Consider the following 71838-nt stretch of genomic DNA (forward strand, 5'->3'; position numbering starts at 1 on the left):
TGGCTATCTTCTCAACAAGGCTGGGTTTTTTCAGACTATTGGGGGTGATGTGTATACCATCACTAAAAATGGTACTTTTGTGGGAAAGGGTTATGCTTGTGAGAATATGTTCAAAATGAATGTTGACATTAATAAAGTTTCTACTTCAGTTTACTTACTGTGTGATTTTAATGTTTGGCATGCAAGACTCTGTCATGTTAATAAACGGATTATTAATAATATGAGTAACCTAGGATTAATTCCTAAAATGACCTTAAATGATTTTGAAAAATGTGAATTTTGCAGTCAGGCTAAAATAACAAAAACATCACATAAATCAGTAATTAGAGAATCTGAGCCTTTAGATTTAATTCATTCTGATATATGCGAACTTGATGGAACCTTGACCAAAAATGGCAAACGTTATTTTATCACTTTTATCGATGATTGTTCTGATTTTACTTTAGTGTACTTGATGAAAAATAAGAGTGATGCACTTGACATGTTCAAGTTATTTGTTACAGAAATTGAAAATCAATTCAATAAGAAAATCAAAAGATTTCGCAGTGATAGAGGTACTGAATATGAATCAAGCTTGTTTATAGACTTCTATAACTCGCATGGCATAGTACATGAAAGAACAGCGCCATATTCTCCTGAAATGAACGGTAAAGCCGAGAGAAAAAATAGAACACTAACAGAAGCTGTAGTGTCTATTTTATTGAATTCAGGTGCTGCTTCTTATTGGTGGGGCGAAATCCTACTGACTGTTTGTTATGTACTCAATAGAGTTCCTAAATCAAACAGTAAGATCTCACCATATGAGATCCTAAAGAAAAGACAACCAAATTTGTCTTATTTGAGAACATGGGGTTGTTTGGCCTATGTTAGGATTCCTGATCCAAAACGAATAAAATTAGCAAGTAGAGCCTATGAATGTGTGTTCATTGGGTATGCAGTCAATAGCAAGGCATACAGATTTTATGACTTGACTGCACGAGTGATTATTGAATCCGTGGATGCCGATTTTTATGAACAGAAATTTCCTTTTAAATTAGGAAATAGTGGGGGCGAATCATCTGTTAATATTCCTGTTGTCAGGAATAAAGAGATTACAGATGATATAGAACCAGAGATCAGAAGGAGTAAAAGAGCTAGAATCACGAAAGATTTTGGTCCTGATTTCCAAGTCTATTCCTTAGAGGAGGATCCTGCAAACCTCCAGGAAGCTCTAACTTCTTTAGATGCTGATCTTTGGCAAGAAGCCATAAATGATGAGATGGAATCTTTGGAGTCCAATAAGACCTGGCATTTAACTGATTTACCCCCCGGTTGCAAGACCATAGGTTGCAAGTGGATTTTGAAAAAGAAAATGAAACCTGATGGCACAGTTGATAAATATAAAGCTAGACTCGTTGCTAAGGGTTATAGACAACGTGAAAACGTTGATTTCTTTGATACCTATTCACCAGTTACTAGAATAACATCCATTAGAGTGTTGATTTCGATCGCTGCACTTTATGATTTGGTAGTACACCAAATGGATGTTAAGACTGCTTTTCTGAATGGTGAATTGGAGGAAGAAATTTACATGGACCAACCTGAAGGCTTTGTGATACATGGACAGGAACAGAAAGTGTGCAAGTTAGACAAATCCTTGTATGGTCTAAAACAGGCACCTAAGCAATGGCATGAGAAATTTGATAATCTTGTCATCTCAAATGGCTTTAAAGTGAATGAAAGTGACAAATGTATATATTATAAATATGAGAATGAGCTTTGTACTTTCATATGTTTATATGTTGATGACTTGTTGATTTTTGGATCAAATATTCATGTTGTGAATGCTGTGAAATCAATGTTGGGTGCCAACTTTGATATGAAAGATCTAGGTGAAGCGAATGTCATTCTTGGCATAAAGATAACTAGATCTAAAAAAGGAATTTCTTTAGATCAATCTCACTATGTTGAGAAGATTCTAAAGAAATATAACTACTTCGACTGTAAACCTGCGTGTACACCTTATGATCCAAGTGTAAAACTTTTTAAGAACACTAGTGATAGTGTACGACAGTCTGATTATGCGAGCATCATTGGCAGCCTTCGGTATGCCACTGATTGTACTAGACCCGATATAGCATATGTCGTTGGATTACTGTGCAGGTTTACTAGTAGACCAAGTATTGAGCATTGGAATGCTATCGAAAGGGTTATGAGATACCTTAAGAGAACTATGAATCTTGGAATACATTATCAGAAGCATCCTGCTGTACTTGAAGGGTACAGTGATGCAGATTGGAATACATTGTCAGATGATTCCAAAGCTACGAGCGGCTATATCTTTAGTATAGCTGGTGGAGCTGTTTCTTGGAAATCAAAGAAACAGACGATTTTGGCTCAATCTACGATGGAGTCAGAAATGATAGCACTAGCTGCTGCTAGTGAAGAAGCAGGATGGCTAAGAAGCCTGCTAGCTGAGATTCCTTTATGGGAAAGACCGATACCAGCTGTGTTGATCCATTGCGATAGTACCGCGGCTATTGCAAAAATTGAGAACCGTTACTATAACGGTAAGAAACGACAGATACGTCGTAAGCACAGCACTGTTAGAGAATTTATCTCAACAGGAGCTGTTAGAGTGGATCATGTACGCACTAATGATAACTTAGCAGATCCTTTGACGAAAGGATTAGCTAGAGAGAAAGTCCATAAAACTTCCAAGGGAATGGGACTATTGCCTATAGAATGAGTCATTCATAATGGTAACCCGACCTAACTGACTGGAGATCCCAAGAAATAGGTTCAATGGGTAATAACAAGTTATGATTGATATGAGCCAGAACATGCAATATCGAAGCTTGATTCCTGAAGCGATTAGAGGATGAGTTAATAGAATCTCTTAATGAAGTCTATACTCCATATGGAGTAGAGTACCTAGCTACAGGAGTACTCTTGATAGCTTCACCTTTGTGAATGTGGAAGTGGGGCCGCTTTCCATGAAGTTTTTTAGGCAAAAATTTCTAGAGCGTTCACTAAACTGGGATAGACGTGCAGAGCCATAAATGCACGGGCATTTGAGTACACTTAATGAAAAGGTTGTGTGTGGTATGATGTCCGAGATAGAGTTCAAGACTACGAGTCACTCTTGTTGAATCAGAATCCTACTCACAACGCAAAAGTTCAAATCGAAAGATACTTTTGCTTATGCACAATCTTATTGATAAAGAAATTGCTCGAGATATTTTAAAATTTTTCAAGTGGGGGATTGTTGAAATAAGTGTGTGTGAACACACTTTAGTGTGAAAAATCCAAAATAAGGAAAGTGCATTAATTCCCACATTGGTAAGGAGTGTGACTTATCATGGGTTTATATGGAGTGGTTTACTGTCACGACCCATTTTCATGAATCGTGACCGGCGCTAGGGTATGGGTATGGTCGTACCAAAACCCGTAGCAAGCCTTGCGGATAACAGATAAATACCATACACAACAATGTACCTGCATAAAACCACATGCTCGGGGGCAACCGAGACTCCAACCTAGTCTAGCAGTACATATAAACAACATATATTTAAGTACGCTTAATCTCAAATAAACTCCAACATGGCAATATAATATAAATGCCATAAACACTGTAATCATGCCAAAGCGATAAGGTAATAGTTGGACCAATCCAACAAACAATAGTCTAAGATATAAACGTATAAGACTAAGACATAAATACCAATCCTACTACTGCGGTCTAAGAGTTCAAAAATAGTTCGACTCATTTATTCTGAAATAAAATAAAGAACCTCCGAGAATGAAGAAACGGAGATCGACCAAACGCTCAAATCATAAACCTGGAAAATTTGGGAAAACAACGGGGTCAGATTTACTGAGTAGAGTTTATATAACCATTTACATTTATTAAGTTAAAAACCTTTAAAACGTTTAATAAAACATTTTCATTATGGATTATCAATGAAACCCTAAACCACAATTCTAAATCCATTGTCGTGTCGGTGAGACGTATCTCAATAACCGATCCCCGACTATCACTTAATAAATAGTGAGCCCAGGAGACGTATCTTCCACCGGTGCCCTCACTAAGGTGAGACGTATCTCAAACCTACCTCAATACCATAATTATTACCGGTGCGCACGCAGTCCCGATGATGCCCATCGAGTAGCACGTTCCAAATCAAATCCACAATGCCGAAAACAGTTCAAAAGCTGTTTATACATATATATATACAAAATAATACATTTGCTTAATAAAGAGGTAAATAGAGATATAAACTCACTGCTTGCTATTCCACGTGAAACTTGACAAGCAATCTAACTCTGGTTCGCCTCTGAAGTACGAACAGTCGACGGGTCTAAATAAAATATTAAAATTATAATTAAAATCAGACCCTAACTCTAAAGAGTACTAGACACCACATAGGACTAGCACAACGCAAAACCAAGTCACATTTAATAAACACTTATATTAAATGCATTCCAAATATAACCCAAGTTATGAGGTACAGATCATATAAACATATTTAAAATGGTACATAGAATAATTAAATAAATCCGAGTTAAAATCCATATTAGTGAGTCAGCCGAGTTATTAAAACTACCAAGCTTCTTCCCACTTATTGGGCGACCAAAGTCTAACCCGGTCCAAAAGTTTATTAAATTTATAAACCCGAGTTTATAAATTAAAATACTTGATAAATTAATTATCTATTTTTAAAATAGAATTCGATAACTTCAAATCCAAGTAACCCAAGTTACAATTAAAACTTACCATTTTAAGTTTATAAAAGTTTAGGGGCTAAACTGTACTTTAGCCAAATTGGCATATCAATCAAAATTGAATATAATTACTAGAGTAATTATATTAATTAGGTTATAAAATATTTATCGTTTTCAAATTGCCCAATTATAAATTAAAACGAAATCAAGGTTATTATCACAATAATGACAATAGCTAGAAACAATCTTGAGGGATTCAATTGCTTAAAACAATAAACAATATGGATTCAAATAGTTAAAGCAATTTTAACCCGTGACTTAATAATACCTTTAGCCATCTCCTACATACAAAACCATAATTAACCAAACAATCATCACTGCCATATATTTCAATTCAAGCACCATGAATTCAATATTAAAATAAGAACCCATTAACAGTAGCAAATCAATTCCATATAACTCTATTTATGGAGAAATCAACTAAGGCAACCAAAATATGAAATCATAATCACATGTTCATACCGTGAACTGAAACAGCATATTCATGGCCAAAGGAGAAATCCTTTTTTCTTCTAAAACCACAATAAATCTCACTTAATAATCAACCTAATTTATATAAACCAACAACAGAACACAACAACTCATTGACATCAACTATAAGAACAAACTCAGGCATAGTCTATGTCGGATCGACATCGAAACGAATCAAACAATGAGTTTAAAGACAACACCAGACAAACCGGTTATCAAATAACAAAACATGAGATTATAGTCATCAATACGACAAGAATCATAACAATAACAATGGCCAAGAATTCGGCAGTAGACATGTTAATCAAGAACAGTGAATATCAAACCCAAAACGATAAACTTGCGGCGATTGAAACGGGATTGATTACGTACCGTTTTGCAAAACCGAGATAGGGAATTGAAGAGGCGTGTGTCTACAATCTCATCGACAAAACGAAACTGGATTTGATCAAGAAACGAAGAAGAACGAATCAATTTACGGAACGCCGTTTATAAGCTTAAACCAAAAACAATGAAACAGGGAAACTCACCGAGCTTGAGTTCAATGGAGTTGGAATGAAGAATGAGGATTGATGAAGTTTATGGTCTCTGAGTTTGAAAAGAAAAAAAAAGGGTGGCAGATGAGTTTGATTCAATGATGGAAGTTTAGGTTAGAAAAAGAGTCGTAACAGAAGCATATATATGCAAAAGGAAGAAGAAGGTTTCATGTTGCATAATAAACCTGATTCATTTTTTATAAATTGCATGGGCTTTCCTTTGTTGATTATTGCATGGGCTTTTCATGTTGATTAATGCATGGGCTTTTCATTTTACTTATTGCATGGGCTAAGTTTATATTTAACCATGGATCAATTTATTAATGCATCATAGACCTAAGAAACTCATGGATATTATTTAATTTAATAATAATAATAATAATAAATTGCATAAATCTCGAGGAATGCAAATATAATAAAGAGAAAAAATACGGGATATTACATTTACTCACTTGGGTTTGGGCCCCAAGGGGTACCCAGTTTTGTGAGTGGGTTAGGAGTTAAATCCTTACCGATTTACCACACACGCGCGCGCGCGCCGTCCGTCCGGTCGGCCTGGCCTGGCCTGGTTTGGTTTGGTTGGTTCGGTTCGAGCACTAATTTTTTGTAACGTTTTTATTTGAATTTTTTGCAACTAAACATTATCCCTGAATCAGCTCCCTCACATTTAATTTTATTTGACTGATTTTATTTTAATTAAAACAGATTTCAGTTTTAATGGCTTTTAATGTTTTGTCCCCCTCAACTTTCCTATAAATAGAGGCAGTCCTCTCATTTGTGAAAGACACCAGAAACCAGAGCTCAGTCTTGAGTAAAGAAAAACACATCAGTGTTTATAATTCCAATCTTGAGCAATCAGAATAAGTGTTTTTGAGCTGTCATCACAGTGCAGTGGTGACAGTAGTTCGGCTGTTTTATCCTGGGGACGACGTGGTTGATCGTCAGCTTTGCACCTTCGAGCTGAAACGTCTAAAAGAGAGCGACCTAGTCCGCGACTCAGCCTTTTTAGAATTATAAGTTTCAACAGCAATTGTTCCAACACAAGTGCACCTGTAACTTTCCTTCATCGTTCCGGTTTTTGTGCTCACCATAAACGCGTCCCCAGTGGAGTCGCCAAAAGATGTTCGCAGGAAAATATTTCCAAACTCGAATCTTTGAATTTATAGATGGGTACCGTGTGGATCGATGCTTTAACCGGTTCGGTCTAAAAAGTTGAACAGGGTTTGATTTATCTAAATTAAAACATTAATCTGGAGGTTAAGAAACCCAGGCGAGATTATTGTTTGAACTACTCCTACTCCTAAATTAACCAACCGCGGAGGTTGGGGATAGAAAAGCACAGGGCTTTGAAGTTTGTTTTTTGATTGATTTGAGTTGTCGAGAATACAAACCTAAAGCTAGCTATTTATAGGGGACAAACCCTAAAATAGAAAACCTAGTCTAATGAGATACAATCTCTTATTTAGATAATACTAAACTAAATAATTAAGATAATGACTAAAAATAAGATAATAACTAAAAAAGATAACTACTAAGCTAAGATAGGAACAAAAGGATAGTTGATGGCTTTTGGGCTCAAAAACCCGAATTAGCCCATATGAGCTCTTTTTGGGCCAGTGCAAACAGAGATGTTCGCAGGAAAATATTTCCAAACTCGAATCTTTGAATTTATAGATGGGTACCGTGTGGATCGATGCTTTAACCGGTTCGGTCTAAAAAGTTGAACAGGGTTTGATTTATCTAAATTAAAACATTAATCTGGAGGTTAAGAAACCCAGGCGAGATTATTGTTTGAACTACTCCTACTCCTAAATTAACCAACCGCGGAGGTTGGGGATAGAAAAACACAGGGCTTTGAAGTTTGTTTTTTGATTGATTTGAGTTGTCGAGAATACAAACCTAAAGCTAGCTATTTATAGGGGACAAACCCTAAAATAGAAAACCTAGTCTAATGAGATACAATTTCTTATTTAGATAATATTAAACTAAATAATTAAGATAATGACTAAAAATAAGATAATAACTAAAAAAGATAACTACTAAGCTAAGATAGGAACAAAAGGATAGTTGATGGCTTTTGGGCTCAAAAACCCGAATTAGCCCATATGAGCTTTTTTTGGGCCAGTGCAAACAATAATTATTTTATATTTGATGTAATGAAATTCAATGAATTTAAAAAAACGTGATTGACATGTCAAATCCATCGAATGCAAGTGTGCATCCATTTAAATTTTTGTCATATATGAACATAATTTTAAAGAGTAATTTTTTTAAAAAGAATATAATATTTAAAATTTTCACGTTATTAAACTATTGATTTATAATTTACTATGAAATGATAACCATGTAAGTGAAAAACACATGACACTACAAAAGATGACTACTAAAAACAACAGATTTTGCTGACCGAAAACAAACGTGTCAATAATTATAAATTTAGCAATGAATTTAGAGACCATTTGGCGACGGAAAAGAACTTCAACACTTAATGACATATTATTTAAGCAGCCAAATTGCGTGTCCCATTTTCAAAATATTTTGAAAATTAAAAATTCTCGAAAACTCTCGAAAACTCATAAGGAAATATTTCGGGCCGTTTCTTTAAATAAAAGAAATTATATAGTTATAAAAAAATTTAAAAAATTCTCAACTAATTATTATTTTGAATCAATTGCCCACAATTTTTATTGTTTACTTTATCTACAATCAAACTTATCTTCTTATTTTATTGAATTTGATTATGTTTTATTTATTTTATTAATTGACATAAACGTATAAAATTTAAAATATATAATATTTTATAATTTTTAATATTATAAATATGTCTCTATATTTTTTTATAATTTACACGTTTCTCCCACATTTCGTGTCCTTTATTTAAAAAATTGTCGTTTTCCCGTGTCTGCTTCATGTCGTTTCCGTTTTCCGTTTTCGTTTCCGTGCTACCTATTATTTATGGATTCATTCGATAAATAAGACGCCAATTCAAAAATAATCATACTATAGTAAAATTGTTAAAATTATGAATATATTAAAAGTTTTCATTTTATCGGCATTTTTACGGAGTTAAATTACGAGTGCTGTGTAAAATTATTTGAGAAAAAAATGATGACTTGTGTTATTATCTTCACCTAAAAAGCTAGAAATGTTAAATTCTGAATAGTGAAAGGCAATGTAGCTCGTGATATTAATTAAATTTGTTTTTGTATGGGTGTAAACCTATAATATTTAATTTGTTCAAAGCTTCTATAGTTGAATGAGAAAATAATATCATAAGGTTAACAACTGAGATATCATGACAGCGATTTCAATATCTCTTACAGATTAAATTAATTTGGGAAGTTGATAAAGATTGACTTGGGCAAATAAATAGGCCAAAATTTAGGCTGAGAAGACTGTATAATAAAAATGATAATGATAAGCATATCTTGCCAGTAAAAAATAATTAGGTTCACTTATTAGAGGTTTATTGAATTAAAAAATAAATTTTTTTTGATGAATAATTAAAAAATAAAATTGATATCAGGTTGTTTGGCGTTGTTTATATCAGACAAAAATTTTGATTTTTTTAATTTTTTTTTTCGATTTTTAATATTTTAAACTATATTTAATTTATCTTTATTTCATGAAATATATATATTTATTTACCAACATTTTTAAATAAATATTTATTAATCATTTTTCTTTTAGCAAAACATTAATGTCGGCATAAGATTTGTTCTCTGAAGGTGAGATTGCTACAACATTCATGACAATAATAGTATTAATTCATTGATAAAATAACAATTATTAAAACTATTAAATCAGCAATTAAATTGATAAAATTTGTTTTTGAACTCAACTAGATTAATAATGTTTAAGCCTCAATTAATTACTATATTTTTATATAATATAATAGCATATTACACTTCAACAAAAAAAAAGGAAATCAACAACAATAATATAGTCATGAAATTTTGTAGAAGTTTAAGGGTTCAAATTATTTGACTTGGATGACCGACCAATCAAGAAAATAAGAAATGTATTCCAAATACATTTATTTTTAAACTTTGAAAGATGCATTTGTCACTTGAGGTAAAACTCATTGAATTCTCAAAACAATTGAATTGTTGTTGGTAATAGATTTATTATAGTGCAGTTTACTTAATATAAATAGCTAGTGATTACAGATTTATTAAAGTTCATGTTGGTAACAATTCAATAGTTTTGGTGTTCGCTTTCCAGTTTACTTTCAGATGTTTGCAGCAGTTCTCAGAAAAACGATTATTCTGTTCTGGGCTATTTGGGAAGCTCGCAATGCTTTGGTCTTTTCGGACTTGGATAGCAATCCTATAGAGGTTCTACAAACGGCTACTCGCTTCCAAAATGATTTTTCCAGGCTCACTCCTAGACGCCTGACTGTCAACGCACCAAGTAGGGATTCTGAGGCAGCAGCAAATGCAACATGGTCTCCTCCTCCGGTTAGTGAGATCAAAATTAACTTTGATGGTGCTTATCGAAAGGATGACAAAATGGGAGTTGGTGCGTGTGTTGCCCGAGACCATGACGGCAGACCAATTCATTCTTGTGCAAAAAGTTTTGATAATGTGTCCTCTCCGGCTTTGATTGAAGCATTGGCGTTAAGAGAAGCGATTTTGCTAGCTCGAAGACTTCGGATTCGGAATCCTTTTTTCGAAGGAGATGCTAAATCCATTATTGATTTCATGTCCGGGAAAGGCAATGTAGGCAGCGATTGTGAAGTGATTTTGATCGACTGTAAAGTTCTTTGCGAGCAGTCTAATTTCACTCATTTTACATTTATTTATAGACATTGTAATTGGGTGGCTCATGATGTAGCCAAGAAAGCCCTTAGAGATCCGTTGTTTTGTAACAATTCCCTAGCACAAGTGGTGTAGCTAGATACGAGACTGTAATAGTCGATTTTTTCAATGAAGATTTTCATCTTTTGGGCAAAAAAAATTAGATAAATTAACTCATACTTAGTCATTTTAATCAATAAGAGATAAACACATTCATTTTTATACAGTTTGAATTTATTGACATGAATTTAATGAATATTGTCCCTAATCGATTAAAATTGCTAAGGTTATCACTTATAGCATTAATTTGTAGAAGAGGTATGTATAGCAAAACAACAAAATCACATTTGTGATTAAATAATAACGAATACTGATCCATCTAGTACTTGCTCACTATGTACCTAGATATAAAACCTAGGATATATATTTTTACGAGAATTTATCTTACACAACCATCACACCATATTTAAATAAAACCAATGAACAATTATAATAGGAAATTTTTTAATTACTACTTTTTTTTCTATCATTAAATATTCTATATGGCTGACACATTATTGTTTTATTGCACGAATGACATAGCGCAACGGTTGTATTGTATAATTTTTCTATTTCTACACTACATTTATCTCATTTCAAGTATAAACCACACCGAGCCGAAAATCAATGTAATTGACTAATCTGACTCGATTTGAAATAATTAAAATTCTTATAGAAACACTTCAATTCGATTCAAAAAAATCAAATTTTAATTTGTTTTGGTTTGATTAGAAATGAATGCACACCCCTACAATGACCTGCCATGAAGAAACTTCGACCATGCATCTACAAACATTACATTAGGTTAATCATCCTTGCATAAATTATTAGAAACTAGCAAAACTGCCAAGCGTTGCTTTGGCTTTATATTACCAATTAAATAATTAGTATTGAATTAATATACTATTTTAAGTAAAATAGTTTTAATGAGTATTTCAAATTTTTTTATTATACATATTAATTTTAGAAATTACATTATTATATAAAATATGATTACGTACCTTGATAAAACGATGAAAAATAATATGAATACAAATATATGTTGCCGAAATATAAATAATAAAAAATATTAAAAAAATAGTAACATAAATTATAAAATTAATTTAGATTATCATGTTTTAATTATTAGTTTAAGTATTATAAATGTTAAAATAATTTTATCATGAAAATTATTGCAAATAAAATATATAATTAGATTAAAAATGTTAATTAACGATTTTTTTAAATATTTAATAAAAGAACATTGGTATTCTCTTGTTACAAATTTTTTTTTTTAAAATAATTTAATCAATACTTATAAAGATGTTAACATTTTTGTAATAATTTATTATTACAATATAAAAAAATGTACTTCATAATTTTTTTTAATTCAATCAAAGGCATAAATTTACTAATAGAAAATGTTACTATTATATTTAAGTTGCAGTATGTCTCTTCTTGTTTTTCTATATTTAAATATATAATTTAACTAAAATGTTATTTGAATTTTGAAATTATAACAACTAGTCATGAAAAAATAGATTCTAGTTAGTGTAATTAATCCAAAACAAAATTCTCATAAAAATTTAATCTATAGAATAATTTTTTTATTCTTGACACTTTCATATTTCTGTATGCGTGTTTATTATAAGTATATTTTTTAAAATTTTCATTTGTATTGTAACAAAAACTCACATCATCATTTTTTTGAGAAATTCTTATGTAGACTCGGTCCACCACATCTAAGTCAATTATATCATAACACCTCATTAAAATGAGGGTATTCTTGTAATTTTGTTTGTTATTTGCATACACTTTTAAATAATAATATTATAAAAATATCCTCATTTTAATGAAGTGTTATGATATGATTGGTTTAGTCTACGGATGACGTGGTGGACTGAGTCTACCTAAGAATTTCTCCATTTTTTAAACATAAACATACATAAAAACTACTAAAATGACCAAAGGTCAACATTTGTCAAAAATATTTATTTGTTCTTGAACTATTTTTGCATTTATACTCACATTACTTTATCATATTTAATAATATTTAATATTTATTGATGACGATAGAAGCTTCAAGTTATTTGATTATTTTTTATATCACATATATATATATATATATATATATATATATATATATATATATATATATTAAAAATACACATAAGAGTATACTTCTATATAATAAATATTTTCATAAAAGTCAAAATAAAAAATAAATTATTTCATATCTTTATATTTTTTAAATGTATTATTGTTTTTTATTTTTAATTAACAAAATAAAAAAGGTTACTATATAAAAAAATGTTTTATTATATTATTGTAGTAAAATATTCTTTTAATAATAAATTAATAAGAAGTCATAATTTGCTAAATTGATAAATCTTTTAAAAACAATTAAATTATTAAAAATACAATATAAGGATTAAAGAGTAGTTTTTAATATATATAAGAATCAAATGTGTTATTTTCTAAATTAGTTTTGACTTGTTAGGCGGGTGGATAATGCTTACCCTTCCTTTGCAATTCTCCACTCTTTGTTTAATGTTTATACACATAATTGATGTCGTTGGTATTTTATGTCGTTTCGATTTCACTTTCATGTATAGTATAATATAATATAATAGTTGAATTTTCTTTTCAAGGCAAAGAAACAGTAGAAATTAATTCTGAAGATAAATTATTTCCACTAGAATGGATGAAAATTTAATTCCAAGCATCACTTTGTGAAGCAATTTGCTTAGCAAACTAATTGATTTTCACCCCAAAAGAACCCTTAAGATCAGTTATGTGACTATGTCTTAATTTACTATTCATAGCCCACAAAAAAGTACAGTTCAGTAAACCAAGACATAAATCCGATAATCAAAGAAAGTCCACAACTTAAACATAATCCTACTGAAATGCACAAACAAAATGCGCAGAGAAGAACGCACGCCAAACCGCATCGCCAGCGATTATTACAATTTACAAGCATACTAACTCATTTTAGAAAGTCACAAAGTCCTAATTGTTAAACGCTGAGTATAGTATTTGCCTTTCGGCACGGTGGAAATACTAGGATGTGTTTCTACTCAAGCTGGCAAGCGAACATCCAATATATACTTGGAGCTAACCTGTAATTTATGCAGATAAGTGACGAATCATCCATGATCTGAAGCGTGACCATGCCAGGTCAACGGCAGCTTCATCCTCGTCAGGCATTCCCATGCTTTTCCTCCTTTTCACACCGTCAACTGACCTGTTCATGAATGCATGTCCATTTCCGGGATAAAGATGCACCTCCGAAGGAACTCCTGACGCTTTCAGCTTTTCCTCCAATGACTTGGCAGCCTGAAATTTTTAAAATTCGGATAAATTAAGCAGTTTGATATCATGTTCACCACATAATATATTTATCACCTAGCATACAATGTGTATGCTTACATGATAGAGTGCGACACAAGAATGTATACAAACATTTCGACTCAACTTATCCAACATTATTTTGTGTCGTTAAGACTCTATCTTCCAATTATGTTAGACGTATCAAAAGATATATACAGCTAAGAGTTGGACTTTACATGCTTGAAGCACATTAGGGAAGGATATCAACGATAATTTAAGTGATCCACAATGGGTGAGCTCAAACATGATAAGTCAAAAACAAAAATGAGCCAATCATACTACGTTAATGTTGATCATCATTACACAGATGGCTGGGTGGGAGTGAGGTTCTGTGGTAAAAAGTTACAAATGACGACAACTGGACTATCTATGATCAATATCAATAATTAGTAGGCACCATAGAACATTTCATGGTGAAGTGTTTCAAACTGAAGAGAAGGGGAGGTGAAAAGACCTTAAGCTAGTAATTTTATTGTGGAACTCTTCTTGTGCTGACGCTTAAATAGTCTTAAAAATTGCTTGGTTTGCTGCAAAGTGCCATATTTTATTGCAAAAATTGAGTTTAGATGACAAAATACAAAAGAACTACATATAAAGAAGAGAGCATTGATATCAATTTAGATATATAATTTTTTTACAGAAGTTGATAGGGAGTTCCATGCAAGCTCTCATTACGTATAATTTTTCTCATTTAATTTAAATCCCTCTTATTTCAGCTGGAAGAATGAAATCCAACAACCAAAACTTATTAAGGAATACTAATTGCAATTAACCCACATCAAACTAGTTGCAAAACTCAGCAGGGGACAAAAAGAACTAAAATTAATTAAAAAAACATGTTGACGGATAAAGATTAAAATTGATGACAAATAAGGGATGGCATACCGTAACATCAGCAAAACCAACAAAACTATCAAGCTCTCCGAAATGAGCCTGGACAGGCGCCTTAGCTTGGGAAGCATCTGCTAGCTGTGATGGAGGAACACCATAAAATGCGACAACAGCATCAACTTCAGGGACCAAAACAGAACTTGCAATAGCAAGAGCCCCTCCCATGCAATATCCAGTAACTCCTACCTGTAATAATTACCAGAAAAATTAATTTAACATCCAAGCAAAATGTAAGTAGAAATGCCATATTTTAAAGTAGAATGTGAGTTTTCTCTCATCTTTAGGCAAAATATTATTTCAGATAAACAACGAACTAACTCATATACATGTATGCTGAAATCATTTTTATTAAAAAAAATGTCGAATAAAGTCAGTTCGACACACTAATAGTTTTCTCTTAACTTGCGCAAGTGAATCCATAAAGCTTAATCTCTTATTGGTACAATAAGTTTAACCATAATACACTAGTCCAGATGCTGGCACAATGAAGAAATCAAACAATATGCTTTTAACGACAATGATAGGTAATTGGCGAAAAGACACAATAGATCAAATTCTAAGAAATAGATTAGTAACCTTCTTTGAACCATTAGCTTTGAGCCAATTAACAGAAGCACCAATATCCTTAACAGCACCTGGCCAATCAAGACCATCCATCAAGTGTTGAGCTTCAGCAGCATCCAAGCCTACCTTTCCTCGATACAAACTAAAACACAAAGAAAAACATATTTGACATAAGGCCTACTAGTCTAAAAAATTCAAACTTTTTTACCTCCTTCCAACTCTAACCAAAACATCCAATTTCGGCAATTTCAACCAAGTTTAAAACAGATTAATAATAATTTTAACCTGATTTCACTAATTGTTCAGTTCAACATGTATTTTTACTATTTTTTACGTTTCGCTTAATTTTCGTAATTTTATACTTATGTCCATTTTTAAAATTGGAGTAAAAGTACTGAAATTAAACGTTTCGATTAGATTTTTAAAAAGTCTAAAAGGTTTGAATTTTTATATCCAATTGAAATGAGGTACAAACTAGGTAGCACGGACACGAACACGTAAAAACAGGATACTTTGACACGAACACAGAGAAACCGTGTTATTTTAGGTTTTTTTTTGATAATTGGGGGAGGGGGAGCGCTTGTGGGAGGAATTGAACCAACGACCTTGACAATTTACTGTCCAGCGCTTATACCATTTGAGCTACAGCTCGTTGGTCGTGTTATTTTAGGTTTTCCAATGTAAAAATTGAAGTTTCGTGTCCTAAACATTTCTGAAACAGGACACGTTGATTGAATGAAATGTCGGTGCTACCTAGGGTAGATACAAGAGATACTCACTCTGGGATGAGAGCTTTAAATCCAGGTTCAAGCTGGGAGATTTTAAGAGCATGGTTCTTGATCTCAAAATCCACACCCCACCATTCTTGAACAACAACAATGCCAGGTGCATCATCTTTGCCGACCACGTACGCATCAAATGTCTGATCAATCAAATTACAGCCAATCATCACAAACCCAACTAAAATGCAATATAAAATCAAAATTTTGACTTCAAATTTGTGCTAAAAAGAGCTGCAAGTAAAAATCAAATTGCTTACAGTGTTGTCTCTTTGGATTTGGACTTTCTTGAATGGAGAAGAAGCTGAGTCAGCCATTGAACGAACTTGGAAACGGGAAGTGGAGAGATTAGCTGAGTGTGTGCGCAGTAAACGATATGCTGGGGACGACGATGGTTTTAGGAGAGATTTTATATTGAAAACTCTGGAGAAGGAAGATGGTGACAGTATAGCTGCCGCTGACATTTTTTCTTTTGCGTTTTATGCACTCCAGTTTGCGTTTTAGTTAGAACTTATAAAGAATTCCAATTTGATAATTTTCTGATAAAAAAAAATTTGATAATTTTATTATAATAATTAATAGTTTTTCAATTAGTTTAATTATGTTAATATTTCATTTTATGCAAATTCCATTAATCTTTTTATTCATTTTTATCTTAATTTATCTTTTTAGCTCAAAGAATTTAATATAAAATTTTATTGTTGTTTTAAATCTATTTAAATTAAAAGTTGATAGCAAAAAACATATCAAGCAGGGATAGATTTACAAACTCTGAATGTTTTGTATAAATTTGTAAAAAGTTAAAAAGATTTGACTGTTTTTCACTATTAAACATTTTCTTACATAAAATAAATCTTTCATTAATTCCAAAAGTTACAATTATAAAAATTTAAAAAAATATAAGAATATTTTAATAATTTAATGTAGAACAAAATGTTTGAATAATTATATAACCGCTCTAATTTAATATGAATTAAATTTTTAATTTTATAATAGAAGAATAATAAATCCTTTATATGCAATGAACAAATCAATCATTCATAAAAAATAACAAAATAAATATCTCGTAAAAAAGAAGACGGATACGTTATTCATAAAGAATGATAAATACAAAATAAAACGGCTATATCCATTAAACAATTTTATTTTTTATTGCTGAATTTTTTTTAATTTGTTTTTAATTTTTAATTCACATATTAAATAAAATTTAATATATTCTTTGGGATGTATATGGATTTGAACTTTCCTAAACTTTGATAATATTACAAATAATTATTATAGCTCATAGGCATAAAGTATTTAGCAACATGGTTGGTAAAAAGATTTGTTCTTGGAATGTTTCTGTTGCTAATAATGGAAGAGAAAAACAAGCTTTAGATATGTTTGAAATGATGAGGGAAAATGGTATGCGACCAAACGAGGTTACTTTTGTTGCTATACTTACTGCCTGTGCTCGTGCCAAGCTCGTTGAGTTCGGTACGAGGGTGTTTCGATCAATGCGGAGCGGTTTCGGTGTGGAGCCAAAAATGGAGCATTATGGATGTCTGGTTGATCTATTAGGTAGTGCAGGATTATTGAGAGAAGCAAGTGAGGTTATAAAGAGTGCCATTTGAACCAGATTCTTCTGTTTTGGGTGCACTTTTCGGTGCTTGTAAGATTCATGGAGCAATTGAATTTGGAAATGAAGTGGGGAAGAGGCTACTCCAATTGCAGCCGTTGCATTGTGGTCAATATGTATTGTTATCTAATATTAATGCTGGGGTGGAGAAGTGGAATGTTGCTGCTGTTGTGAGAAAAATGATGGTAGAGACTGGGATTAGAAAACTTCCTGCTAGTAGTTTGATTAATTCTGTGGGAAAATAATTCTTTGTTCGGTTTGTTAAGGAGAATTCTGTTTTAAATTGGCATGATTTCTAAAAGAAATCTTGAACTTTGAAGATTGTTCTAAATTGGGATAATTGCAAAATAGATCATAGTTTAGCAATTTTAAAAGAACTTTCAGCTTTGGCAATTTAAAACACGAATTACTACACTTTTGCAATTCGGAACACTTTTTATAAAAAGTGATGTAGACGTCGGAATGATATGTATTATATATATAGTATCCATGTTGTAGAAAAAAGTTATTATTGTTCTAAAATCGAAAAAATTTGTAAACCATATTACAGTTTTGAATTGTTTTTTTAACTAGCACTCTTAAATTTAATAAAATATTTGAAAAAAATTGAACTTTTACTTTCGTATCTTAAAGTTAATCTCGAACAAAAAATTGAGCATAGCTTCCTGCAAATTAAATTTTTATCTCGGGGTGACTCTACACTAATTTGTTGCAAGTTACAATAAAATTTCAGATCAAGATACTCTCAAGTTAGATTCAACATGACCTATTATATTTAATTAATTCATAATCTAATTTCTTAGAAAATGAATGGTTTGGATAAAAAATAAATTGCATTAAGTTATCTACAAATTTCCTTTTATAAGTAGACTAATTGAACATGACAGGTCATGTTCAATTAATTTGAGAGAATTACAATTTTAAAATTCTAGTTGTAGTGTTTTCATTTCAACCATTATCATCATTTTTCTATTAGAAAGAATATTTACATATTTACATATATGCATTACATATTATATCACTGTCAAAAATTTCACACTATTTTATTATTTTAGAAATTATACTCAATTTTATAAAAAGATTAGACATGTTAATGAAAATCTCATAAGTCGATATTTACTAATATGTTATTGTATGGTATATTTAGCATTTTTCTATATTTTATATTAAAAATAGCATAAAAATACAATATGCAATGAAACTGCTCTAATTTAGTATAGCAATAAAGATGCGCTTGCAGGTAATGATATGATTATTTTTTTAAACATTGATTAAGAAGATGGAGAAAACATAATTGTCTTCTTTTTCTTATATATCAACAATATTATATATATATATTAATTGAGAAAAGCCAATATAATATAGCCAAAACTTATCGATATGGATTTTGAAGTAAAGGTCACAGAAGTTCAGCTGTTGTTCTGTTTATATCCTCACGTCTTAGTTTATGCTACACAAACACTTACGTAATTCTATGCCACACTTAAAACAAATGGCCATCTATACTTCATCTAACACTTGAATATTTTGAATGAATTGATTTATTGATGTATATTCAGAGTATTTGTGATTGAAATATTTAAATTTCGATGATTGACAACAACTCTTTTTTAATTCATTATATTTTTTTTGAATAAATTTATATTTTTTATGTTGCAAATTTAATAAATATTTGCAATAAAATATATTAAAAATAAATAAAATTATAGTTAGAATTTCACCCAATTCCTTCAAATTTTAAATTGAAAAATTACTTGAGGTTAAACATTTGTTACAATTACTTTTTTTTTTATGAATACAATTACTTAATTATATAGACTGTACACTTAAACAATTATCATTTTGTTTTTTATATCTGATAATTCAACTTACATTATATTTTCTTAGCAACGGGATATTACTAAGTTAATTCAAGTGAAATATTATTGCTTACGTGGCCAACGAGAAATTATGTGGCATCCGATTTTTCCATTACAACATAAGTAATTACTGACCGGAATTGCGATAATAACTCAAGTTTTGGACCAATGAGTTATAGGTCAAATGGTATAAGCGTTATGCAGCAATCTGCAAGGTCGTGAGATCGATTTCTCCTACAAGTGTTTCTCCTTCTCCTAATTATCCAAAAAAAAAAAACTCAAGTTTTAAAATTAAAATTAAATCATCAAAATATAAAAAACACAACGATGATAATCAAAGTGTAAAAATCCATGTAATTCAATAGCCGCAATTATTTTTAATTTCCATTATTTGACAAAATCTACAATCTTCTATATAAAAGCCCTACCAAAGAGTATCATTAATTTGCTACAATATATTGCCTCCATTACTTCTCATTTCCTTAACTTAATCAATGGCACAAACAATTTCTCCAAGATTATATGAAAAAACATCTGTAAAAAACCAAATATATAAAGCTTCAGATATTTGCATCCTCTTCCTTATGTGTTCTCTTCTTGTTTATCGTTTTCTTACCCTAAAAAGCCATGGATTTGCTTGGTTTCTTGCTCTCTTATGTGAGTCTTGGTTTACTTTTTTGTGGGTTCTCGTTGTCAGCTCCAAATGGAACCCTGTCAAGTTCATAACTTACCCGGAACGCCTTCCCCAACGGTAACTACAACGTTCTTCTTCATCTTCATGATAGTAATTGAGACTTTTATGGAGTAAATATATATCCTATTGATGTATATTTCAAATTAATTCCCTACTTTTATAAGCTTTTAAATTTGTTTTAGTTGAAAAGTATTTTCATATGTTAGATTGTAGGGACAGTTTTTTAATGGATTAAACTTCTTTTATGGTTTATGAACTATAGACTTTTTCACTTCCATTACCGTTGTTTTATTTTTAATATTTTGGTAATCCAATATTTTTCCAACAATGGGAGGTTATTTAGTGAATATAGGTGAATTATCGACTATGTGACTCGCGGAAAATTATGAGGCACCTAATGTTTTTCTTGCCACATATAAGCATTTAATTATCGGAATTGCTTATAGTAAAGAAAAAACAAATTTGGATTATCAAAATATAAAACTAAAACGATTGTAAAATCTGTAAAAAGTTTATTGGTCAGTATTTGTAAAAGCATTTAACCTGTTTTTCTATAGTTCCATTTTTTTCTTCTAGAAGATCGGCGAATATAAATGTTTATAAGTTAGTCTAGCCAGATAGTTAAATCTTATGTCTGATATTAATTTTTGGGTTTGAATGTTCCGACCGAACTCTTTGTATTTCATTGCTTTTTGTTTAGTACAAATATTTATTCTTTAAAAAATAACTTTAATATTTTTTTCACTAAATTAGACTGATGTGGTAATCAACAGAAGTATATATATTCTTAAAATATACTGTCGCGTCAGCTGTTATGTTGTCGTATATGTATTATAGAATGACAATTGATGTTACAATATATTTCAAAAATATATTTCAACTAATTCGATTACTTGTCCGGTTTTTCTTAAAATGAAGGGCGGAAGAGCTTCTTCCGCGGGTGGATATGTTTGTGACGACTGCAGATCCGGCGCTAGAACCGGCGATAGTGACTATGAATACAGTATTATCTTTATTAGCCGTTGATTATCCGGTGGATAAATTAGCATGCTATGTTTCAGACGACGGTTGTTCATCTATTACATATTATTCTCTTGTCGAAACATCAAAGTTTGCTAAAATTTGGGTTCCATTTTGTAAGAAATATAATATTCAAGTTAGAGCTCCCTTTAGATACTTCACCAATAATGACTCGGTACACTTATCTAGTCCCAATTCATTGGAGTTCCAACAAGATTGGAGAATCATCAAGGTCAGTCCAAGTTTAATGTTTTGTTAAGTCAGTTCTGATGGATTATTGATTGGAAAAAAGGGTCATTTATACCCTTAAGGTTTGATTTTAAGATCAAGTAAGTCTTTAACGTTCGAAAAAATTTCAAATATGCCTACAATATTTTAAAAAGTGAACAATCATTCCCTCATTTTGACTTATAAATGAGACGTTGGGGGTCTGGTTGTCGAAATTGAGAGGTCTGGTTGTTTATTTTTCAAGACGTTGGAGGCATTATCTGAACCTTTCCGAATATTGAGGATTTACTTGATCCTAAAATTAAATTTTAGTAGTAAACCCTTTTCTTTTATTGATTTTATGAGTACCTAGACTTTCATTTTTTTACAATTTGATTACCAAACTTTTAGTTTGTTATTTTTTCTTTAAATTTTAATCTTATTCATCAAAAAGGAAATTTAGTTACCCAAATAAAGAAAGAAATTAAACTTTAGTAAAAAAAAATCTTTATGAAATAAAATAAAAATTGTATCATAAAAGATAAATTGAAATTTGATCATCAAATCAAAATAATCTAAAATTTGGATATTTCTATATACAACTGCCTCATGTTTTGATTGATCATGTCTTTTCAACTTTGCTAAAACATTAATTTACTTTGTCTCTTTGTAATAGGATGAGTACGAAAAGTTTAGCCGCAAAATTAAAGATGCATCCCTAAAGTTTATTCCATTGGACAGTAAAACTGCTGATTTTAATATTTTCTCCAATATTGACCGCAGAAATCATCCGACAATTATCAAGGTTAGATTAAATCCAATTTCTCCTTCTACTAATGTTTGGTGAATAAATAGAACGATTGAATGGTACCAAATATTTGCCACATATATGCATATATATATATATATATGTATATATATATATATATATATATATATATATATATGTATATATATATATATGTATATATATGTATATATATATATATATATGTATATATATATATATATATATATATGTATATATATATATATATATATATATATATATATGGTGTTAAAACTCTAAATATTTTAATTTTAAAAAAATGTCATAACTTTTTAAAAATTGTATATCTATTTCAATTTGACTAATTCACTGTATATTTTTCCGAATTAATTTAGTTGTGCATAAGTGGCAATTAATTGTGTAATTTTTCTAAAAAAAACAAATTGGCAAAAAGAAGAGTTGTCGATTGAAAACCATGAGGTATGATTAAATTAAAATTGAACAAAAATTTCCTGCAATCCATGTTGTAGGAAACTCCTGCTATTGTATACGTGGCTAATATAGATAGGCTGCTGTTTACTAAATACATAACATGATAAAGAGTAATTTTACTCCTCAAATTTATTGTGAGTTCTATATCAAATATTTAGACTATTATATATGTACAAAATTATCTTGTAATATTAGTTGTCCGAAGGCATGCTATTGTACATGTGGCAGTTGAAAATAGACCAATGTTGTTCCATCTTAATATATCAAATCTGATAAAAAAACACTATATTTTTTTTATTTCTATGTTATATTACATGCTATAATTTAATTATTTAGACTATTTTGCGCTTTTTATATTTTCTAGTTTGATTAAACAATTGTATCTAATATTTTTTCTCTTCAGTTCTTATATTATTTTAAAGGGTTAATTACATATAAAATCACCACCTTTACACGAAATTGCAAAAATAACACGACCTTTAAAACGTGGCAATTCAGGGCACCACCTTTCATTTCTTTTCAAAAATAACACGGGCACATTTTTAGTGGCATTTTTGCTGACGTGGCGTGACACGTGGCACTCTCACTGGGTGTCCAAGTCAGCAAAATTTTATCAAAAAACGTGCACATGCTATTTTTGAAAAGAAATGAAAGGTGATGCCCTGAATTGACACGTTTTAAAGGTCGTGTTATTTTTGAAAATTCGTGTAAAGGTGGTGATTTTATATGTAATTAACCCTATTTTAAATAAAGAAATATTTTGTATTTTTTAAGATGGTAAACTTAATTAGAATTATATATATAATTTATTTTGATGTGATTAGGATAATGCATTTTATATTATTAAAATATAGAATAATTTTATTTTTATTGATATTTGAGCTAAAAAAATTTAATTTAATTTTTTATTTATGAGAAAATATTAACAGAATATATCACTTAAAAGACAAAATTAAAATACAATAGTCTAAATATCTAATATAGAACTTATACTAAATATGAGGAGTAAAATTACTCTTTATCATGCTATGCATTCAATAAACATCAGCCTATCACGTATAGAGTAGCAGGAGTTACCTACAACATGGGTTGCAGGAAATTTTTGTTCATTAAGATTTTATTATTTTACGTTAGATTATCAAGTTAAATAGACACTAGAGAACTGGCCAAATTAGAATAATTTTATAACTTTTAAAATGTTTTGATAAATTTTGGAAAGAAAAACCTTTCAACACCATTAGACCATATATATAAATATATATTTTGATATGTTGGATTATAGAATTTTATAATATAATACCACATCATTTGTTATGCCGGTCCCATCGAACATGACATCTTACTATCAATTACGATAACTACTTATATATTTTGGGCTTAATTACTTAAAAAACCCTCACCTTTAACTTTTTTTTTCGTTTATACCTTGACCTAGGAAAATTGTCACATATACTCATGACCTTGTCTTTATGTTTCGCCTCTACCCTCGAGGTATTAAATTTACCTCTTTTCATTTGAAAAAAAGTTTAAAATAGTCCTTCATTTTTAGTATATATTCTAATTACACGTCAATGTTATTAATTATACAAAAATTGAATTTTTTTTTGAAAATAATAATATTAGCGGTTTTTAATTTTAGGACTTATTTGAGCGTTTTTATAGATGAAGTATTTGTTTGCAATTTTTTTATTAGAAAAAGGTATAAAATAACCCTTATATTTAGTTATTTTCAATAAATCATCTTTTTTTTGAAATTTGGGGTAGAGGTGAAACATAAAGACAAGGTCATGAGTATTTGTGACAATTTTCCTAGATCAGGGTATAAACGAAAACAAAATTAAAGGTGAGGGTTTTTTAAGTAATTAAGCCTATATTTTGATCTGAAAACTTTGAAGTACTTTAATTTGAAATATAAAACTGAAACTTATGGTACCATTTTGATATCAATTAAAAGTTATAGTATCAAATTGAAATATAAAATCAAATACTATATTTTTAAAACGACTGGTAATTTGTTGATTATTGATGAAAAAATTGTTGGACAGGTGATATGGGAGAATAAGGAAAGTGTTTCTTCAGTTGGGTTACCTCATTTAATCTATGTTTCAAGAGAAAAGAGACCAAAGTATCCACATCACTACAAAGCTGGTGCTATGAATGTGCTTGTAAGTTTTTTCAATTATATAAAATACTAATTAACCTCTACTTCAAAACTAGTTTTTACCTCAAAAGAATATTTTTTTTGATGAATAGAAGAATATATATATATATATATATATATATATATATATATATATATATATATATATATATATATATATATATATATATATATATATATATGGACTTAAATTATGGAGATAAAAATAATTAACCCTATTCAATTTACTTTCAGTAATTTAGGGTTAATTACTTTTATCCCCATAAATTTAGGTCCGGATTATTATTTTTTTCTCCTTAATTTTGAAAAAATTAATAATTCCTTCTTAATTTTATTAATTCATTTAAATTGATCATCCTATAAAGGAAGATTTGGTCACTAAATTTTTATTTTAAATCAACAAAAAGTTGCTAACAATTTAAACCAAAATTAATATAATAACTTTATGTTGGTGTAACATTGAAGTTCAGTTATCAAATATTATAAATGAAACGATGATAACTGTTTTTCGTAATTCCAAACAGACGAGAGTGTCAGGATTGATGACAAACGCGCCGTTGATGTTAAATGTAGACTGCGACATGTATGCCAATGATCCACAGATAGTTCGTCATGCACTGTGTTTCTTGCTAGGCTCTGAATCGTTTGCATTTGTACAGTTTCCACAAATGTTCTATGATGAACTCAAGGATGATCCTTTTGGAAATAGTTTATTTGTTTTGTATGAGGTACCTAATATACTTTCCAAATCTTACTTATATATCCCATTCAAGTAAATTATATGCAAATAAGTCCTTAATTTTATATATTTTGTGGAGTAGTACATGGGGCGTGGAATAGCAGGAGTGCAAGGACCATTCTATGGAGGAACTGGATGTTTTCACAGAAGAAAAGTAATTTATGGTTTGAGTCCTCCAGATTTAGAAAATCAACCCAAAAATCTCACTCCAGTTTGTGGTAAGCTCAGCTTCAAAACTATTTTGTATTTTAGTCAAAATATTTTTAAAAATTTTGATAAAAAAAAAGTTGATGTGGCAATCAGTAACTACATTATCCAATAGTACATGCATTATAATTTTTTATATTCATATATTTGATCAAAATAATAAATACTTTTTTGTGATTTGTTAATTAAATCTATTTTTGAGCACATGACACTCATTTTTAAAATGCGAAAAAAACCTTCCTAATATGAAACTGTAGATCAACTTTGTAATATAATCATTTATGGAATTAAAAATTAAATCTTCAACTATAAAAATAAATCATGAAAATAATTGATTTAAATTGAGAGTAGGCTAATAATCACCCATGGCCCCTGACTTTAGAGGTTTCTTACGACAAACCTCCTGATAAAAAAAACGATCAGTAAACCCCCTGATCTTTGTGGCGGCGCCACCTAAACATCCTAAACCCGAAATATGACGAAAATACCCCCGGCGCCGTTTTTTTCAGTCAACTGTCATTCTTAAAAAAAAAACACTGACGGCGCCACGTCAGCGAAATACCTTAAAAATTTCAAACACTCAAAATACCCTTAATTTAATTTAGAAGCTAAATCCTAAAAAAAATTGGATTAGCGACGGAAATTCCGTCACTGAATCCCGCCAAATTGTTTTACCCATTTAGCGACGGATTTGAAATCCGTCGCTAAATGTAACACATTTAGGACGGATTTTGTAATCCGTCGCTAAATGTGTCACTTTTATCAACGGATTGTAATCCGTCGCTAAATGCTTACTTTTATTAAAAAATATTGTTTTTATTATATATTATTTAAAATAATATTAATTATATGAAAATTTATTAAAATAATAATTAAAAAATAATTATTTATTAAAAAAATAATTAATTATTAAAAGAATAATTATTTATTAAAAGAATAATTAATTATTAAAAGAATAATTATTTATTAAAAAAATTATTTATTAAAAAAAATTATTTATTAAAAAAAATTATTTATTAACAAAATAATTATCTAGGAAAAAATATTTTTCTTTGAATACGGGAGTAAAGTTTAATAGTAATAATTTGTTGTTTTTATTAAAAAAATAATTTATTAATTATTTATTTAAAAATAATTAATATGAAAAATAATTATTTTAAAATACGGAAGTAAATTGTGTGAGTAACTTTTTATTACTTTCAGTTATATTTAAATATAATGTACATAGATATAACACAAACATCTGAGCTATATAAGATGGAGTCACGCGCAAGGGAACTACAAGGTTAAAGAGGATTTGGTGGGAGCAATGTAAAGGATGGGTGACCTTCTGGGAAGTTGAGAAATTTGCAAAATTTGCGGGTGGTTGATAGTGTGTGGTGTATAGCGGGTGGGTGAGTGGCTGTGGGTGATTGTTTAAATAATATTTAATTTTATAATTTTAATTAAAAAATTATTTTTTTTTAAAATTAGCGACGGATTTAAATCCGTCGCTAAATCCGTCGCTAATTTTTTTAAATCCGTCGCAATTTTTATTTATTCCGTCGCTGTAAATTTAGTTGGATTTCATTGAGTTAGATTTGATTGGGTTGTTTTAGATTGGGTTGAGTATTTTAGGGGTATTTTGGGGGTGTTAATTTTTTAGGGTAGTTTGGTGACGTGGCAGCTGACGTGGCGCCGCCAATTCTTTTTTTCAAAAAAAATATTAATTGATCAAAAAAGACGGTGTCAGGGGTATTTTCATCCAAAAAGGGTTTAGCGAGCGGTGTCACAAAGATAAAGGGGTTTACTGGTCGTTTTTTTATCAGGGGGTTTGTCTTAAGGTACCCTTAAAATCAGGGGCCATGGGTGATTATTAGCCTTGAGAATAGTATATTCACAGGTCGCATAATTGAATGATCATATTGTTATAATTATTTTTAAAAGATACATTTATTATTTTGATCAAAAATATTAAATCATTTTGCCAATAATTTATTGTTATGTAAGGCGCTGCATCGATCAAATGACGATAAGTGACCGATGTAATAGTATTATTTAAAGATATATCATTATGTAATCACCACGTTAAAAGGCTACTGAAATACCGATGTAATGTTTTTTTTTGACAAAATACCGATGTAATGTAATCACCACGTTAATCGGTCGTTATATCATATCGAAAAGCTAGGATGCACGGAAACCTTATGTGGGGTGAGTTTTCCCGTTTCGGAAACGTTTCCGTTTCCGAAACTCTCAGAAACTCTTCGGAAACGTTTCGGGCCCGTTTCTGTAAATACTAAAAGTTGGAAACTCGTTTCCTAGTTTCCCATTTCCTATATAAAAAAAATTCTTAAACAATTAAAGAAAACCCTAAAAAAGGTTAAGTATCTAATCAATCATCCATAGACTTTATAATATTGGAATACTGATATGTTATATTTGTTATATTCAAATCATAGACTTTTTTATTATGGAATTTAATGATATGTTATATTTGTTAGATATTCGAATAATTTATCTTATCAATTGTTATAATAGTTTATTTATATGAAAATAAAGCTTTTAATATTTATAAATATATCCCTATATTTTTACTATTTACACGTTTTCCCCCACGTTTCCGTTTCCTATATTTTGGAAAAATCCGTTTCGCGGTTTCCGTTTCCGTTTCAGTTTCCGTTTCCGTTTCCGTGCAACTTAGTTGAAAAGTGATAAAATAAATATAACATGTCATCTGCTTTGGACTAAATCATTGTATGCATGTTTTCATTTGATATTTCTTGGTGATACCAGGTAATCTAGCAGACGTGGAACTGGTAAAGCTATTTGGGAAATCAATGGAGTTTAAAACATCAGCAGCTGAAGCATTAGAAGAAAAAGATAGAGGTATGCCCTCAAACTTTAATTTGGTGGAGGCTGCAAATGAAGTTGCTGGCTGTGGCTATGAGTACGGTACTGCATGGGGAGCAGAGGTATGCCCTCAAACTTTGTTACATAATCCATAGACCAATTTTTTTGGATTAATGACTATTTAGCCACTTAATTAATAACAATTTTTATAATAGCACCTGCATGGAAAAAATTCTGAGTTTATACATAAATTCCCATGTGATTGCTTGGCCGATACTTGTAAAATTTATTTTGGTCGAATTTTTTTTAAAAAAATCAATAATTAAAATATTTATAATTAAAAATGTAAGATTAAAAAATGTATATTAGATTTAAGAATAAAATTTTCCTATAACGTTGGTTGTAGAAAACTCCTACAACCATTAAAATGAAACTTGTTGATTGTCCTCTTTTAACACATTTAATATATCTATAAGGTTATTATTTTAGTTCTTATATTTTATTAGAAGTTATATTTTAATTATTTAGATTAATTTTATTTTTTCAAATAATACTCCAAAACTATAATTTTATTTAACATTTTATCATGAATGAAAAATTAAATTAATGAAAATTAACTCATATATTAATAATAATATAGTCTAAATTTTAATTTACAATTATAACAATTATCTAAAATCATTTAAGTATAACTTAATTACTATAATTTTAAAAAATAAAAATGGAAGAAATATATGTTTATCTAAAAAAATATATTAATATAAAAAAATTATTAATAAAAGTTTTTAGTAGCTGAACTTATAAAAAATTATTTTTAGTTAACTAATTTAATAATCTTTGTTAATTTTATTTTTTAATTTCATTCAAACTATCATTTTATTATATGCAACACTACCGTCTAAAAAAATAAAGCCATAAATTGTGTGGACATGTTTTATGTAAAATATAAAAACTAAAAATATAACTTTATAGATATATTAAATATATTGAAAGAGGCCATCCAACAAGTATCATGTCAATGGTTGTAAGAGTTTTTTACAACTAAGGTAGCTGGAAAATTTTATTTTAAATTAAATTTAATTGCTATAAAAAAGTATAAAAATATAACTTAGATTTCATTTTAATACCAAAGTTGAAACAATTTCAATAACTATGGCTAATTGCATGTATATATCAGATTGGTTGGCGATATGGATCCACAACAGAAGATGTCCTGACAGGTCTTAACATTCATTCAAAAGGTTGGAAATCTGCATTTTGCACTCCACAAACTCCAGCTTTTCTTGGCTGTTCGCCATCAACCGGACCATCGTCAATGACCCAACAAAAACGATGGGCAACCGGTTTACTCGAAATCCTGGTCAGCAAAAACAACCCAATTATCTCAGCCGTCACCGCCAAACTGCAACTCCGGCAATGTTTGGCCTATTTGTGGATCCTCCTCTGGGGTTTACGTTCCATTCCTGAACTCTGCTATATGCTTTTACCTGCTTATTGTCTCGTCTCTAACTCCAATTTCTTGCCCAAATTCAACGAGCCGCCCATTTATGGCTACTTAGCTCTCGTAATTATATACTGTTTATACACCATTTTGCAGTATCTTCAAAACGGAATGTCGGTTCTTTCGTGGTGGAATAAACTTAGGATGTCGAGGATAATCAGTGTAAGTTCATGGTTGTTTGGAGTTTTAAGTGTCGTGTTGAAGATTCTTGGCTTGTCAGAGACTGTTTTCGAAGTTACTCAGAAAGATCAGGCTACTGATGATGATGCTAGTGATGATGTTGGTAGGTTTACATTTGATGGGTCGCCCATTTTTGTGCCTGCAACTACAGTTTTGTTTGTAGAGTTGAGTGCGCTAGGTTTGGGTTTGTGCGGTGGTGGCGCTAGGGTTTTGGGGTCACAGGTTGGCGAGATTTTGTGTAGTGTGATTGTGGTGATATTTTTATGGCCATTTTTTAAGGGGTTGTTTGGAAAAGGAAAATATGGTATTCCGTTGCCAACAATTTGTAAATCAGCTGTTTTAGCTTTGTGTTTTGTGCATTTCTGTAAGTGAGTTTCTAGGGTTTAAGACTTTAGAGGCTTTATTATTCATAAACGAAAGACTTTGTTTAGTGATGGAGTCGGTCCTTTCGACGGGTTAACCTGCAAAATAAAGGTTAGAGTGTTGAGAGGATATATAGCCATTTATGCGAAGTTTATGAAAAGTTGGTGTTGAAAAGGTTCTCCCTATTCATAACAATCATCACATATAGTTGACCTTAAAGTATGATCGTGAACTTTATATTTTTTTATATATAATTTTAATAGAAAGAGAAGAATATAATGTAATACTCTCATATTGCAATATTGTATATTTATGACTTGGACTATTCGTCTAAGTTCTTATGAGTAATTGACTGATTTGGAGTAGCTAACATAATGAATGTATTAATATAAAAATTGTTGTCTAATTTAAAGAAATGAACAGAGTGTTTAAGCTTTAAGACGTGAAATGTTTTACTGACCTAAAGTATATTTCGCAGTATTTGCGTATACCACAGGATACAACTAAACCTTCTACTTATTCAAAAGTAAGATCAGAAGTAGCAGCGAAAAATATTTAATACCAGTTCGTATCCCCCTAATCCAGCCATGATCTCATTTCGATTTTAAATTCGTAATTAGCAAGCAAATGAATGAGGACGTAAATGAGGTTAAGTTAAAAAAAAAACGAAATCAGTTAGTGGAGCACTACAAAAAAACAGGGCTTTAGCGACGGAAATATCCGTCGCTAAAGCCCTCAAATCCGTCGCAAAACTACCTTTGCGACGGATTTGCGACGGATTGTGTCCGTCGCAACATATTTGGTCGCAAACAAACTTTGCGACCAACGTGTCCGTGGCTAATTTAGCGACGGACAAGTCCGTCGCAACTTCCACAACTTCCGTCGCAAATGTGTCTCCAAATCATATCGTTTGGAGACAAATTGGCGACGGAATTTTTGGATGTTGCGACGGATCTTTCCGTCGCCAATTGCCTCAGTGTTGGAGACAAAAGCTGAGGCATTGGCGACGGATATATCCGTCGCAAATCAGCGACGGACCATATCTGTCGCCAATTCATCAGCTTTTGTCTCCAAAAGCTGATGAATTGGCGACGGATATATCCGTCGCAAATCCCAAAGTCCGTCGCAAATTTCATAATTTTTCGGCATTTTTACGCTATTTTTTTGCCGTTTTCCCCTGTCGTTTTAAATACAGTAAAACAATTCAATTATGAATTACAATCAATTAAAACTGACAAATAAATATATATATATATATATATATATATATTATATATATATATAAGAGTATACATATAAATGTCAGAATATAAAAAAAACCGTATTATATGTTTGTAATAAAATAAACTAACACGACACTACAAAGCTGGTGTGTCGTCATCGTCTGGTGGGATAGGTGGGCGCTGTGGCCGATACTCTGCCGGAAGGTTAGGAATCATCCTGGCAATCTCCTCGCGTATCATCTGGGCCATGTTCGCAGCCTGCTGTTCCCGAGCCAGTCGCAGACCCTCCTTTAAAGGTGTGGACCTATCCCATTCGCAAAACTGGCTCCCCTTAACTCGGCCACGATATATGCCTAGCAACGGAGAAAAATATTCGGCAGCCTTCTGGCGTCGTTCTCCTTCCGTGCGATATTTAGTATATGCGCTGTAACGCTAATTATATATTCCGCGAGGAATAAGCGTTACAAAACATATACTATACATCCACCCGGAGAACAAACGCTGGAAAACAACCAAATATTTTTCTACCGCTACTAGACATATATGTTTTTTCGTGATCGAGTTACGGGAGGACCAGTTTTGCAAACTGTACAAACTGTACAATCCTGTGACGTTCAATCTCTTGAACACACGGGACGGGAACTCTAAGACTAGGTTTGCGATTTTATTCGGTGGGAATAAAATCGAGATTTATTTATAGGTTGAACGTTGTAAATAAAATCTATTCCAACTAAAATAAATCAAAATAAGCAATAAAACCTACTTGTTGAAGGGCAGAACCGCAAAGAGAAGATGAAAAGCCCAGATAAGTCGGAACCACTATGCGCAGCGAGTGTCAGAGAATGCAAACCTATCACATTAAAAAAACACGTATTATTATAATAAAAAAAATCTAATAAAAATTCGGCAGCACTTCCCTTAAAAATGAGCATTACCCATTTTTCAGGGAAGTCCTGCAAGCAAATTTCATACCACAATCCAAAAATACAATCCAATTACATCACAAATTATATTTATAACGTTAATTACACTAATTAGCCTAATTTAATCAACTAATTAACAAATAAACAATAATTATAAACAAATGATTATTATAAGTTATACATTTACTAATTCAACATTATTAATACAAATTAAACAAATTCAAATATAATTTAATTAACCTAGACCCTAAAAAAATTTAATATATTTTACTACAAAAATAGATAATTAACCCTAATAAATAAAACTAACCCTAAACTAATTAAATTAAACTAATTCAAATATAATTTAATTAACCTAACCCAAAAAAATTTATATAATTTAAAAAAAATAGATAGATAACCGTAATTAATTAAAAAAACTAATCCTAAGCTAAATTAATTAAACTAATTATACAATTACAATTTGATTAACCTAAATCTAAACTAATTTAATATATTTTTAAAAACAGAAAATTAACCCTAATTTAAATTAACCCTAATTTAAATTAACCCTAATTTAAATTAACCCTAATCTCTAATTAATACAATAATTAATAATAAAAAAATTAAAAAACTTACCTCAGGCAGCAGCGGGACTGACCGGAGCCAGCAGCGGATCTCACCGGAGGCAACAGCGGGACGCTTACCGGAGGCAGTGGCGGCGGGCGGGACTGTTTTTTAAAAAATAATTATATATATTTATTAAATAATTAAACAATAAAAGAATGACAAAAAAATAAAACCCTTACCTGAGTGGTGGCCGGCAAGAACGGCGGCGAATGGCTGAGAGAACGGTGACGGCAGACGAACGGCGGAGAGAACGGTTGACGGCAACGAAGAACAGAACGACAGCGAAGAACAGACGGCAGCGAAGAAGAAGAGGAAAGGGCGGCGGAGAATGGAGGGAAATCGGAGAAGAAGGGGCTGCGGAGAAGAAGGGAAATCGCCGGAAAGAGAAAAAATGAAAACGGCGGAAACAGAAAAAAAGGAAGAAGAAGGAAGAAGAAGGGTTCGCTGCGTTTCATTTAATTCGATTTTAGCGACGGATATATAAATTCCATCGCTAAAATCAAATTAAATGAAACGTAGCGTTTGAAGCAGCATATTTGCGACGGATTGTACATATCCGTCGCTAAATTTGCTGCTTTAAACGCTGCGTTTTGAAATTACAGCATTTGGCGACGGATTTATTAATCCGTCGCTAAGTTTTTAGGCAGTAACAATTCCCTACAAAACCCCGCCAAATTAGCGACGAGATAGTGACGGGTAATCCGTCGCTAAGTTGGCGGGGACTCTCCCGCCAAGTTTTTTGGCGGTTTAGCGACGGATGATTTGTCTGTCGCTAAATCCGTCGCAATTTTGCACTTTTAGCGACGGATTTTCAGTCCGTCGCAAATTACCTGTTTTCTAGTAGTGGAGGATCTTTAATTGAAAACGTGGTTAATTAATTAAAAACGTTTTAATTAAACTCAGTCAAGATTTGTTCTAGATTTTTAGGGTTAGACCAAAATTAATTTTACATATGATAAAATAGGGCCTTCTCATATAAGGCTTTATTATTAATTAATAAATAAAATTATAACAGGCTGCAAAAAGTTTGGTCAAGTCTCGGACAAGCCCACTTGACTTTCATCCCGAACCCCAACCCACAAGTCTACTCCGGAGAGGGCCAATTGCTTCCCCCTCAACACATTTATAAGCCTATATTGCATAAACCCTTATAAACTCATTATTGAAGCTCTACACTTCCCATGTGGGATTTATGTTGTTTTAAAATAACACAAAAAGACAAATTAAGAATAAGACAAATTAAAATAAATTTTCACAACAAAAACTAATTAATTTCATAAGAAATTGAGTGCTTACACCAAAACCGAAAATATATAGTTTGTGGTCTTTAAATTGGAAATTATTGCAATGAAAGTTGTATATGAATTGATGGAAGGAATTTTTAGACAAATATCTATCAAACTGGAAGAAAACATGGAATTAACTCTAAATTTTTGGAACCAAAAACCCGCCGTAATCGCCTTCACCATCGATCGACAAAACTAGTACCACCAATCGACAAAACCAGTGCTGCCGTAGCCAATTTTAAAAGATAATTTAGTTTATATAATTAGCCAATTTCCACAATTAGGTCTCATACTAACATGACTTGAATTAATTAAGATTATCTTTAGAGCTCTAAAAATTATAACTATTGAATTTTCAACTCGCCACTCTTTTATCCTCTTCATCTTCTTCATCTTAAAACTATAATTATTCAATTGTATTCTAAGTATAAAGTTGAGTACATAACCAGTACAAAAATCTCTCAGACTTTTCATCAAACACTATATGTGCAGAAGTTAAATATTGAAATTGAAGCTAACATCTCCTTCCTAACATAACACACATTTCTAAAATAGCTAAACCTGCTTCAAAATCATAACTGTAACAAAAAAATTCCACATTTAAAAAGTTAGAGAACAATAAAACAGTGAAACTGAGAGTTGTGGATCCAACAAGCGTTAGTGTCAACGACAACGATTTTGAGCTCAATCTCTTATCGTCGATCGTGGCTCTCTACTTTAAATTCAAAGACGTAATTAAATTGGTAACTAATTAAGACAGTGCCTCTATGCTTTAGATTCAGAGATATATTTTGATAAGTTGAGCATATTTAGATGTCAATTAGGACGGTGGAGAAGAATGCTTGACGACCTGTATTAACGAAGAAAAGTATAAGCAAAATTAAAAGAAAAAAATGTTAGATTTTAAACACTCTAATATTGTATTGTATTTTTGCAAAAAAGTGAACCGCACTGTATTGTTGAGATTATTTAGCATTTTGGTGGTGGTGGTGGGTGTAATTTCCTTTTGATGGAAACCGAACATATCGGTCCATATTGGATCCATACATCTGAAACCTAACAAATTACAAGAGATCAACTTAGTAATCAAACAGGTGAATTCCTAAGGGATCCGCAGGCGAACCTCTTAGAATTCGCCAAATCAAGAACGAACCTTATAGGATTTGGAAAAGCATCACTCTGAATAATCAGCACAAATCATATAAGATTTTATCTTATCCAAACATAGACTCCTTATCCAAATACAACACTATGTCAATTTAGAAGGTCCTAGTATTATTTAAAAGACTTGGACCATTTAGAAGACATCTTGGAGAATCCTCTTGAATAACATCTACTTCGATACAAGAATTCTAATCCTATTCGGACACTGCTAGGTATTGCCCTCACAAAAATACTATAAAAGGAGCATGGGACAGAATACATTATATCAATTCTCAATTAACTCTTAATCTATTGTTAACGATCAATTATATTTGAGCATAAAAGTGTCCATCGGACAACTATCGTCCCATCAGCATATTAACCTCTGTTTGAATTACTGTCTTCCTAGCCAAAACACGAGCTACATTATTTGTTTTCATGTTCAAGTAACTAAACCCCAAACATGAACCATCTGAAATTAATTTAATTAAGATAGTATTGAAGTACCAAGCTAACATCATTACAAGGCTAACAAATGATTTTAAAAGTATTTATTAGGATATTAAACTCTATAGTTCACTAGTCTTTTCTGAAATTACAGAAAAAATACTAAACAAATTTTTCTTATAAAATGATTATTGAAACCTTTTGTTATAAAAAAGAACAATAAACTTTTGGGATATTTCTATTAAATAGCACCACTTTTAGCGTTTTTTGCGATTTAAGCCACTACTACAAATTGTCTCAATTGTTAGCCCAACCTTTTCAATCTTTTTAATTATTAGCCCAGGTCCCATTTCCGGCATCTGAAATCCGACGTGGCTCGCCGGATTGTCTCGTCAGCGCCAGCGTGGCCTTCTTTATGCGACGTCGTTTTGGATTATTCCAACCAAATAATACGAACTACCATTTTGTCTCAAATATTAGCACAACCTTTCAAAATTTTTTAAATTTTAGCCTAAAACTTGTTTCCGGATATTGGAATCACAACTAATCCTACGTCACAACCATAAATTTACAACCCTAAAATCACAACCATAAATTCACAAACTCTAAATGTTATATATGCTATGTTACTATCAACTGTTACAGAATGCTATGTATGCTATCAATTGTTACACACAGCTATTGAATGCTATGTGTGCTATTAACTGCCAAGCCATGTAAGTGCAATAAGTTAATAGTTGTGTTAATAGCGTCTACTTCATATTAATAATGAGTCATATAAGTGCAATAAATTAGTTTAATTGATATAAATATATTTAACGGGTTATATAAATGTCGCTCTCATGCAAACAATTACTATTTAGAAGTAAATATTATATTTTGATATTTTAATTAATTTTTAATGTATATGAAAATAATTTATTTAAAGGCAAAATATTATATTTGATATTTTGATTAATTTTAAATTTAAATAATGGGTCATGTAAATATCTTAATTAAGATTAATACATATAACGGGTCATATAAATGTCGCTCATGTGTGTAGCATGTGATAATAATAAATTAATATTATATATAACGGGTCTTATTAATATCACAAACGTGGTATAGTTTCTATATAAATAAAAATAATTATAATAATTTATTTACAAATAAAGTATTATATTTAATATTTTAATTAATTTAAAATTTAAATAACGGGTCATGTAAGTGTCGCTCACATATGTAACACATGGCAAAACGTTAGTACTATATATAAAACCAACGGGGGGACATGCACATTTACGTTATTATCCTCTTCACTTTATAAAATATAATTATTAATTAAAAACTATTAAGATAATTATTAGAAAAAGAGTATTAACTAAAATAAATTACTAATTTAGAGTACTAATTAAAGTAAACTACTATATTAAGATAATTATTTAGAGTACTAATTAAAATAAACTATTTTAAATATTTAACAATTACTATTTTAATTATATGTAAATCATATAAAATTATAAATAAGGTAAACTACTTTCATTAAATTAATTTTTTAATTATTATTTAAATTTTTTATTTAAATTCTTTATAATTATAAAATTTTATTATCAATTAAAAATGTTAAACTATTAAATTAATCATCCAAAGTATTATATAAGATAAACTATTCCTAATTAACTATTATTTTATATATTATTTAATAATTTAACGAGTCACACTGCGAGCCACGTGTGAAACACGTGAAACGGCACTAGTTATTCTTAAATGTGCACATTGGATTCCAATAGCCGGAAACAAATTTTAGGCTAAAATTTAAAAATATTTGAAAGGTTGTGCTAATATTTGAGATAAAATGGTAGTTCGTGTTATTTGGTAGGAGTAATCCAAAACGACGTCGCATAAAGAAGGCCACGCTGGCGCTGACGAGGCAATCCGGCGAGCCACGTGGGATTTCAGATGCCAGAATTGGGACTTGGGCTAATAATTAAAAAGATTGGAAAGTTTGGGCTAACAATTGAGACAATTTGTAGTAGTGGCTTAAATCGCAAAAAACGCTAAAGGTGGTGCTATTTAATAGGAATACCCCTAAACTTTTTGTGAATTATAAAAAAGTGATTGGGATATATTTTTTATTACAAAAAGGTCACTGAACTATGTCATTTTTTATAATTTCGACTTACCACATAAGCAAAAATGCTACGTTTTTCTGTAACAAAACGTACAGTAACTATTTTATAATAAAATTTGTTATATAATCTTTATATAATTTGAAAAAAATCTGATGACCTATGGAGTTTAATATTTGTATTTATTACTACCTTTGAGTTTGAATATCTGTTATTTTCTCATATCGAAATGTAATATGTGTTTTGGGCAAATTTTACAAGTTCCAATTCGCCGTGCAATCCATTTACACCATTTTGGAAAAAATGAAAAAAAAAAAAAAAACTCTCAGTAACTATAATATTCTTTTACCTTATCTTATTTCACAGAAATTATACACACTTGTATATAAAGCTCTACCAAAGCATCACATGCTACAACATTGCCTCCATTTAGTTCCCATTTCTTTAACTAAAATTTATCGATGGCGCAAACAATTTCTCCAAATAATTTATATGAAAGAACATCAGTAAAAAAGCATATACATAAAGCTTCAGATATTTGTATCCTCTTCCTTATGTGTTCTCTACTTGTTTACCATTTTCTCACTCTAAAAAACCATGGATTTGCTTGGTTTCTTGCTCTCTTATGCGAGTCTTGGTTTACTTTTTTGTGGGTTCTCGTTGTCAGCACCAGATGGAACCCTGTCAAGTTCATAACTTACCCGGAACGCCTTCCTCAACGGTAACTACAACGTCCTTCTTCATTAATTTTTTTACGGTTATTGAACTATAAAATTTTTATATTTTGGTTACCATCGCTTTATTTTTTATAATTTTGCAACTCAAACTTCTTTTGTTCCATTAACGGAAAGTTATTCAATAAATTATATGATAATCGACCGAAATATATTTTTAAAATATATTGTCACATCGATTGTTATATTATTGTATATTTTAAGCGTATTCTAGTATTGCAGCTGATGTTACAATATACTTTAAAATATATTTCAACCGATTTGATAAAATGTATTGGTTTTTTTTTAAAATGAAGCGCGGAAGAATTTCTTCCTCGGGTGGATATGTTTGTGACAACTGCAGATCCGGTGCTAGAACCGCCGATGGTGACAATGAATACAGTATTATCGTTAATATCCGTTGATTATCCGGCGGATAAGTTAGCGTGCTATGTTTCAGACGACGGTTGTTCATCTCTAACATATTACTCTCTTGTCGAAACATTAAAGTTTGCTAAAATTTGGGTTCCATTTTGCAAGAAATATAATATTCAAGTTAGAGCTCCTTTTAGATACTTCACCACAGTAGTACCCTTATCCACTCCTAATTCATTGGAGTTCCAACAAGATTGGAGAATCATTAAGGTAATTCTCAAGGTTTAAAATGTTAAGTAAGTTTTGATTTAACGTGTTCTCAACTTTTGTAAAACATTAAGTATTACTTTTGTCTCTTTGTAATAGGATGAGTACGAAAAGTTTGGCAGAAAAATCCAAGATGCATCCCTAAAGTTTGTTCCACTGGATCAAAATGATGATTTAGCTATTTTTTCCAATATTGACCGCAGAAGTCATCCCACTATTATCAAGGTTAGCTGAATTAATCTAATTTTTCATTTTTAACTAATTTATAGTGAATAAATACAAGGACTATATATCCACAGCTACGATTAGATTGATAAAAATATTCTTAAAATTAATTTTGATAATCTAACTTTTAGCTTTTTAAAATTTTGACAGCTATATCCAAAAAGTAAAAAAAAAAATAGAATTCAGTATCTTAAATTATCTTTGTGATAAATTAGTCTATACTTAGAGATTTTTTTTAGGAAATATTTAATAGTAATACACAAACTATCGCAAAATTGGATCGATAATTTCTTAAACTTTTACGACGTTTCCTTCAATTATAGACTTATTTATCATAAAAGTAAGTTAAGATAAAAGTATTTTGTTTTTTCAATTAGACTTTTATTTTATTTTTACTGTTTGAATATAATTGTCGAGATTTATAAAATTGACAGACCAAGATTTCAAAATTACTTTTGAAGAATATTTATGTCAAATTCCATATAGTTATATATAAAATTATTTTGCAAATTATTTAAAATGATTAACAAATATAATATAAAATTAAAACGACTAGTAATAACATGATTATATATTGATGAACAAATTGTTGGACAGGTGATATGGGAGAATAAGGAAAATATTTCAGATGGGTTGCCTCATTTAATCTATGTATCAAGAGAAAAGAGACCAAATTATCCACATCACTACAAAGCTGGTGCTATGAATGTGCTTGTAAGTTTTTTCAATTATCAAATAATTAACTTCTATTACATAGTTCTTTTTATTGGTACTATTTTAAATTTTTCTTTCAAATTATAGGCATTCAATTTTTATCTTATTGAATAACTATCAAATATACATTCATTAATTACAGTAGAATTAATGTCTTGAAAAGACAACAACAACATAGATAGTTTTTGATATGGATTCTTTTAATAACTGTATATTGATATAAAAATGATAGTTCGGTTATAGAAATATAGTAATAAATATAATGACAATAGATTTTTTTTTTATAGTTCAGTAACCGCAAAATAATTAAACCTCCAAATAATTTGGTGTGCTTGTATATATGAAACAGACAAGAGTGTCGGGATTGATGACAAACGCACCGTTGATGTTAAACGTAGACTGCGACATGTACGCCAACGATCCGCAGATAGTTCGTCATGCACTGTGTTTCTTGTTAAGCTCAGAATCGTTTGCATTTGTACAGTCTCCACAAATGTTCTATGATGAACTAAAAGATGATCCTTTTGGAACTAGTTTTTTAGTTTTGATTGAGGTACCCTTACATTTTCCAAATTTTAATTATGTATCTCATACAAGCAAATTATGTGCAAATAAGTCCTTTTATTTTGTTGAGTAGTACATGGGACGTGGAGTAGCAGGACTTCAAGGACCATTCTATGAAGGAACTGGATGTTTTCATAGAAGAAAAGTAATTTATGGATTGTGTCCACAACATTTAACAAATCAATCCAAAATTCTCACTCCAGTATCTGGTAAGCTCAGCTTCAATTATTGATCTCAATAAATAGAGAAATTAAAAATTTAAGTCGTATTAAACTTTTATTTTACATTTTAATTTGATATCAAAACTTTAGTTCTTTTAAAATAATATCAAATTTGCTTTTATTTCATAGTTAAGATACTTCAAAAAATTAAATCAAATAAGTCAATAAGGCAAACAGTGATATCATATTTTAATATACGGAATCAGATTTACGAAGGCTAAATTGTAATAACACATTGTATATGGTTATTTTTGGATTATTAACTAAATAACTTTATTTTTCTTAGGTATCAGATAATTTAAGTGACGTGGAACTAGTAAAGTTATTTGGAAAATCAAGAGAGTTTAAAAAATCAGCAGGTGAAGCATTAAAAGGAAAAAAAAGTGGTCCGAGAAATGTTTGTAATTTGGTGAAGGCTGCATGTGAAGTTGCAGATTGTGGCTATGAATACGGTACTGCATGGGGCTCACAGGTATATATCTCCAACAAATTTTATCATATATAATGAATAATTTTTGTCTTGTCCACCACAATAATGCACAACAATAATTTTGGCAAAATATATATTTAAGTCCCTATGTTATTATAGTTTTTAAAATTGAATCCCTATCTTACAATTAATATACGCTAATGTGGAGTACACGAACATCATTTCCGTGACAAAGTGATATAATGTTTATAAAATTAAAAGTATAGGAATTTAATTCAAAAAAAACATATAGTATAAGAATCTAAATATGTACTTTGACCAATAATTTATCTGTACTCATGATATGTGCATTTCATGCTGTACTAGTAGTATTCAGCCTTTATGATAACTTGCCTGATAAAGTTACATCATATCATCCACTTAAAATCTTTCAAAATCTTTACTCTATATCTAAAAAATTTATTTTAGCCTTTTTTTATTTATATCAAAATAGTATATGTGTTTAAGATGGTATTTTGTCATTTTTAAAATCTTGTATGATAATTAAAAAGATGGTTAAATTTTTAAAAATTCACCAACTTTATGTGTTTTTCAATTTAATCACGATTTACAAAAAGTGTTAAATTTATATAACAATTTATTTTGTGTCAAATTGATACGCCATTCTAAAAATATGTGTAATTTGCTGATGTAGAAGTCATTCTCAGGACATATGGATTCACAACAACAGATGATATTCATTGCTTATTACGTAAACTAATATGATATTTGTATGCATGCAGATCGGTTGGCAATATGGATCCACAACAGAAGATATTCTAACAAGCCTCATGATTCATTCTAGAGGTTGGAAATCTGCATATTGCACACCGCACACTCCACCTTTTCTTGGTTGTTCACCGTCGACCGGACCATCATCAATGACACAACAAAAAAGATGGGCAACCGGTTTGCTCGAAATCCTCGTAACCAAAAAAAACCCTATAGTCTCCACCGTTACTGGCCACCTCCAACTCCGGCAATGTTTAGCCTATTTATGGATCCTTCTTTGGGGTTTACGTTCCATCCCCGAACTCTGCTACATGCTTTTGCCAGCTTATTGTCTCGTCTCTAACTCCAATTTCTTGCCGAAATTCGACGAACCGCCCATTTATGGATATTTAGCTCTTGTTATCATATACTGTTTATACACCATTTTGCGGTATCTTCAAATTGGATTGTCGGTTCTTTCGTGGTGGAATAAACTTCGAATGTCGCGGATAGTTACTATAAGTTCATGGTTGTTTGGAGTTTTGAGTGTCGTGTTGAAGATTCTTGGCTTTTCAGAGACGGTTTTTGAAGTTACACAGAAAGATCAGTCTAGTGGTGATGATGTTGGTGATGATGCTGGCAGGTTCGATGGATCGCCCGTTTTTGTGCCAGCAACTACAGTTTTGCTTATAGAGTTGAGTGCTATTGTTTTGGTTTTGTTTAGGGGTGGTGGAGTTTTTCGGTTACAGGGTGGAGAAATTTTGTGTAGCTCAACTGTGGTGATATTTTTATGGCCATTTGTTAAGGGGTTGTTTGGGAAAGGAAAATATGGTATTCCATGGCCAACAATTTGTAAATCAGCTGTTTTAGCTATGTGTTTTGTGCATTCTTGCAAGTGAGTTTCTAGGGTTTAAGATTTTGGATGTGAAATAGTATTTGATTGTGGCCCTCAAATTATTTGTTAGTCAGATTTTTTATTATTATTATTATTAAAATACGAACAGAAAAAACTGGTGTAATACTCTCATATCAGATATGGTATTCCTACTTTTCATTTTATTTTATCTTTTTAGTTGTTTTTTCAACCATCCGTCGTTTCTATTAGGGTTTTGCTATTCGCCGCCCCTTTTTACTTAGCACCGCACAGGTGAAAGACATTTCTGCCCTCTAGCAAAATTTCAAAAAAATGAGTTCTCTCAACTCATTCGAACACATTCGAACATATACGTAAAAAGTCGAGTAAAATGACGGATAACGAGTATAATTCGTCGGAAAACGAGTACCGACAGTCGGAAACAAGTTTTTCCGGCTTTTCAGAAGTAAAAATTAATTATTTTAAATTTTAATTTAAAATTTTTGAAGGGGGACGATTGCATTTCACGTCCTCTCCATCTGGCGTCCCCTCCGGAGGAGAGGACGTGAAATGCAACGTCCTCTCCTCTAAAGGGGACGTGAAATGCAACGTCCCCCTTTTCTGGCCGCGACCGAAACGTCGCGGCCGGAAATTAAGTACTGCTATAAAAAAAACGTTGAAATGATTTTTTTTAATAATTACAGTGATTTTTTATTGCATGTTATTACGACTTTTTATTACATATTATTTCAATTTGTTAAACGTAAGTATTTATGTTTTGCAGGTTCATTTAGAAGATTATGGCGGTGACGGAATTGATTACAGCGATTGGTTTAAGCTAGATCATGGGTTTGATAGTGATGTTGAAGCAATTACTTGGGCTAAGAGTACTGCTATAAAGATTGGATTTGAATTAGTCATTTTGTCACATAAGAACGAGGGGAAAAAGAAGCTTCTGCGATGTGCTCGGGGTGAGCGTTACAGAGGTTCATTCACAGATTCTGATTACTTCGTACGGAAAAATACGAAGACAAAAGCGTGTAAGTGCAAATTTAAAATTATTGTCAAATTAGGAAAGACTGCATGGTTTATACTTACAGATCCTGGTATTTCGAGTACACACAACCATGCTCTAGCTGTGTATCCTGAAGGATACCGTTAGATGAGTGGGCTGAGTGGCGAGGCGAAAGAAATTGTGCGAGATATGAGTGCGGCACAAGCGAAGCCGTGTTCTATCATGGCAGCTTTAAAAGAAAAAGTACCATCTGACAACCCTACAATAAAGCAAGTGTACAACTATAGAGAGACTTTGAGAAAGTCTAGCTTTGAGGGTAGAGATGTGGTTGGGCAATTTTATCACATGGCTCAGCAAAATGATTATGTACACTGGACTCTTGCTGAGGAGGATACAGGTGTGTTGACCCATATTTTCATGGCTCATCCTGATTCAGTGAGACTACTTCGTACGTACTACTGGATCATCGGCATGGACTCCACGTATAAGACGAACAAGTACAGGCTGCCTTTTTTTGAGATTATTGGAATGACTCCTTGCAACAAGAACTTCATAATTGCATATGCAATTATGAAGGATGAGACTGAAGGGAGCTACAGATGGGTATTGGAGAGACTGAGGTGTTTAATTATAATTATGTTATTTAATATTTTAATGATATTCAAATTCAAATTACTTATTAAATCATCGGGCAATAATGCAGGTGCTTGATTGGGGAACATATTCATCCGAGCGCTATTCTTACTGATCGAGAATTGGGGCTTATCAGACCAGTGTCAGAGGTTTTCCCACGTTCTTCTCATCTACTATGTACGTGGCACATAAATAAGGATGTAGAAGATAGAGTGTACAGAATTAGTGGGAAAAACCAAGAGTTTGCTGAAATTTTCAAGAATAGTACATGGAAGAAAATTATCAGAGCGCCAACTTTTGATCAATATAACATAGTTGTGGAGCACTTCAGAGATCGGTTTAAAGGTTTTCCAGGGTTGATACAGTACATTGAGGGGACTTGGCTGGGACACAGAGAGAAGTTTGTATCTTGCTGGACGGACTTAGTCCTACATTTTGGAAACACCGCCACATGTAGAGTCGAGAGCGCACATGCTCAGCTTAAGCAGTGGCTCAACTCTAGCACCGGTGCTCTGGACACAGTCTGGACGAAGGTCGACAAAGTTATACAGTCGCAGCTGACAGATATCCGGTAATATTCTTGTCGAGTAATATTAGTATTTATACAAATTATGTTGTCATTATTATTAATATAAATGTTTTAAAATTACTGCAGCAAAACACTTGAGGACTCCAGACGGACTATTGGCGTACATCAACGCGGTTTTCCATTTGATAAGCTCTCATGCAGAGTGTCGCATTACTGTCTGGATTTAATATCGAAAGAACTAAGGCGTATGCGAGAATTGAGTACCGATGTCTACGATCGCTGTGGTTGTGTGGTTAGATCAACACATCAGATCCCCTGTGCATGTGAGCTGCGAGCGGTGGTCGATTCAGGTATCACGCACCACTTTCATTGAATACTAATATTAAAAATAATAATATTGTTATTGAAAGCTAATATGTGTTATTTGTAGGTAACCCGATCAGCCTTGACAGTATCGCACCTGAAACCATAGCCCCACCAACTGGAATCCGAAGAATATGCCACACGTCATATAATGTGATGGTCATCTCCCCGAATGGCATGTGAAAAGAGTTTGTATCTGGCTGCCATCGCTCCACAAATGCAGAAAGGAGCGGGATATCCAGATGATCAAACATGATAAACGGGAGATGTGATATCTCAGTCCCGTCTATCAGCACCTTAACCTCCTCTGAGGCCGTCTCATACCACTGTCTCAGCTTCTTCAGAGCTCCATGTCTAGTCTAACACTTCAGCACGCCTCTGTCCGCCCCATCCCATAGCCGAGAAGCGACATGCCCGAGAAAACTAGGAATAACAGTGTCATCCTCGGGTCCACCAGGTACTGGACCAGTAACGATCCACACGTCAACCTCTTCAGGTCGTCTATTCGACCCTGAAAGTAACATTAAACATAATTAAATTACATTTAAATTTTTTAACAACATTATTAAATTAATTATAATCATTTAATTATATTTACCTGATGACGAGTCGCCAACGAACCGACCACCTGCACCCTTTTTCCGTTTAGAAATGTAAATTTTTTCACTTGGCTCATCCTCTGAGCTCTCAAAATCATCAGACTCTCTAAGATCCTCAACAGAAATGCGGATGTCATCGGGAGAAGTATGCGCTTGTTTCTTCCGTCGAACTGAGGCAGAAACTTTACGCGTAGCAACGTGACGGGCTCCCGATCCCCCTAATTCTGGGGCCAAAAACGTCTTCCCCCTACGCTTTCCGCCCTGCAATTATAAAAATTTAAATATAAGTTATAGAAATAATATATATTAAATTAAATAAATTTCTAAAATTATTTAATTTATTTAAAATAATTATTTATTTTATAACTTTTCTAAAATAAAAAACAATAATTAGATTTAAATTTATTTAATTATTATTTTTTAAAAAAAAATTTAATTTTTTTTAGGTCCCGGAACGGGCGTCCGGCGTCCCCTCCGGAAGAGGGGACGCCGGACATCCCACGTCCCCTCCGGAAGGGGGGAAGCCGTTTTCGGCGTCCCCTCCGGAAGGGGGGACGCCGAAAACGGCGCCCCCCCTTCCGGAGGGGACGTGGACGTCCATCGTCCCCTCCGGAAACGGCGTCCCCCCTTCCGGAGGGGACGCCGTTCGTCCCCTCCGGAAGAGGGGACGCCGAAAACGGCGTCCCCCCTTCCGGAGGGGACGTGGGACGTCCGGCGTCCCCTCTTCCGGAGGGGACGTGAAATCACGACGTCTCGGAAATTAAACGTTTTTTTTTAAAAAAAATCGAAATTAAAAAAAAAAAACTTACCGGAGGTTGTCGATTTTCATCTCGTTCGGAATCCGACATTTTCGTAAAATATGAATTCGTGAAAAATTGAATGAGTTGAGAGGATTTAGGTTTTTTGTTTATGAATTGGTTTTCTATTCAAAAAGTGAAAAGGGCAAATATGTAATTTGGCTGTGCGGTGCTAAGTAAAAAGGGGCGGTGTTTAGCAATCCAGTTCTATTACGATAGATACATTTCCGGAGGCTTTGTCACTCAAAAACAAAAGACTTCAGTGTGAAATAACACTTGAATTGGCACTCAAGTTATTTGATTAACAATTTCTTTTTGGTTTTTGACTACAATGGAAAAAGAAAAATTAAAATCTGAAACTCGCATAACAAACAGAATTAGATGTAATTAGATGTATCGATAGCAAAACTATTTAATTTCACAAGAAATGAGTGTTTATACTAAATTGATAATTAATAGCTCGAAAGAATCCATATATAGAATTAAGAAGCATTTAATAGCCACTCATAAACAATCTGATAGAGTTGGCCGAGGAGTTTGTAAACAAATGAACAAGCGCTAATAGTGACGGATTTAAAAGTGTTTATCCCATGCATTGGTTGTGCCATGTCATATTTACAACAAGCCAATGAGCATTTGCGATAGGGAATCTTTTAATTATCATTTAATTTTTTTATTATCATTTTTTGCATATGGCTAACGCATCATTGGCTTGTTGCACGAATGACATGGCGCAACGGTTGTGTGTAATAATTTTTCTTTAAAAGATTAGGACAATATCATTTACATTACTGTGATGTTTAGTTATCAGGCCAAATTACAAAATAAATCAGCATATTCATTATATATTCTTATGTATCACTGCCGATATATTTGTCTACTATGACATCTAAAAATGTGTAGTATTTGTCAGTACCCAGAAAGGTCTTCGAGTTGCAAAAGTATGTGCACCTCCAAAACCTTCTCGTCGGTCATCTGTAAATTATCTACAATGTTAATTCAGCATCTATCGCAGGAAATCAGTGATATCCATGGTAACCCGCTCTTCTAGTACTCGGCATAGGCTCATCATCTGTCGAGCAATCAAATAGTGAGATTCATACACATTTTAGCAGTAAAGCGGTCAGATTCATGCAAATCAATGTGACAAATATGAAACCCTCTGTAATTTTGTAGTATAATACCCGAGAGTTAAATTTAAGTGAAAATACTTTTGCTACCACCTAGGCATTTTTGGCAGGAAAAAAAATGAAACAAAATGATAGTCCAGTGACCAAAAAGAAAAAAATTAAAGTTAGTGACTGAAATAAAAAAAATGAAAGTTCAATGACTCAGGATTAATTACCCTGATAATCATGTATAAGAATATGCATATTGCCTGTGTCATATAGGTAACAGTAGAACTTTGTTCTTGATAACAAGGATCGAAAACTAGATGGTCACCTTGTCAAATTACAAAACTAACTTATGAACAGGAATGTAAATCCTAAAAACAATCTTAATAGGAGACACTAATAACAAGTTTCAGAACTGAGATCAAAAAGGCTAATACTATGTACTCGCAATAATAATAGGTAAAAATGATATGGATTAAAGCTAACAAATAAGGTATATATGCAAAGGGAAAGCAGAACCATTGAACTCTCAAGAAAACATTCTTCAAGCCAGGAACCAAGTTATCATATAGAAGATGCACCAAAAAAATGATTCCAAGTAACAGGTAACAATCATGTTTCTATAGAATCCGGTTTGACCATATTCCCAAAGTCCCCGGGTAAATTGGTTCACCAAACAATAGAAATGCAACTTTTGACTACATCCTAGCAACTACAAAAATGCATCATACAAAGTTGCAGAAAAGAACATAATCATATATTTATCAAGACTAATGTGCAAGTCTATCTTACCATGATCTGCTTCATCTCCATTTTGACTAGTGAAGAAAGGAGTTAAGTAATTCCTATCTAATGCTGTGAAAGAGGGAGCACTGCATGAAAAGAAAAAAAACAAAGGAGAACTTCATGAAGCCAGAAGGCCCAGAACACAAAATCTCTGAAAGTTGTAAGTAGATAAAGTTTAGAATCTTACCTCCTGCGGAATTCTTTTAATTTCATCTTGAACCTGTTTCCTGACTCACCATCCTCGTTATAAGAGGGAGCAATGTAGCCATTGTTCCCCTCAAAACTCTGTAAACAGATACAGGACACAGTGTTAACATGCTGGTAGAAAGTGTCATGCTTAGTTTGACCTTATGACTTCAAGCTATTAAAAGACGGGCAGTCTTATGAATGAAGCAAAGTAAGAGCTGAAAATTGCTGCATTAAATGTGAGATAAAAACATAGCACTTGTAGTCCACAAATATTCTTAAGCTCACTTGTTTGTAACACCTTCACTGACCTTGAGGAAAGTACATTAAACGATGCCAATATTGGAAGTACAATAAAATAAAAGCAATTCAATTATCACAAAACTGACCCCAGAAAAAGCTACAACTGTGGAGCATATTTTGCATGAGAGATGAGGCCATATTAATCTAGCAGGTATTTAAACAGCCAGATCCTGATTTCTTTAAGGTTAAACATACTGATTGGAACCGGATGAGTCGCTTGAGTAGTGACTCCAATGATATCCCGTTTGTAAAAAAGTCAGTGTCATACAACTGAAGCAATGCGGTGACTCACTCGCAGGCCAACCAGAATGATAGAAACGGAAGGCAATATCGGCATGTCACTAATTCCATTACTTAGGAATTAATACTTTCAGGCTTTTGAAATAGGATATGGTCTATGGAATGTAAAGCAGGTCTTCTCTCCTATACCAAGCAAGATTACCAGAATAAAAGGAACCTGCAACACTTCATTCTGATGGATATGCATGACCAAAAACAATCAGGAGCTCTCTCCAAAAAGTAGCCATAGAAGGCATACTCGCCAATTAATGGAACCATATGGACTTTGTTGTACAAATAAAATGTAATCTATTCGAAGCATAAACTTACATCGTCCGAGGCTCCATCATGACTATCTCCAATAACTTGCAAAGCTTCCAGCATAGTACCAGTTGAGCCTCCAATTAACAACACCTGAAACATTGTTTAACAAGTCACATATCAGTTAAGATAACTTGGATTTACAGCTCATGCTTGGAGAATAAGGCACAAGGTTCAAGTTAGTATCAATAAGGTTTTGAAGTCTCTGCAACTTACAGCAGAACATTTTTAGGTAACTATGGCGGTCATGATGCATTTGGAAAGTACATAAACAGAAAGGGCCATACGAACCAGGGTGCATTTATTAATTTAGCCAATCTTTTTTGTTTAACATTCATCGCCCAAAAATTTGACATTAATAATGATACTCTAGCCCATTAAAATTTGCAACTAAAAGATATCGTTCTCTCTTAATTGACTACTTTATTAAAGTTCAAATGCATTTCCGTTCTTAACTGATCCATGACTTTAAATATTCATTGTCATTTACTCTAATTTTTCTCATTCAGTGATGACTTTGGAAACAAAATCCGCAAACAAGAATGATTAGAACAGTCCGTATATCTTATTCATGGCATGTTTCTTCCAGTGCTACAAATTCCATAAATGTTATCCTATACCAATAAAACTCATCAGTTTTCGAAGTAGATTGAAATGTCTGTACTATGATGCCATATCCCAAACCTGGAAAGCAGATGTGAAAGTTTATGGCGAACAAAAAATTTTGGGCATCGCATAAGAACAGTGAAATTGTGAAAAAAACTCACACACACGCATCCTTTTTCTCTCTCTTTCTCTCTTCTTTATTCAATTACTGATTATCCTCACTTTCTTCCTTGCCAAATAAAGCAATGGTCAGGCACACAGTGCCTAATTTCTTAGGAGGCCCGATTTCATACAGTACATTGGGATTTTCTCAAGATATATCCAGAACTAGTATTCTATATTTGCATCGTCACCCTTCTCCTGCTTTGTTCTCAACTATATCTCTCCACCTCTTATCCAGAACTAGTATTCTATATTTTCTGTTCTTTTAATTCCTTTTTCTCTCCCTCTCTTTCTTTTCCAAGAGTAAACATATTAAAAAGAAAAATACATCTTCTCATAAGAGGATCACTCTTTTAATTATTAAATACAAGGAAGAAGTGAAAATTGAAGACAGCGACAAAGATCATTAAGAGTTTGTTTAAGGAGAGGGATGAAGGAGAAGAAAATATCGACTTTATAGACCTTGATGATGATGATAATAATGAGTAGTTAATTTAAAAATAATAATTCAGGAAATTTAGGTTATTGGTAGGATTTAGAAATATAACAATGGTGCTTTCTAGTTTTTTATTTAGTCCTAGACTAGTTTTAAACTGCTTAAGCTCATGGTTTGTGACTTTATGTATGTATTAGAAAACAATGATGCATGATTTATTTTATTAATTTTACAAGCTTATTGTGAGAATGTGGTTTTCTTATGAAAGGCATGCGCCTCAACTCAGGTGCCAGGACCCTTTTACACCTCAGAATGACTCTATCCTTTTATAACTATTTTTGGCCCTAAATAAGCCTCCTCTCTCCATCCCTCCATCTCCTTGCTTTCTCTCCATTTTATCTACCTGAAGGCCATATGGGTTATGTGTTGGCAAATATCCGCCATATCTAGCAGATATAATATTAGAACAGATTCACGAAAGAGTACCCACATTAAAAGACAATCTAATCAAGTATCAATCAATACATAGTAAAATGCTGAATGTTCTAAACTACAATTACAAAATAAAAGATCATTATGATTTATAACCACGAGATATGTGCTAAAAGACACATCATGTTTGCATGGTTCCCAGAAATGGGTCACATTATGCAACCTCAAATTTGATCAGATGTATGATAAGCTGCTTTAGTATATGGAAAAGAGAAAGCCTGCTTACCGTCAATACAACTATGGCTGTGGTTGCAGTAAATATTGTCTGCCCATGCCCTTCTGGGAGATCATGAATTGATTGCAAAGCCAGAGCAAAAGCCATAGCCCCTCGAAGTCCTATCCATATAAAAGTTTAATTAGAATATAATACTCTCAAAGAAAAGTGCGACACTCTGATAGTAATGATTGCCACTCTTACCACTGTACCAGAGAGCTTTCTGATGTTTTAAAGGTATTTGACGACGTGCAGGTCGAACCAAATTGAGCAAATATCCACAAGAAAAGACATTTGCTGCCCTACAAAGATTTATTGCATAAATTACTCAGTTTCAGGATGCAATGTAGCATAACAACTTTCATAAACATTAAACTGCAGGAGAAGTTGGGAAGAAAAGAAATGAACAAAAGAAAAAGCAAAAAAGTAATGGTCCAACCTTGCAACTACAATGAATATCTGAAATATTTATTGCGAAGGTTAAGAAATAACAGCAACAATTCTCATGTTAAAAAGGTTACTTTAATGTACTATTCAAGGATACAATTGAGAAAAAGATAAATCCAACATGGGACCAGCTATGTTGTTCCATTGCAATATCAAACCCCATGTATATGAATCTGCAAATTGAAAAGACAAGTCAGTCCCAGGTTGGCTGCAACACATATTGGTATACAATCACTTAAAAGAGAAATAAAATGCACCCTTACACAAATGTTTCAGCTAGTGATGATATAAGATGGAAAAATGCAGAAACAAATCGCTGAGAATTTTCAGACAAATTTGAGTAGGAGTAGTGCTTCATGACCTAAATAAATAAGTTTTCCATGTCAGGTACTATGATCCATCAATAGAGGGTACTATGTGCAAGTATATTTTAACAATCTCTGCTTACTATGCCGGTGAACAATATCGACACAATTCCAGAGAGTCCAAGACCTTCAGCAAGCATATAACTGGAGGCGAAAAAAGAATTTACATCAAATGAGCTGTTAGTCTACCAGAATTGAAAATAAAAAAACTGAATGTAAAAGTAGTTAAGGAGAAGCTTACGAGAAATATGGAAAAAGGACAAAAAGGCAGCACTCTAAGTTCTGAAGACTGCAAACCATGAAGCAAATATTATAGTTAGGACCATTTCTATATTCTAATTCATCACAACTTTTGGAATGCAAAAATCAATATCTAGAACTCACTTGTCGATGTCCAAACCAGCATACTTGAAGAGGTTCCAGAAATTAAGGTTTCACAAGGCATTCTAACATGTTTGACATATTAAAGAATCATTTGACAATAAAGAAAGATTGATGAAGGATATCAATGCAGAAATGAATCCAACTCCCACACCTGTACAGCAAAACGCAATTAACTGTCAACCATCTTGAATAGGGCACAAAATGATAGAGCAAATGCTATATGGCCTTCCTAAAAAGTTCTAAGAGTAGAAATATTTCCACGTGAAAATAAACAAAAACAACTACATTTTCTCTTACTCTCAAACTCACCTACTGACACACCAGTTCAAATGAATAAAACTCTAATACAATTCAGCCAATCTTTCCAAGTTGGCTCTTTTGGCTGTTTTACTCATTTTTTAGATTATCGAGGCGTGACACTCCCCAGTTCGTGAAGTGCATAAATAAAGTCATTATTAGGCAAAAGAAAGTGTGACCTTGTGACAAAAAAAGTTGGCCAATTAATGACAAAATGAGTTGCTCTGGGGCCAGTGGATTGAAACCAGCAATTTAACTGTGCTACGCCCTAAGGAAATACATTATTTTTCATGTACCTAAACAGATGTATTTGTAGTTTTAGGCACTCTGTAAGATACCCATACTCATAAACAGAGAACTCACTCATGAAGAGCAAAGACACATGGACTTTGATAAGGTAATCAAACATAACAATAGGTCCTACAAATGTCTAGGTTTTAAAAAATAGAAATATCAAAGCTAAAAGATTATTTTTTAAATAAAAATCTCTAAAATATAATAGAATGCCCAAATTTTAAAATAAAAATATAACCTATAAAATGATGCTCTTTTTTTTCATAAACGTGCCAGTAAGACAATTAAGTGATCATATATGAAGGACATGCACAATTTTCTGTTCTTCCTTCGCATCCCCTTTTTAACAGTATTCCTAATAAATCATTCCCTCCACTTAGCACTGCCTATGCCTATTCAAATGACATGAGAGAAAATGTTTTACCTCCCTTTATTTCTCCCTTCTCCATTATTCCAAGAATATACTCAATAATATGCCAAATGTGTCTAGTATAAAACGTAGAGTGATAGGCCACTGTTTACTTCCTAAGTATTAAAACTTAATACCTTTTTAAATTTTAGTCTGCGTCACTGATTATCCTAGTAGCACAGCAATCACTAGTAATATGAATGCAGATGCAGAGCATCCAGTACACCAAGCGGATAAAACATCAGATTTTATTTTGCTCCATAATATAAATTTTAGAGAATTCATCTTCTAAATTTTATTAGTAACAAGCAGTGTTTTGAGAATATCGAGCTATCTTTATTTCTTATATGTTAAGATCACCATAAAATGCAATGGAGCCTTTCACTTGATTGCCTTGTGCCCTCTTCATATTACAGTTCAGGCTAGGAGAGAATATAACTTTGAATGAGGAGGCAAAGGAAGAGGTAAGGTGATAGCGTGTAAATTTTTTTCTGTGTCTAGAAAGCTGCTGTGGTTGTCAAGGAAGCTGTATTTGGTTGGCAGGGAAGCGACAGTTAGCTAAGGAAGGTAGGAAAAGAGAGGATTTAAAGGGCTTACGCTACCCTATGTTAAAAGTGCTACTCGGAGGTAGGGATAGGAGCAGCTTCCTCCCTGCATTTTTGCAGGGAGACTGTTTCCAAGCTGAAATCAACGATCAACAGGTCAACAATGGAACAATCTAACACATTGCATCTAAACTTGACTTCAGGAGAATAGAAAATTTGAGAAGAAAATGCAACCTAGTTGTAAGATAACAAGATTAAGTAACACTAAGCCAATTATAAGTTAATAATACGTCACCACTTGTGGCTAAATGGCCACAATAAAAAGTGAGATAAGTTGAGCTAATGTAATAGCTAAACTGGCCTTTCTCTAATAATCCAGCCGTGACGATACCAATTCACACAAGTCCCTTTTTTCAGAATTTGTTAAGGCAAAAAATAATACAGCCAATACTTAAAATTAGAGGTATACAAAATTTAAACCAAAAAATCTAGTTTGGTTTGATATAGTAAAAAAAAAAATTGGTTTTTTTATTCAATTCGGTTCAGTTTTAGAAGTAAAAAAAGATTAAACAATATTTTGGTACAAACCGAATTGAAAAATTAACCGACGATTACTTTGGTTTGGTTTAGTTAGAACTTCTTTAAATCCTTATAAATGCAGTTTGGTTCAATTTTAAAAGTGGTAAAATATTGGTTCAGCTTGGTTAGAACCGAATGCACATTAGGTAATGCAGCAAGAACAGAATGAGGTTGCTAAGACTGACCAGCAGACATTGATCCAGCAAATGTCTCAAGAAATCTGACAACTAACATGAAGAAATTTGTTCCAGATGAAGCATGACTATTCACCAAGGACATTGTCCTGCACAACAAAGCACTACTTCATTGAGAACTGCATGTTACTCGCATTGTGGCGGCATAAGATTAGCTGCAAAAGTTATACATACCTGTACAGGGATATTGCCATCTGCCAAATTTTGTAACACAGAAAAAAACCACCATCCACTTAGTTTAATTTAAGTTTCCATGGAGAAAATCATTCACCACAAACATGAATATGATTATAATTTATATTCATAAATCTAAAGCTTACAGCATCGTTTAAGACAGATTCTCCAAACACCAAAGCATAAAGGTTTGTATCTGTACCAAGTTCCTGGAATTAAGAACATCATGTACAAACATTAGAAAAATACAAAGAACAAAATAATATTATATTTGAGCGCTAGACTTATAGTGTCTCATAAAATTAAGCAAAATTCATAAATTTGAAGTGTAATGATGGACTCATGTGTTGACCATCGGCATTCTTGACCCCATTTTTTCTGATGTACACGTACTATATTTATCCTTATGCTGTTAGAGCCTCATAGAATCAATAACACTAAATCTATAAAGTTCCTTTGGCCAAGTCATGCATATAGTGTGAGTTAAGTATAAAATAGTTTGTTTATGTATTAGAAAAAAGTAAGCAAAAGTCCCAACATCTATCTCCAGTAAATGGGCAGCATCAAATTGCTAAAAGGTCAAGTCAATCAGCACAATCATTGTTAATCACTAAGCTTTGGTTTATGTTTGAGACTACATCATACTATCCAAGCTCAATCAGCCATTCATTTTTTAATCTTTAACATTTCTATCTTGCCATTAGAATGCCCTCATTCCGAAAACAAGTAGCACATTTAAGGCAGAGCTAGTGTTTGAATAAGCAATTTTCAATAACCATGCTTACAGCCTCTATGTTAATCAAACGTGTTCATTCAACATACAGTCCTTCCCGTCACCTCCACCTAAATTCCGGCACACCAACCACGTATGATTATGACCTAAATACTACAACCCTGCTCCATTATACTTTTTATACCCCAGGAAAAAAAAGATTCTATGAGCTTCGTAAGTGCTGCAGAATATAGCTAGATGCTTTAACTAGGCTGCATTATAGACAGATAGAAAGCATGGAGAAGTACCTGGAAAATTGATAAAACAGTGACGGGATCCGTTGCTGATATTAGAGCACCAAACATTAAACATTCAACTAAAGGGAGCGGGTACATGAGGTATAAGAGACCGCCAAGGTAACTGAAACCAAAATAACAAGTTTAAAACAGCAAGAAAACTGGAAATGAAGGCATAAAGGAAAAAAGAAATAAATTAACGACTGATAGAGAAAATCAAATACTTACACAAGACAACCAGTAACAATTGAAGATATAAATGTTCCTAGAATAGCAAATGTGACAATTGCCCCAAAGTTCGAAAAGAATGGTTTCTACAGACAGCAAAAACACGACATAAATACAAAGTTAGCCAACATGATGCATAAAGCAAATTTAACTTGGAAATAGCCGAAAGAGAAAGTAGGGTACTTCATACTACTTACAGGTGCTAAACTGAACCCTGACTGAGTAAAAACACGAAATGTCAAGGAACTCAAATTGTAAGTAAAAAGAATATGTCATTAAACACTCATCAACTAGGTAGCACGTACATGGAGAAATAGTGTTATTTAATCGTTTCCTATGGTAAAAAAAAAAATGAAGTTTCGTGTCCGAAACGCCAAGTGTCCTGAATTGGGACACGTTAATTGAATGATCTGTCCGTGCTACCTAGCTCATCAACATTATGTAGAGGGCATATAAACTACAATTTAATCAAATCAAACAAAAAAAAAACAATTCTATATTAGGATATAATATAATAGGAGGTAGCAAAAACAGGAAAAAGAATTCCTCGTGGAAATTAAACCATCCCCTGCAAAAAAGAAAAAAAAAAGATAGTGTGGCTTATATAATGATCGACTCTTATAATATATTAAAAAAAAATGGGGGAAAACAGTGAGAAATACCTGATGCTGATTTCAGTATTAGAAATGTTAGCAAGTCCACCTACAATTAATCCTGACAAACAAATGCAAAAAATTAGTGACAAAATTCGAGGTTAAAACAAACCAGAAACCCTAATTTTTTGGAAATAAAGGATGAAATTGGAAAGGAAGTACCGATGAGAAGAGAAGCGCTAGCTTCAGGGAGATAATAAAATTTATGGCGACGAAGAACATGACCAAGGATAAAGGAAAGAACAAGCATCATAATTTGCAGAAGAATTCCAACTCCGGCAGCTTGTTGCTCTTTACCAGGATGAACACTTATATCGCCGCCGCTAGTCGGTGATATTATCATGTCGTCGCCAATACTCGTCGCCATTTCCGATTGTTTAAATCTCTCTAAAATTGGAACGGAAATCAGAGAAATTGGCGTATCATGGCAATGACGATCGATTCCAGTTCTTTGATTGGAATGAGCGTACAGTTTTGAGGAGTTATTGATTTAAGATTGAAGAATGGTGAAAGGTTTTCGGTAATCTAACACTATTTCTTCAGAAAATGCAATTCTGAAAGATCAATGCTTGGGTTGGGTTAACAGTGAGAATTCTAGATTTTTCTTGTTTTGAAATTTCAGTAGGAAAAGGTTTTAATAGGATCAAAATGCAAAATTAGATAGCTTAACAGTCAATACTATAAAAATTATGAATAAATACTTTTTTTTTTTGCCAAAGATAGACCTATTCTACTTGTTAGCGGGGGTTAGCGGGAGTTAATTGTGATTATATACAATTCTTTTTAAATCAGCCCACTGGCTGCTGAGGCCTGGGTCGAACCCAGGACCTCAGAAGGATGTCTTAGGAGCTTTGCCAACCAGGCCAAAGCTCCCAGACAATAAATACTATTTAGAGGTGTTACATAAAAATTAGGAAAATAATAAATCTTTAATTTTTTTTATAAAATATGGACTTTTTTTTCAAAAATAATTACAAAATATAATCTCTTAAAAAATATTTATAAAAATACAATTTTTAAAAAAAAATTATATATTTAATAAAAAAATTTATATAATCCGAATAATATATCTATATAATTATATTCGTATATATATGGTGTGGTGATATTTGCAGAGCAAATTCTGATATGCCATAGCAACATTTGAAATTTGGGCATTATCATCTTGTTCGGTTTTCATGGAATTGCTATTATATGAATTTGTGGAATAATCAGAGGCGTAGCCATAAGTAAAATACTATTTATTTTTATGTAATATACAAAATTTAAATTTTATTAAAATTAAAAAGGTCAATATATAATAATATGACTAAATAACATGATAAATTTTTTAAAAATAATTTAAATAATTTGTATTTTAAAAAAAAATGAGAGGGGCAAATGCTCCTCTTAGCCACCAGAAATAACTACTCCATTTAAAAGATAAAAAAAATAGTTATTTTACTATTCATGGAATAGATATTCTACACAAAATACTATTACATAGATTAGTGCTCCACGTCATCCGTGAACTAAACCAATTACATTATGACACGTCATTAAAATGATGGCATTTTCGTTTGTTATCTTTTACATTTTTTAATAGTCATATAAATGATGGTATTATTGTAATTTTGTTTGTTATTTTTTTAACACTTTTTAATAGCAATATTATAATAATGTCATCATTTTAATAACGTGTTATAATGTGATTGGCTCGGTACACAGATGATGTGGTAAGCTAAGTTTATGTAATAATTTCTCTATACGAGAACTATGTTAGTAATTTTTTTTATTATATCCATCTTACTTTTCGTTTTTGTCTGTTTGTATGAACTTACAACAAAATACTATCACTTCATATTTTTATTTATTTTAGACCTCATTTGATTGGGGGTAAATTGACAAAAGAAATTAAACTTTCAAATTGTGATAGAAAAAAATATTTGCTTGATCATCTTAATGTCTTAATTTTCGAAAAGTTGATAGTCAAACTTTTTCTTCACTAAAAAAGTAACTTCCTTAATAAAATATAAATAAGTTGTGCTTTTATAAGTAAATAGATATACATACAGTAATAACCATGAATTTTATTGTTATTATTATATATTAAGGACTATATTTTTTTAATAAAAATAAAAATCAACCTCTAGAAGTTGAAAACCAAAATAAACAAAATTATTACTACTTTCTAATAAGGAAAAAGGGTCAAATAAATTCCTAATATTTTAGCATATGGATCAATTAGATTTTCAATGTTTGAAAATGGTCAAATAAGCCTCTAATATTTTTAAATTGTATCATCTAAGTTTTCTTTTGGGGTCATTACAGACCCTAACGTTTAAATTGTGTCAATAAGGACCCTAAGAAGGGCTTAGATAATATAATTTAAAAATGTTAGGATTCTCGTTGCACCTTTTCGAACGTTGAAATCCTACTATAGATCTAACCTTTTCCCCTTCTAATAATTAATTTCCAAAATTGTATTTTTCGAAAAGTATATTATCATGAATCAAGCGAGTGAAAAATAATTTTTTCCAAATTTACGACTGCATAAAATGCCTCCAAAACCTCATCTAAACATCGAAGCCTCCATCAATAGCCTCAGCCACCGATACTGGAGCGACCACAACTTATATTGTCTTCATCAACCGATTATTAATTAAAGGATTGTTGAGGAGGAAATTTGCAAATATTTGATACTCATCCTGAAGGATCCACATGTACAAAATTTTGATAATAGTCTGCCTTACAGTTAACACCAGAAAATGATGGACTCGTCAAAGTCCAAAATATAGGAACCGACTATTTCGTCTTCATTAATTCTCAAGCTTGGGTGGGGCAAAAGCTAGTGACAATCTCATTTTAATTTACACGAACTAATATATTTTAATTAAAAATTAATTTATTGTGTATGTCCGCTGCACGTGATCTATATTTATTTATTTATCATAATTTATATATAAAATTGTTGAAGTAATATGGTTATGTAACATGATCTATATTTAAAATTGTTACATATAGTTTTTTTCTTTTTATATTTTTTAATATTTATATTTGATTTTAGTTAAATATAGAATTGAAAAATTAAATAAACTTTAATAAAAATAAGATAATGAGTGTATGACTATCCAAAGAAAACAAAGTATAAAATACTTAGTTGCATATAATTTTATTAGATTTATTTCTTAAAATTTCTAAAAATTAAACTATATATATTTATGAACCTATTTGTAAGACATGGTGAATCAATATAGTGATTGATATTATAATCCGTTAATATATTATTGTTTTCCTGTTTTTTAAGAAAACGATTAGTGCTTTTGAAGTGTGTGCGAGCATGCCAGAGGTTGAACCTCAAATTGAAAATTAAAAATAGATCAAGCGATTGTGACTGATTTTCAAAGGACGTAAAAAAATCTAAACGGTTCGTAAAGAAAAACTCTTGAAGAACTTTAAAAACAAGAATAAACTTCTACAATTAAAATCTACTAAAATTCAACACTGTAAATGAACTACTGCTGAAATAATGTTAAAAACAAAAGATTGTAATTGCAAAAGCTGTAAAGTGTTTACAAATGATTTCATAAAATAAAAGCTTTTGGTGTTGATGATCTCCTGAGAGCATTGAGTTTTTGTTGAATTTGGCTGGGCTCAAATCGTCGTCTTTTTCTCCCTCTTATAGCGTCTGTAGAAACTGCCTAATGATAACTGCCTCTTTAACTGCCCAGGTCTTCACAGCGCTTCCCACTTCTAAAATCTGCTCTTGAAATATCGCTTTACAAAAAAGCACGTGACTTCCCAAACTTTGGCCAATTGAACTTCTGGGCTTCATCCTTTTGAGCTTCTAACGGGCTTCTGGCCTTTTGAGCTTCCACTGCTGCTCCCCGAGTTATATTGTTTGAACTTAACCTCTGAAATTCTCTTTTCCTCAAAGGTCAGGTCAAGGTCAAAAACCTCTGAGATGGTCAAACCTCTGAAATTAATTTCTCAAATGTCAAATCTCTTTTTAAATTAATTTCTCAAAGGTCAAATCTCTTGAAATTAACCTCTGAAAGGTCAAATCTCTTGAAATTAATTTCTCAAAAGTCAAATCTCTTGAAATTAACTTCTGAAAGTTAAATCTCTTGAAATTAATTTCTCAAAGGTCAGATCTCTTGAAATTAACCTCTGAAAGTCAAATCTCTTGAAATTAATTTCTCAAAGGTCAAATCTCTTGAAATTAATTTATCAAAGGTCAAATCTCTTGAAATTAACCTCTGAAATTTTTGGAATTCTCCATGTAACTTTTTCTATCTTTTTAATAGAATATGCGCTTTATGGCCTTCGGGCCATATTTTTAATTTTGGCGTAAATAATGCCCCCCATGTATGAATGACTTTAGAAATAAAGCCATTTATACATAATCTTTCTTAACCAAAATTAACTCAACTTATACATACTTGTTTTATATGTTGCATCCGCTTCAACGGCAATTTCAAATGCTTTAGCCGCTTTAGCAATTCCCATCGCTCCAGACGCTTCTGTAGACGCTTCATGTGCCCTATCATTTTCAAACGCTCTAGTAGTTCCAAGCGCTTTAGGAGTTCCAGGTGCTCTAACAGTTTCAGATGCTCCAACTGATTCAGATACTCCAACTGCTACAAAAACTCATACAACAATAAGAAAAGGTGGCCAACATGCCGACCTTTCTTAAATTATAGAATTCAATCATAAAAAAAAACACAAAAAAAAAAAACAAAAAAAATGATAAATAAACAAGCCATAGTTTGGCCGATTTTCAGAGAATCTGATTTTTCTCTAATTTTTGTACATCTATATTTTTCAGATTCTTTCATGTTTGCCGTGGTTTCGGCTTCATTTTTTTAAGGCCGTGGTTTCGGCCTTTCTTTTTATTTTTTATAATTTAACATTTTTCTTCTCTGCAGTAACAAATCCTATTGCAAAAATAATATTATGAGGCGCCTCTGAATTTTTATGGTCAAGAGGCGTGAGCGATTTTTCGAATTGTTCAACCACTTGGTGAACAAGTTCCTTTGGCCTTGCTGTTGCAGGCACACTGTCCTCCTCCTGAGAGTCGGCTACATTTTTTTTCAAAATACTACGAGTTCTTGGAGCCATCTTTATAATAATCCCACTGGGCGTGCCAAATTGTTTCCCAGTTTTTTAAGAAATCGGTTGGTGCCTTTGAAGTGTGTGCAAGCGTGCCAGAGGTTGGACCTCAAATTGAAAATTAAAAATTGATCAAGCGATTGTGACTGATTTTCAAAGAACGTAAAAAATCTAAACGGTTCGTAAAGAAAAACTCTTGAAGAACTTTAAAAACAAGAAAAAACTTCTGCAATTAAAATCTAAAATTCAACACTGTAAATGAACTACTGCTGAAATAATGTTAAAAACAAAAGATTGTAATTGCAAAAGCTGTAAAGTGTTACAAATTATTTCATAAAATAAAAGCTTTTGGTGTTAACGATCTCCTGAGAATATTGAGTTTTTGTTGAATTTGGCTAGGCTCAAATCGTCGTCGTCTTCTCCCTCTTATAGCGTCTGTAGAAACTGCCTAATGATAACTGCCTCTTTAACTGCCCACATCTTCACAGCGCTTCCCACTTCTAAAAACTGCTCTTGAAACATCGCTTTACAAAAAAGCACGTGACTTCCTGGACTTTGGGCAGTTGAACTTCTGGGCTTCATCCTTTTGAGCTTCTAACGGGCTTCTGGCCTTTTGAGCTTCCACTTCTGCTCCCCGAGTTATATTGTTTGAACTTAACCTCTGAAATTCTCTTTTCCTCAAAGGTCAGGTCAAGGTCAAAAACCTCTGAGATGGTCAAACCTCTGAAATTAATTTCTCAAAGGTCAAATCTCTTGAAATTAATTTCTCAAAGGTCAAATCTCTTAAAATTAACCTCTGAAAGTCAAATCTCTTGAAATTAACCTCTGAAAGTCAAATCTCTTGAAATTAATTTCTCAAAGGTCAAATCTCTTGAAATTAACCTCTGAAAGTCAAATCTCTTGAAATTAATTTCTCAAAGGTCAAATCTCTTGAAATTAATTTTTCAAAGGTCAAATCTCTTGAAATTAACCTCTGAAATCTTTGGAATTCTCCATGTAACTTTTTCTATCTTTCTAATAGAATATTTTTATGGTCTTCGGGCCATATTTTTAATTTTGGCGTAAACAATTATTTGTAATAATAAATATAAAAGAAATTAAATATATATTTTATATAATAAGTCATATATAAAAAAAATCCATTAACATTTATCATGGTTTATATTTGAAATATTCTTTTTTATTTATTATGATTTATATTTGATATTATTTAAATATAAAAATTAAAATTAAAATTAAATCAATAATATAAATACCCTAATGCATATAGAGAGACTCCGTATATTGAGAGATTAAATATTGTATACTTAATTAAAATTAGAAAAAAATTCTAAGTGGTTGATTAGGATTAGAAAAGATTTTTTTTAAAGTTGAGAGAGTATGTAGAGAATTTTTATATATAAGTGCTAATAGTTGATTAGAATTAGAAAAAATTTATAATAATTAAAGTCTATAAATTGTGAAAAGAGTATTTTTATCTGTATACAATATATTTTTATAGATAGATAGATAATTAATCCGATAACTTTTTTTGTAGAAAATAAAATTTAATAAAAAAATAGAGGGCTTTATAAAAAATAACTCACCTGTGGTTCATGTAGGATAACACCATGTAATAATATAACAATTAAATTTAAATTGAATTAAAACTATCTTTTTTTTCTTATTATTTTAAGTAATGCTATTTTATTTAACCCATCTTTTATAATCCACTTTTGTACCGTCTGACGTGATAACAAACGAGTCGTGTGATAATATTTTTTTAGACTATACACTTTTAGAAAATAATTAAATAAATAAAAATTTGACACACAAAAATAGAAATGAAAATGGTATGATTGACGGATAATAAAACATCTTATTATTATTATTATGTGCTAAAATCTCGAAATAGTGAAAAATCTAATATTAAATACTCCAATTATTAATTTATTATACTTTATGAAAATTTGTAGAATTTTTGAGACAAAACCTTTACACGAGTACACCTGTCAATCCATATAATATTTTTATTAATCTTAAAAAAAATATTTATTACTCCCTCTGTTTTTATTTAGTCACTGTTTTTAGCTAAATTTTAATATTAAAACAATATTTTTTTTTGTCTTAAATTATAAAACTAAAGACTAATATAATTTTATTTATTTATTAACTTCACCAAAAAAGAATTTTGAAAATAAAATTATTAATTCCATTAGTGTGAAATTTTACTTTGAAAGTTGAATTATCAGTTAATGAAGTGATTTAAGGAGAATATTGCTAAATTTGGAATATAATTATAAAAATTACATAAAAATTCTAAAATGACAACTATTGATTAAAATAATTACCTAAATTGACAAATAAAAAATGAAGAGAGTATAATTTACAATTTCATCAATTTCATCATGTTTATTGAAAAATCGAACAAAATGGTTATTGACAATCATTTATGTTAATATTTTCATCATTTTATATTAATCAACTAATAAACAAAAACTTATAAAATATAATTTTTAGTTTAGCTTAGTTTCCAAATTCAAATAAAAATTATACATTTACAAAATGTAATAATTAATAATATTTTTTATATTTATTACTAATATATACACATTAGAAGATACTCACCTGTAACCTAATAATATTATGTAGGACAGCACAGCACCACGTAATATATTAGACATTTTTCATGGTCGTTTATTTATTTCTATAATTATTAAAAATACCAAATTTCACATAATATATTAGGCATTTTTACTTTATTATTATGAATCGTTGCTCTAACAATAGCTGTTGCTAAAAAAAATCACTACACATTATAAGATACTGAACTGTGGTTGATGCAGGATATATAACACCACGTAATATATAACAAAATTCTTTTATCGAATTAAATTAAAATTGACTTAAAACTAGTAACCTAATTTACATAACTCAACTCCACGTATTATTAAAAATTAAAGAAAATTAATGGCACAAACAATTAAATAAAAAAGTTCAATGCACCCGTACGTAAACCAAACAGTCTACTATAAAACAGAAGCTTCCGCCATTAATAGTACAGCATATCAAAGCTTCTGTCAACTTCACAACTCCCCGCCCCACTTATAAAACCCCAAGCTTCACACACAATCCTCTGCAACCGCCATTAACTCATCAAATTTAAATGAACTCATACAAAAAATAAACAAACCAATGGAAAGTTCCGATCTATTTAGAGTGAGCAGCAGTTTCAGAAGAGGAAATGGTTCCGAAATGTTTACGCAATCTTTTCGAGAAGACGATGAAGATGACGAAGAGGCTTTGAGATGGGCCGCGTTGGAGAAGCTGCCTACTTATGATCGTTTAAGGAAAGGTATATTGTCTTCGGTTTCGAGAGGTGGAGCTAATGAAGTTGATGTAATGAATCTTGGGTTGCAAGAAAGGAAGAATTTGCTTGAGAGATTGGTGAGAGTTGCTGAAGAGGATAATGAGAAGTTTTTGTTGAAGCTCAAGAATCGCATCGACAGGTAATAATTACAAACGAAATATATATGTGTATGTATGTATAATTTAGGAGTGTTATCGAGTGGAGTCGAAACGTTCTTGAACTCGAACTTAACTCTATTCTAATATTCAAACTCAAATAGAATAATCGAGAATATAGCGCGACTGGACTGAGTTATTAATTTTAGCTTAATTATTTAAAAATACTTTACCAGTATTCTAAACTTTTAAAATCGTTAAAGGCTTATTTATACTATATTTAACTTTTATTAGAGTGAATAACTCTAATTTTAAAAAATACGTATAGTTAAAATTGAAAATTGGGCATTAAAATAAAATTGATGATTTTGAAAGTTTGAATATAAAAAAGTCCAAAAAAATTGAGTATTTTTGGATGACTAAAAGACCTGAAAAAATGAGGTATTGATGATTAAACCTTAATTTTAAATATTAAAATAAAGATAGTGTTGTAAATATCTTTGAATAAGCTGAATATTTTGATGTTCGAATTTGATTCGAAATTAATTTGAGTTAATCAAACTTAAATTCGACTCTCCTAAAGAGAGTGGATTCATACCAACGGGGTTGGTTCAAGTGGTAGCGGCTTGATATCGTTTAAGCAAGGTCTTGGGTTCGAGTCCTGCGATGTAGAAAATTCCCGCTGGCAGACTCACCTATCATACCAGATGCGTGTCACGGGTCGGATCCAGATTAGTTAGGGCGAAGCCGTGGAAACAGGATAGGCAACCAAAAAAAGGAGTGGATTCATTTTTTTTGAGTCAATACCGAGTTGACTCAACTCGACTACCTCTAATATAATTCCTCTAGTTCCATTTTAGTTTCAATAAAGCTTCATTTTGCCCTTCCAACTTGATAAGACAAAAAATCCAGTTTCATGGTTTTGAAAGAAAAAAAATCAGTTAATTTGGGTCAGTTTACACCCTCGACGCCAATTTTGGATGTTAAAGGTGTAAACTGATCCAAAATTGACAAGTTATGGGTGTTTTTTTCTTTTCCAAAACTACAAACTTGAATTTTTTTCCATATTTTGTGTCAAGTCGGAGGAGCGAAATGAACTTTATTATAGTTTACTATCTCAATACAACTATCAGAAACAGAGGAACTCTGTTCTTGTCCTTGACACTTTATGTTTTCTACTGCAATATTCTCTATTTTCTCAAGATTAAAAGTTCTTATTTCTTTGTTATATTAGAGTTGGGATTGATATTCCGACAATCGAAGTTCGATTCGAGCATCTAACCGTGGAAGCAGAAGCCTATGCAGGAAATAGAGCTTTGCCTACATTCTTTAATTATTCTGTTAATGTGGTTGAGGTAAAAACAAACTCATATTGATCATGATTTATTATAACAATTTGTTGAGTTTTGCTTACTATTGTATGCTTAAATATGCAGAGTCTGCTGAATTTCCTGCATATTCTTTCAAGTAAAAAGAAACATTTGCATATCCTTAAGGATGTGAGTGGTATGATCAAGCCATCAAGAATGACATTACTGTTGGGTCCTCCAAATTCTGGAAAAACAACCCTCTTGTTGGCTCTAGCCGGTCGGCTTGATCCTAATCTAAAGGTAATCATTTCCAGCCAATCATGAAGATAACTTGTGTTGTACGAAAACTTCGTTTCGTTTACGTTTGCAGAAATACTTGGAAATTATATATTTATAACTGAAAAATATCATTTCGCGTTTCCCGTTTTGGTGTTTCCTGTTTTAAGGTTCCCGTTTCGGGTACCCTTGAGTCCAAAGTTATTTTGTTCTGATTTTAAACTTTACATGCTAAGTGTTTTTGGTGCAGATTTCGGGGCGGGTGAGTTACAATGGTCATGACATGGATGAGTTTATACCACAAAGAACTGCTGCATATATCAGTCAGCATGATCTTCATATAGGAGAGTTGACTGTAAGAGAAACTTTGGCCTTCTCTGCTAGATGCCAAGGAGTTGGCAGCCGTTACGGTGAGTTCTAATGAGCTTTATTGTTGTTCTTCGATTTCTTTATTTGTGTTTTTGATCTTGGGACTTGGAAGGTGAATCTTGGATTTGCATAGAAATTTATCAAGTCCTACGTTTTGGCGTTTCGTTTCTGTTACTAGAAATGTTTGACTCCAAAACTTTCTATTTATAATCTATTATTGTAAAAATATCGTTTTGCCATTTTCCGTTTGAGGGTATTTCGTTTCAAGGTTTCCATTTTCGTGCAACATTTGGAACTTGAACTCCAGATTCAGCGTGGATGTCAGAACGTCCCATTAAACTAAAGTCTAATGAGTTCTTGCAATTCAATTTTTCAGATCTGTTAGCAGAGTTAGCAAGAAGAGAGAAATCAGCCAATATAAAACCTGATCCTGATATTGATGTCTTCATGAAGGTAACACTTCTCATTCTTCGTTTATCCTCGGAGCAAGTTGCATAGATGGTTCTGTTTTTGACATAAAAGCTATTACACAGGCTGCTGCAACAGAAGGTCAGGAGGCCAGCGTTATCACAGATTACGTTCTAAAGGTAATGTTATGAGCAACGATACAATAGAATATGTTAGGACTCGAATTTATCAACGGAATTGATCTTTTTTGCTAACAGGTTTTAGGATTGGAAGCATGTGCAGATACATTTGTTGGGGATGAAATGTTAAGGGGCATTTCTGGTGGACAAAGGAAGCGCGTTACAACTGGTAAACGAACTCTTTGGTGCAATTATAACATCAGAATATGTTTTTCCATTTTCAAATGTAAACTAGTATTGATGAAAGTTTCATCAATGCAGGCGAAATGCTGGTTGGATCGGCATCAGCGTTGTTTATGGACGAGATATCTACCGGTTTGGATAGCTCGACAACTTATCAAATAGTGAACTCACTCAAGCAATCTGTTCAAATTCTCAAGGGAACTGCTTTCATTTCCCTTCTCCAGCCAGCACCAGAAACTTATGATCTCTTTGATGATATAATTCTCCTCTCTGATGGCTTGATAGTTTACCAGGGTCCTCGACAGCAAGTCCTCGAGTTTTTTGAATTTATGGGCTTTAGATGTCCTGAAAGAAAAGGCGTCGCTGATTTCTTGCAAGAAGTATGTATGCATTGAAGGGGATTATTACTTAGTTCAGTCTCATAATAAATTTTCATATAAAAAATGTTATACTTGCAGGTGACTTCACGGAAAGATCAGATGCAGTACTGGTCGAGAAAGGACGAGCCTTATAGATTTTACAGCGCCGAGGAATTCGCTGAGGCATTTCAGTCATTCCATGTTGGAAGAAGACTCGGAGAGGAGCTTGTAACTCCATTTGCAAAGGCCAAGAGCCACCCAGCTGCTTTGACAACCAAAAAATATGGTGTCAACAAAAAGGAGCTATGCAAAGCTTGCTTCTCAAGAGAATACTTACTGATGAAGAGGAATTCATTTGTCTATATCTTCAAGTGCTCTCAGGTCAGTACTGCCAACTTTTTAATTTCGGGGACTCTAAAACTCGAACTCGAGCCCAACACTATGTCGTACGGAAACTTGTCGATCCTACATTTTGACATCTTGTTCCTATTTTTGGAAATGCTTCTAGTATAACCTATTTCTTGTAAAAACATCACTCTGCCGTTTCTCATTTCAACTTTTTTCGTTTCAACGTTTCTGTTTCCGTGCAACACGGCCTAACATGAATACCATGGTGCCTTCCCTATCAGACTAAAGCCTATCGGATTCTCTTTAATTTATTTGCACTTACTTTTTGCAGATTTTCTGCTTATCAAATGTACTTTCTTATATTTATTTGTCCGAATCAGCTAACATTACTGGCGCTTATTACAATGACACTCTTCCTTCGGACGGAGATGCACCGAGATTCAGTAATTGATGGCGGAATCTATGTTGGTGCTTTGTTCTTCATTGTAATTATAGTAATGTTCAATGGTATGGCAGAGATTTCTATGACCATAGTAAAGCTTCCTGTCTTCTTCAAGCAAAGAGACCTCAAATTCTTTCCTGCGTGGGCGTACGCCCTTCCGACATGGATTCTTAAAATCCCCATCACATTCATAGAAGTAGCAATTTCAGTGTTCATCACATACTATGTTATTGGCTTTGATCCGAATGTTGGAAGGTAAGAAGTGAATCATGTAATATTTTTGTAAGGATTTTCTTTACAAGGTGTACTTACATCTAAAGTTTTTATATTTTCATTCCCACAGGTTGTTTAAGCAGTACCTACTGTTCATAGTAGTTAACCAGATGGCATCTGCATTATTCCGTTCTATTGCGGCTGTTGGTAGGAATATGATTGTAGCAAACACATTCGGCGCCTTTGTACTACTGATGTTTTTCGTATTGGGCGGAGTTGTCTTGTCTCGAGGTACATAGAATTAGTATTGTAACCTTGGTCAAGAATTTGGTAGTTTTGTCACCCTGAAAGTTCTGCCTTTTTTTATTTGCAGATGACATTAAGAACTGGTGGCTCTGGGGCTACTGGTTATCGCCTATGATGTATGCGCAGAATGCAGTCGTAGTTAATGAGTTCCTCGGTAGCAGTTGGAGTCATGTAAGCTCTGAAATTACTCTATCTCTATGTTTTGCTTTTTTCCTTTAACGATCAAGTACAGAAACTTGTCGAATCATACATTTCAGCATTTCGTTTCTGTTTCCGGAAATTCTTCTGACATTCCAAAACTTTGTATTATAATCTATTATGTTTTGCCATTTTTGTTAAAAATAATCCCACATTGCTTAACAGAACAAATATAAATGAGTTTATAAGTGTGAAGGTTCAACCACCTATTAACTAGTTCTAGTTATTAGGTCATGGTTGAACCTAAACACTCTCATAAGCATGTGGGTGTTTGAGCGTTATTTGTGCTACATAGCGTTAACTAATGTTTGATTTTTCTTTTATCCTCTTTGTTTTGAATCATAGGTTCTACCAAATTCAACAGAACCATTAGGAATCCAAGTTCTGAAATCTCGCGGTTTCTTCACAGAATCATATTGGTACTGGCTTGGAGTCGGAGCATTGATCGGATTCACATTGGTGTTCAACTTATTATACACTTTGGCTCTTACTTTTCTCGACTGTAGGTATTCGTAATATCTAAATTTTTTTTTTTCTTCTTGGAATTTAAGAAGACTAATTTGCTCTAATTTTATCAAACAATAATGC

The 71838-nt window shown here is 31.9% G+C and overlaps 7 protein-coding genes across 9 annotated transcripts in view; 5 read left to right on the forward strand and 2 right to left on the reverse strand.

The window, feature by feature from the left end:
• The first annotated feature begins 5508 nt into the window (after window positions 1–5508).
• LOC126657216 (uncharacterized) lies at window positions 5509–10666 on the forward strand. Its single transcript, XM_050351877.1, has 2 exons — window positions 5509–5548; window positions 9996–10666. Exons 1-2 carry the CDS (start codon window positions 5509–5511, stop codon window positions 10664–10666), a joined length of 711 nt encoding a protein of 236 aa, XP_050207834.1.
• Window positions 10667–13435: 2769 nt separating this feature from the next.
• On the reverse strand, window positions 13436–16705 carry LOC126657535 (uncharacterized). The gene is made up of 5 exons (XM_050352239.2): window positions 16476–16705; window positions 16216–16358; window positions 15449–15578; window positions 14867–15058; window positions 13436–13927 (listed from the first exon to the last, which is right to left on the reverse strand). The coding sequence occupies exons 1-5, from the start codon at window positions 16677–16679 to the stop codon at window positions 13718–13720; spliced, it is 879 nt and encodes a 292-aa protein (XP_050208196.1). The 5' UTR covers window positions 16680–16705; the 3' UTR covers window positions 13436–13717.
• A 3429-nt stretch (window positions 16706–20134) lies between these two features.
• Window positions 20135–30988, forward strand: LOC126656130 (cellulose synthase-like protein B3). Its single transcript, XM_050350613.2, has 8 exons — window positions 20135–20443; window positions 21305–21638; window positions 22290–22418; window positions 24920–25039; window positions 25560–25763; window positions 25857–25992; window positions 28757–28935; window positions 29991–30988. Exons 1-8 carry the CDS (start codon window positions 20187–20189, stop codon window positions 30864–30866), a joined length of 2235 nt encoding a protein of 744 aa, XP_050206570.1. The 5' UTR covers window positions 20135–20186; the 3' UTR covers window positions 30867–30988.
• A 7992-nt stretch (window positions 30989–38980) lies between these two features.
• Window positions 38981–43917, forward strand: LOC126656131 (cellulose synthase-like protein B3). 3 transcript variants are annotated; one of them, XM_050350614.2, is made up of 8 exons: window positions 38981–39320; window positions 39630–39957; window positions 40054–40179; window positions 40777–40893; window positions 41243–41446; window positions 41531–41666; window positions 41972–42150; window positions 42891–43917. In XM_050350614.2, exons 1-8 carry the CDS (start codon window positions 39061–39063, stop codon window positions 43755–43757), a joined length of 2217 nt encoding a protein of 738 aa, XP_050206571.1. In that variant the 5' UTR covers window positions 38981–39060; the 3' UTR covers window positions 43758–43917. The 3 variants fall into 3 exon arrangements, with proteins under 3 accessions (XP_050206571.1, XP_050206572.1, XP_050206574.1); XM_050350617.2 differs by having other exon boundaries at window positions 39239–39320; window positions 39853–39957; XM_050350615.2 differs by lacking the exon at window positions 40054–40179.
• Window positions 43918–44676: 759 nt separating this feature from the next.
• Window positions 44677–46261, forward strand: LOC126657217 (protein FAR1-RELATED SEQUENCE 5-like). Its single transcript, XM_050351878.2, has 3 exons — window positions 44677–45346; window positions 45430–45930; window positions 46015–46261. Exons 1-3 carry the CDS (start codon window positions 44874–44876, stop codon window positions 46259–46261), a joined length of 1221 nt encoding a protein of 406 aa, XP_050207835.2. The 5' UTR covers window positions 44677–44873.
• Window positions 46262–48079: 1818 nt separating this feature from the next.
• LOC126655967 (sodium/hydrogen exchanger 6) lies at window positions 48080–58754 on the reverse strand. Its single transcript, XM_050350388.2, has 22 exons — window positions 58287–58754; window positions 58134–58185; window positions 57980–58039; window positions 57669–57693; window positions 57472–57557; window positions 57256–57367; window positions 56382–56444; window positions 56236–56255; window positions 56053–56150; window positions 53866–53894; window positions 53744–53775; window positions 53601–53648; window positions 53443–53503; window positions 53258–53355; window positions 53092–53167; window positions 52987–53006; window positions 52752–52849; window positions 52560–52669; window positions 50647–50730; window positions 49736–49833; window positions 49555–49634; window positions 48080–48719 (listed from the first exon to the last, which is right to left on the reverse strand). Exons 1-22 carry the CDS (start codon window positions 58489–58491, stop codon window positions 48667–48669), a joined length of 1608 nt encoding a protein of 535 aa, XP_050206345.1. The 5' UTR covers window positions 58492–58754; the 3' UTR covers window positions 48080–48666.
• A 7510-nt stretch (window positions 58755–66264) lies between these two features.
• Window positions 66265–71838, forward strand: part of LOC126656569 (pleiotropic drug resistance protein 1-like) — a 9254-nt gene continuing 3680 nt past the window's right edge. Inside the window, 13 exon segments of the mRNA XM_050351164.2 lie at window positions 66265–66703; window positions 67894–68014; window positions 68096–68269; window positions 68496–68655; window positions 68991–69067; window positions 69148–69201; window positions 69280–69370; window positions 69463–69764; window positions 69843–70124; window positions 70472–70788; window positions 70877–71037; window positions 71120–71223; window positions 71596–71752. Coding sequence (XP_050207121.2) covers window positions 66390–66703; window positions 67894–68014; window positions 68096–68269; window positions 68496–68655; window positions 68991–69067; window positions 69148–69201; window positions 69280–69370; window positions 69463–69764; window positions 69843–70124; window positions 70472–70788; window positions 70877–71037; window positions 71120–71223; window positions 71596–71752 — 2314 coding nt within the window. The 5' untranslated portion in view covers window positions 66265–66389.

Source organism: Mercurialis annua, linkage group LG7 (genome assembly GCF_937616625.2).
Source record: "Mercurialis annua linkage group LG7, ddMerAnnu1.2, whole genome shotgun sequence".
NCBI lineage: Eukaryota > Viridiplantae > Streptophyta > Magnoliopsida > Malpighiales > Euphorbiaceae > Mercurialis > Mercurialis annua.

Bases quoted from the DNA above. Each gene is read 5' to 3' on its own strand.
- LOC126655967 (XM_050350388.2), bottom strand. From the start codon at position 58,491: ATGGCGACGAGTATTGGCGACGACATGATAATATCACCGACTAGCGGC. The intron at 56,445-57,255 runs GTACTTCTCCAT...TCTTAATTCCAG, and splicing joins CTGTTTTATCAATTTTCCAG to GAACTTGGTACAGATACAAA. The intron at 56,256-56,381 runs GTAAGCTTTAGA...AAAATTTGGCAG, and splicing joins AATCTGTCTTAAACGATGCT to ATGGCAATATCCCTGTACAG.
- LOC126657535 (XM_050352239.2), bottom strand. From the start codon at position 16,679: ATGTCAGCGGCAGCTATACTGTCACCATCTTCCTTCTCCAGAGTTTTC. The intron at 16,359-16,475 runs GTAAGCAATTTG...TTGATTGATCAG, and splicing joins AAATCCAAAGAGACAACACT to ACATTTGATGCGTACGTGGT. The intron at 13,928-14,866 runs GTATGCCATCCC...TAAAAATTTCAG, and splicing joins TTGGTTTTGCTGATGTTACG to GCTGCCAAGTCATTGGAGGA.
- LOC126656130 (XM_050350613.2), top strand. From the start codon at position 20,187: ATGGCACAAACAATTTCTCCAAGATTATATGAAAAAACATCTGTAAAA. The intron at 21,639-22,289 runs GTCAGTCCAAGT...TCTTTGTAATAG, and splicing joins AAGATTGGAGAATCATCAAG to GATGAGTACGAAAAGTTTAG. The intron at 25,993-28,756 runs GTAAGCTCAGCT...TGGTGATACCAG, and splicing joins AAATCTCACTCCAGTTTGTG to GTAATCTAGCAGACGTGGAA.
- LOC126657217 (XM_050351878.2), top strand. From the start codon at position 44,874: ATGAGTGGGCTGAGTGGCGAGGCGAAAGAAATTGTGCGAGATATGAGT. The intron at 45,347-45,429 runs GTGTTTAATTAT...GCAATAATGCAG, and splicing joins TGGGTATTGGAGAGACTGAG to GTGCTTGATTGGGGAACATA. The intron at 45,931-46,014 runs GTAATATTCTTG...AAATTACTGCAG, and splicing joins TCGCAGCTGACAGATATCCG to CAAAACACTTGAGGACTCCA.
- LOC126657216 (XM_050351877.1), top strand. From the start codon at position 5,509: ATGGCCAAGAATTCGGCAGTAGACATGTTAATCAAGAACA. The intron at 5,549-9,995 runs GTGAATATCAAA...TTCGCTTTCCAG, and splicing joins AGACATGTTAATCAAGAACA to TTTACTTTCAGATGTTTGCA.
- LOC126656131 (XM_050350614.2), top strand. From the start codon at position 39,061: ATGGCGCAAACAATTTCTCCAAATAATTTATATGAAAGAACATCAGTA. The intron at 39,958-40,053 runs GTAATTCTCAAG...TCTTTGTAATAG, and splicing joins AAGATTGGAGAATCATTAAG to GATGAGTACGAAAAGTTTGG. The intron at 40,180-40,776 runs GTTAGCTGAATT...ATTGTTGGACAG, and splicing joins GTCATCCCACTATTATCAAG to GTGATATGGGAGAATAAGGA.